Source organism: Artemia sp. Qi Xiang Cuo, chromosome 21 (assembly GCF_049724085.1).
Source record: "Artemia sp. Qi Xiang Cuo chromosome 21, ASM4972408v1, whole genome shotgun sequence".
NCBI classification, from domain to species: Eukaryota; Metazoa; Arthropoda; class Branchiopoda; order Anostraca; family Artemiidae; genus Artemia; species Artemia sp. Qi Xiang Cuo.
In genome coordinates, this window is record NC_142814.1 from 51,759,981 (window position 1) to 51,832,069 (window position 72,089).

Here is a 72,089-nt window from a genome sequence, read left to right on the forward strand (position 1 = left end):
GGTACATTCTCTTGATTTTTCGAAGTTCATTTTGAATTTCTTTCGTTGAAATGAAAGAGTTGGAATATTTCGGTAGTGACCTGTTGTGCTTTACCTTGTCACAGTTACATTCTCTTGATTTTTCGAAGTTCATTTTGAATTTCTGTCGAAAATGCAAGAGTTGGAATATTTCAGTAGTGACTTGTTGTGCTTTACCTTGTCACAGTTACATTCTCTTTATTTTTCGAAGTTCATTTTGAATTTCTGTCGTAAAATGCAAGAGTTGGAATATTTCAGTAGTGTTTTGTTGTGCTTTACCTTGTCATTGTTACATTCTGTTGATTTTCATAGTTCATTTTGAATATCTATCATTGAAATGCAAGAGTTGGAATATTTCAGTAGTGTTTTGTTGTGCTTTACCTTGTCACAGTTACATTATCTTAATTTTTCAAAGTTCATTTTGAATTTCTTTCGCGAAGTGCAAGAATTTGAATATTTCAGTAGTGTCTTGTCGTGGTTTACCTTGTCACAGCTACATTCTCATGATTTTTAAAAGTTAATTTTGGATTTCTTTCGTTGAAATGCAAGAGTTGGAATTTTTCAGTAGTGACTTGTTGTGCTTTACCTTGTCACAGTTACATTATCTTGATTTTTTGAAGTTCATTTTGAATTTCTGTCGTGAAATGCAAGAGTTGGAATATTTCAGTAGTGTTTTGTTGTGCTTTACCTTGTCACGGTTACATTCTATTGATTTTCATAGTTAATTTTGAATTTTCTTTCATTGAAATGCAAAAGGTGGAATATTTCAGTAGTGTTTTGTTGTGCTCTACCTTGTCAAAGTTGCATTCCCGTAATTTTTCAAAGTTCATTTTGAATTTCTTTCGTGAAATGATAGAATTGCAATATTTCAGTAGTGATATATTGTGCTTTAACTTTTCACATCTACATTCTCATGAATTTTCAAGGTTCATTTTGGATTTCTGTCTTGAAATGCAAGAGTTGGAATATTTCAGTAGTGACTTGTTGTGCTTAACCTTGTCATAGTTACATTCTCTTGATTTTTCGAAGTTCATTTTGAATTTCTGTCGTAAAATGCAAGAGTTGGAATATTTCAGTAGTGACTTGTTGTGCTTTACCTTGTCACAGTTACATTCTCTTGATTTTTCGTAGTTCATTTTGAATTTCTGTCGTGAAATGCAAGAGTTGGAATATTTCAGTAGTGTTTTGTTGTGCTTTACCTTGTCACAGTTACATTCTATTGATTTTCATAGTTCATTTTGAATTTCTTTGATTGAAATGCAAGAGTTGGAATATTTCAGTAGTGTTTTGTTGTGCTTTACCTTGTCGCAGTTACATTCTCTTAATTTTTCAAAGTTCATTTTGAATTTCTTTCGCCAAGTGCAAGAATTCTCTTAATTTTTCAAAGTTCATTTTGAATTTCTTTCGCGAAGTTTATTTTGAATTTCTTTCGTGAAATGCAAGAATTGGAATATTTCAGTAGTGTTTTGTTGTACTTTACCTTATCACAGTTACATTCTCTTAATTTTTCAAATTTCATTTTGAATTTCTGTCGTGAAATGCAAGAGTTGGAATATTTCAGTAGTGACTTGTTGTGCTTTACCTTCTCACAGTTACATTCTCTTGATTTTTCGAAGTTCATTTTGAATTTCTGTCATGAAATGCAAGAGTTGGAAAATTGGGGTCTTAGCCCACCAGCCTGAATGGTGGAAATCAACTAGCTCAGTATTTGGGTCCCAGTCCACCAGACTTAATGGTGGAAATTCACTAGCTCATAATTGGGGTTTTAGTCCACCAACCTGAATGATGGAAATCCACTAGCTCAAAATTGGGGTCTTAGTCCACCCGCTCGAACGGTGGACATACCCTCGCTAAGAAGTGGGGTTTAAGACCACAAGTCTGAATGGTGGAAATCCACTAACTCAGTATTGGGGTCTCAGTCCACCAGCCTGAATGGTAGAAATTCACTATCTCAGAATTGGGGTCTTAGTCCAGCAGTCTAAATGGTTGAAATTCACTAGCTCAGAATTGGGGTCTTAGTCCACCAGCTATAAAGGTGGAAATTCACTAGCTCAGAATTGGGGTCCCAGTCAACCTGCCTGAATGGTGGAAATTCACTAGCTCAGAATTTGGGTCTCAGTCCACCAGCCTGAATGGTTGAAATTCACTAGCTCAGTATTGGGGTCTTAGTCCACCAGCCAGAATGGTTGAAATGCACTAGCTCAGAATTTGGGGCTAAGTCCACCAGCCTGAATGGTGGAAATTCACTAGCTCAGAATTAGGGTCTTAGTCCACCAGCCTGAAGGGTGTAAATTCACTATCTCAGAATTGGGGTCTTAGTCCACCAGCCTGAATGGTTGAAATTCACTAGCTCAAAATTGGGGTCTTAGTCAGTGTTCAGATTGGAGCGTTGGGGTCCGACTATCTGGGCTTTATTTGTCAAGGCAGGTGCCCACCTCACCTGCCCAGAGTCTCATGCAAGTGACCCTAAATTTGAAAAAGTAGAAATTGGCTCAGATTTTCTAAACTGAGCTGAGACAATGAATAGATACTATTGGGAAAGTGATTGGAGACGCTGAGCATCCGTGAACAAGTGCTAAATTTAGAGAGGAATTTGGGACAATATTTGGGGGCGTCCACCCGCCCAGAGTCTCCAGCAGGTGACCCAAAAATTTAAAAAACACACAGAGACGACAGACACAAAGAGACGAATCACACACAGAGATGACAAACACACAGAAACGACAAATAGAGACGACATATGCACAGAGACGATACACACACACAGAGTCAACGCACACAGAGAGACGAGACACACACACAGAAATGACAAACACACATAGAGACGACACACACAAAGAGACGTCACACACACACACACACACAGATACGAAACACACAGAGAGACGACACACACATAGAGACAACACACACACACACACAAACACAGAGACAACATTCACACAGAGACGACACACACACACAGAGACGACACATTCAAATAGACGACTTACACATAGAGACAACACACACACAGAGACGATAAACACACAGACACGACATACATAGAGAGACGACACACACACAGAGACGACACACTCAAAGTGACGACTTACACATAGAGACGACACACACACAGAGACGATACACACACACACACAGAGTCCACTCACACACAGAGAGGACAAACACACAGAGGCGACAGACACAAAGAAACGACTATCACACTTCATTCAAGAAACGTGATTAAACACGTTTTGAAACTACATGCTATTTGCTTGCCTTTCCTTGGCACCTTTCCAAACGAGCGGGGATTCCCACTGGTTCCTATACATTGCAAAAAGTGAGCAGTATGAAAACTCCACGTTTTCAACCAGACTGGTTTTTTAGACAACACCCATTTTTTAGGGACCAATCAGAGACAGCGGAGGTTGCTCAATATACAATAACTTGATTGGTGATTGTTTACACACCGCAACGGCGCATACATAATGAGAGAGACATGCAAAGTCGACATAGCTTTATTTCTTTTTTTTAAGGTTAATTTAGACGAGGTTACGTGCGCGGACGTCACCTCGTCTAAATTAACCTAAAAAAAATGAAATAAAGCTATGTCGACTGTGCAAGTCTCTGTCACGATGGATGCACCGTCGTTTTGTTTAACCAATCACCAATCAAGTTAACGTATATTGAGCAACGCCCACTGTCCCTGATTGGCCCCTCAAAAATGAATGTTGTCTAAAAAAACCAGTCTGGTTGAAAACGTGGAGTTTTCGTACTGCTCACTTTTTTGTAATGTATACGAACCAGTGGGGAATCCCCGCTCGTTTGGAAAGGTGCTAAGGAAATGCAAGCAAATAGCATGTAGTTTCAAAACGTGTTTAATCACGTTTCTTGAATGAAGTGTGAGTCGTTTATTTGTGTCTGTCACCTCTGTGTGTGTGTCCTCTCTTTGTGTGAGTGGGCTCTCTGTGTGTGTGTGTGTATCGTCTCTGTGTGTGTGTGTCGTCTCTGTGTGTGTGTCGTCTCTCTGTGTAAGTCGTCTCTGTGTGTGTGTCGTCTCTGTGTGCTTGTCTTCTTTCTATCTGTGTAGTCTCTGTGGTTTTGTCTTATCTGTGTGAGTGTGTCTTCTCTCTGTGTTAGTCATCAATATGAGTGTGTCTACTCTGTGTGTGTGTGTGTGTGTGTGGGTTGTCTCTTTGTGTGTGTCGTCTCTATGTGTGTTTCGTATCTGTGTGTGTGTGTGTGTGTGTGACGTCTCTTTGTGTGTGTCGTCTCTATGTGTGTTTGTGATTTCTGTGTGTGTGTCTCGTCTCTCTGTGTGTGTTGACTCTGTGTGTGTTTGTCGTCTCTGTGGATGTGTCGTCTCTATGTGTCGTTTCTGTGTGTTTGTCCTCTCTGTGTTTGATTCGTCTCTTTGTGTCTGTCGTCTCTGTGTGTTTTTTAAATTTTTGGGTCACCTGCTGGAGACTCTGGGCGGGTGGACGCCCCCAAATATTTTCCCAAATTCCTCTCTCAATTTAGCACTTGTTCACGGATGCTCAGCGTCTCCAATCACTTTCCCAATAGTATCTATTCATTGTCTCATCTCAGTTTAGAAAATCTGAGCCAATTTCCACTTTTTCAAATTTAGGGTCACTTGCCTGAGACTCTGGGCAGGTGAGGTGGGCACCTGCCTTGACAAATAAAGCCAAGATAGTCGGACCCCAACGCTCCAATCTGAACACTGACTAAGAACCCAATATTGAGCTAGTGGATTTCCACCATTCAGGCTGGTGGACTAAGACCCCAAGTCTGAGCTAGTGAATTTCCACCATTCAGGCTGGTGGACTAAGACCCCAATTGTGAGCTAGTTAATTTCCACCGTTCAGGCTGGTGGACTGGGACCCTAATTCTGAGCTGGTGGATTTCCACCCTTCCGGTTGGTGGACTAAGACCACAATTTTCCAACTCTTGCATTTCATGACAGAAATTCAAAATGAACTTCGAAAAATCAATAGAATGTAACTGCGAGAAGGTAAAGCACAACAAGTCACTAGTGAAATATTCCAACTCTTGCATTTCACGACAGAAATTCAAAATGAAATTTGAAAAATTAAGAGAATGTAACTGTGATAAGGTAAAGCACAACAATACACTACTGAAATATTCCAAATCAATGAAAGAAATTCAAAATGAACTATGAAAATCAACTGAATGTAACTGTGACAAGGTAAAGCACAACAAAACACTACTGAAATATTCCAACTCTTGAATTTAACTACATAAATTAAAAATGAACTTATAAAAATCATGAGAATGTAACTGTGACAAGGTAAAGCACAACAAGTCACAACTGAAATATTCCAACTCTTGCATTTCAATAAAAGAAATCCAAAATGAACTTTGAAAATCAACAGAATGTAACTGTGACAAGGTAAAGCACAACGAAATACTACTGAAAAATTCCAACTCTTGCATTTCGCAACAGAAATTCAAAATGAACTTCAAAAAATCAAGAGAATGTTACTGTGACAAGGTAAAGCACAACAAGTCACTACTGAAATATTCCAACTCTTGCATTTCAATGAAAGAAATCCAAAATGAACATTGAAAAATCATGAGAATGTAGCTGTGACAAGGTAAACCACGACAAGACACTACTGAAATATTCCATTTCTTGCATTTCACGAAAGAAATTCAAAATTAACTTTGAAAAATTAAGAGAATGTATCTGTGACTAGGTAAAGCACAACAAAACACTACTGAAATATTCCAACTCTTGCATTTCAATGTAAGAAATTCAAAATGAACTTTGAAAATCAACAGAATGTAACTGTGACAAGGTAAAGCACAACAAAACACTACTGAAATATTCCAACTCTTGCATTTCACGACAAAAATTCAAAATGAACTTCGAAAAATCAAGAGAATGCAACTGTGACAAGGTAAAGCACAACAAGTCACTACTGAAATATTCCAACTCTTGCATTCCAACGAAAGAAATCCAAAATGAACTTTTAAAAATCCTGAGAATGTAGCTGTGAAAAGGTAAACCACGACAAGACACTACTGAAATATTCCAATTCTTGCATTTCACGAAAGAAATTCAAAATGAACTTTGAAAAATTAAGAGAATGTAACTGTGACAAGGTAAAGCACAACAAAACACAACTGAAATATTCCAACTAGTGCATTACAATGAAAGAAATTCAAAATTAACTATTAAAATCAACAGAATGTAACTGTGACAAGGTAAAGCACAACAAAACACTACTGAAATATTCCAACTCTTGCATTTCACGACAGAAATTAAAAATGAACTTCGAAAAATCAAGAGAATGTAACTGTGACAAGGTAAAGCACAACAAGGCACTACTGAAATATTCCAACTCTTGCATTTCAACGAAAGAAATCCAAAATGAACTTTGAAAAATCATGAGAATGTAGCTGTGACAAGGTAAACCATGACAAGACACTACTGAAATATTCCAATTCTTGCACTTCGCGAAAGAAATTCAAAATGAACTTTGAAAAATTAAGAGAATGTAACTCTGACAAGGTAAAGCACAACAAAAAACTACTGAAATATTCCAACTCTTGCATTTCAATGAAAGAAATTCAAAATTAACAATGAAAATCAATAGAATGTAACTGTGACAAGGTAAAGCACAACAAAACACTACTGAAATATTCCAACTCTTGCATTTCACGACAGAAATTCAAAGTGAACTTCGAAAAATCAAGAGAATGTAACTGTGACAAGGTAAAGCACAACAAGTCACTACTGAAATATTCCAACTCTTGCATTTTACGACAGAAATTCAAAATGAACTTAGAAAAATCAAGAGAATGTAACTGTGATAAGGTAAAGCACAACCAGTCACTACTAAAATATTCCAACTCTTGCATTTCAACGAAAGAAATTCAAAATAAACTTTGAAAAATTAAGAGAATGTAACTATGACAAGGTAAAGCACAACAAACTCTACTGAAATATTCAAACTCTTGCATTTCAATGAAGGAAATTCAAATGAACTTTCTGATTTTGTTTTGGTTTTCCCTTCCAAAATTGACCCTCCCCCTCCCCTACCCTCAGAAATGGGTGAACGAAGGGCCTCTGAGCTTTACCCATGAGGCAGATCCTGTTAATTTTAGATTATGAGTATTTTTTGTTTTACCTCCAAAATTGCCCCCCCCTCCCCCCAGCGCTCAGGAATGGAGGAAGGAGGGGGCCGATGAGCCTTCCCCTTGGGGCAGATCTCTTTTATTTTCTATTGTGAGAATTTTGGATTTACCCTCCAAAATTGACTCCCCCTCTCACCGGCCCGCCGAAATGGTGGCAGGCCGGGCCTCTGAGCCTTGCCCTTGAGGCAGATCCCATTTATTTTCTATTCTGAGCATTTTTTGTTTGCCCCCAAAAAATGAAACTCCCCACTCCCCTGCCCTCAGAAATTGGGGAACGAAGGGCCTCTGAGCCTTTCCCTTGAGGCAGATCCCATTTATTTTCGATTCTGAGCATTTTTGGTTTTCCCTCCAAAGTTGACCCTCCCCCCTTCCCTGCCCTCAGGAATGGGGGAACGAAGGGCCTCTGAGCCTTGCCCTTGAGGTAGATCCCGTTTATTTTCGATTCTGAGTATTTTTGGTTTTCCCTCCAAAATTGACCCTCCCCCATCCCCCCCTCCTCTGCCCTCAGAAATAGGGTGATGAAGGGCCTCTGAGCCTTCCCCTTGAGGCAGATACCGTTAATTTTCGATTCTGAGTATTTTAGGTCTTCCCTCCAAAATTGACCCTTCACGTTAAAAAATTATCCAATCACTAATTACCCCTTTTTGCAAGTGTCAATCAATGAATTCCGATTTTAAAAGCGTGTTTAATCATGTTACCTAACCCACAGTGCAGTAATTTAATATGCGTAGCTTCCTGCCAGGAGCCAGTGGGGGATCCTTGCTCGTAATTGCTAATCACCTTAACCCTTTTATTAATCGTCAAGTACATATTCCAAAAATATTTTATTCAGAGATTTCACGTTAAAAAATTATCCAATCACTAATTACCCCTTTTTTTGCAAATGTCTATCAAACGCCAAGGAACGTAATCTCACCGAACACGTCAAACTGTTTCCACAGACTTCAAAAATGGATTCAAAATGTTCACGTGTAAATACAGAAACGTTACTTGTGTATTATACAGACCACATCGGAGAGGTAAAGCTAGGTCAAGTAACAAATTACTTGAGTTAACAACCCCTTCGGGGTTACCTTAACTGTTAATCAGTTTAATCCTTTTTTTTCTCCACCGTCATACAATCCAATCACTAATTAGAATCATTCAGACTCCTATTATTCAAAACATTAATTAATATCGTTCATAGAGTCCAATTTGCGAATTCCTTATCCCTTTTTGCAAAAATGTCAAATACTCACTCTCTTTGAAAAACTAAACCAGACTATACCCCACCATACCCATCGTGTAAAGCGAGCGGACTGGTTTCTAAGGCAACACCCATTTCCGTGATCAATCAGAGATGTTTCTACTAACGGTACTCCATAAGACAATAATAGATACGAAACTAGATTGCATAATATGCCTTACCGCGGACAGTCATCAATTGATACAGAGTGTACAAGACTTGTCAGACATGTTTTTAAAGGTTCAATAGCCAAAACTAGAGATCATCACATTTATTTTTTCATGTATTTTTGAAACTGTTTACGTCAGAAACCCGTCCTTGGTAAGCCAATGTACCAGTTAAACTGCACGCATATCCATGCCTCAGGCGTAGGATTGATACTGTGCACAAAAAATGGGTGTTACCTCAGAAACCCGTCTGGTAAGGCATGTGCCGTTCGTAGTAATAGATGACTGTCCTTGATAAGCCAATGTACCGGTTAAACTGCACGCATATCCATGCCTCAGGCGTAGGATTGATACTGTGCACAAAAAATGGGTGTTACCTCAGAAACCCGTCTGGTAAGGCATGTGCCGTTCGTAGTAATAGGTGACTGTCCTTGATAAGCCAATGTATCGGTTAAACTGCAAGCATATCCATGCCTCAGGCGTAGGATTGATACTGTGCACAAAAAGTGGGTGTTACCTCAGAAACCAGTCTGGTAAGGCATGTACCGTTCGTAGTAATAGGTGACTGACCTTGGTAAGCCATGTATCCGTGAAACTCCACTGGCCATGTAGGCGTGAAAACAGCACCTCCATAATTACGATCAAACTCTCAAAACATGCTTGAGTACATTATACGTTGCCAAGTTTAAAAAAACCTACTAATCAAGTTACTGTATATGGAGTAACCACCGCTCTCTCTGATTGACCCCAAAAAATGGGTGTTACAATGCGGGGAATCCCCCGTTCATACTATTATCTTTTTTGCAATGTTTAGGAACAGGCAGGGAATCCCCACTCGTTTGGAATGGTACCAACAGGACATAAGCAAATAGCATGTAGTTTTATAACGTGTTTAATCACGTGTAGTTTTAAGAATGTGTATGTGAACTCATGACGTACATTCATTGTGCAATTGACAACAAAAACAGAAAAAAACCTGTTTGACCACATTATACACTGCCAAATAACCGCTGGCTGTAGACTATGCCTTGGAAAGCTACCATGGAACGCGCCATACGCAAATAACATAGGAATTGCTATACAGGCAGCAGAATTCAATATGTGCTATCTACTCACTTCACGAATGCTCTTTCACTGTTAGAGTCAATCAATGTATTAGATCTTGATCTGCCGCACTTTCTCAATACGAGCTGACTAGCTAGTGTGGCAGCGCATTAGAAAGAAGTTTGCATTGACACAACCCTGTTTGCCTCGTAAACAGATCTTATGAGAAGATATATGACTCTTTAGACAATAGTCCAAAAGGTCTCTTAGAACTTCACAATTTTGGGAAGGCAATGTTGATAGCATATTCTGAAGTTTTGAAATTATACAAATCTTCATTACTCTGCCTGTAACAACGGCTTCTAATGAGATTCTTTCTTAAATTAAGCCTGATTAAAACCTATTTAAGGTCAACAATGAATGACGAAAGACTCAGTGATCTGATGTTGGTGTTTAGTGAAAAAAAACTGTGTGAAATCATTGCATTTCGAGGCTTTGGTTGGTATTTTTAGAAAAATGAGACCTCGTTGGTTCCCAGTTTTTCAATAAAACTAGGAATTAGTTTCCAACTTAAGTTATCTGTATTTATTAAAACTTTTAAATTGCTTCTTACTGTTATTAGTTTATTTTGGGAGAGGCCGGTGCTAACCCCTGTGAAGGAACGTTGCTCTTAAACAACGACGAGCCGGACCGTTTGGGGGGTCCACAGAGGTTGCTTAGCCCCCCTGGTTCAGAATGAAATGACACCGCTGGACAAGAAACTTATATTCCCACACAAAAAATCAGTTTTGCTTATAACCTGATATTATGTCCATCCATTTTGATGGAGGTTTGGGTTGCTACCCCAAGAGAACACATTTATTATCTTATAATCACATATTAAAAAATAAATTAGTAAGAAAATAGGTTCTTTTAGTATCTACCTATGTTTTTGTTATTAATTTTTCTTGCTCATGTCAGTGTAATTAAACTGGGAACAGTGGAATTTTTTCACGGGAAAAACATAGATTACTCAGAAAATGTGAAACTTATTCATTGCTCAAAAGTGTAACATAAGGGTAACATAAATTCTAAAGCGTAACAAAAGTCGAACACGGTACTGTTCTATTAACCGGACTCTTTTGAATACGGCAATGCATACCAGTCACGAAATAGATCTTGACGCGTGAAGAAAACAGGTTTACAATGCCTTCTGGGATACAAACAAAGGCAAGAAAAGTACTTAAACTGTTTTTTTTTTTTGGGGGGGGGGAGGGAGTGGGACCTAGGTTAGGTTACGTATTTAATATATGCTGTGCTTTACCTCCCCCCCCCCCTCCTTTAATGTGCAAATATATAGCCCAGATTTATTTCTAAGCTAATATATAGTCATCCTATTTTATTTTATTTCATTAGTATTAACTAAACTAGCACTATATAAAAGAGTCCGGTTAATAGAACAGTACCTGTAACACTTTTAGGACCGTAACGTTTTACTTAAAACGAACCAAAAATGGTACAAAGGTAACCTCGGTGACAAGCCCGAGTGGAAGGGAATATTTTCACAAGTTTGAAATAATAGATCCCTATGAAAGACCAGAAGGTTTGTATAAATTTAAGTGAAAAAGTTCACTCCTAGACGACGCAGCAAACCAAAACATCATTTTATAAGGTATTCCCTAATTGGGAAGCAGGCTTTCAATTTTTCATTGATACAAACAAACAGGTTCGACAGGCTTTGTATGAAAACATCTTCGCGTCAGGTTCTGGCCTCTTTCCAAATCCAACATGAATTCAATACTTTGCATTTGGCAATATCTAGCTGTGATCATGTTGATTTACACATTTTGGACCAAAGTCAATGTGGAATGATTTTAATTTTTCAAAATGTGAGTTTCTGTGTTTTTTAGTGTCGAAATAGGAATAAAAACAGTTGATATTGGTAACACTAGATTCATGGGCGTAGGGAGGGGGCAGCTGCCCCCCCCTAGACATTCAAATTCACATTAGATAAGGCTGAAAAGCAGATGGTTGGAAAACCTTTTTTTTAAATAAAAAAAAATAAAATAAAAAAAAAAATAAAAAAAGAGTTGTGTGAAAGTCAAACTTTAGCGTAAAGAGCAAAGTGTTGAGGAGGGGGCAATCCCCTTCATACACGTAATAATTTATGTTCGTTTTAACTTTTAATGTTGCTGAAAGTTTTTTCAACTTGTTTTTTTTTTTAATTTAATTACAGATAGTAGCTTGAAACCTCGACTGTAGGGTTCTCTGATGCGCTGAATCTGATGGTGTGATTGTCATTAGGATTCCTCTTTTTTCGAAAATCAGGCAAATATTCTCAGGCTATTAGACTTTGATGAGTAAAACTAAACTTAATGAAACTGATATATTTGGAACCAGAATAATAAGCCAATTCTTTTGATATGCCTATTGATACCAAAATTCCGTCTTTTAGCGTTTCGGTTACTATTGAGCCGGGTTGCTCCTTACTTACACTTCGTTACTACGAACTATTTAATACCTTTTCCTCTTATTTTAGGTATGGTTTATATACCTCTGTTTGAGTCACCCTTGTTAAAACCGGTTTACCTGTAATACGATTTGACAGTGACAAAATTGAGAATCAATAAATGCGTAATTTGGCCTAATTTGGGTGTAGTGCTTTCAAAGCTTCTTTACTCGCAGTGAATTTTTATATGAACAGTTCTCGAGATACGGTAGGATAAATCAAAGACCATGAAAACCAGAATAATCAAGAATTCACAATTTTTTTTTGTTAGCGTACTAGGCTACTATCGAAATAAAAACTGAAAATTTCTACAAAACCACCCAGCAGTGGTTCTGGCCTCTCTTTCGCCCGGAGATAAATTTTGATTAGTGTCTCTCCCACAAAATTTCATGGCCAAATAAAAAAAAATCATATAGCCCATTAACGGAATTGTTTTCAATTTATCGATAATTAATAGTTTATTGTTTGACTAGTATTAATTTATCATTAAAATTATTTAATTATCTTTATTTATTTGGTCTAATTATTTTAATTACATTTATTTACGTTACTTACGTGTTATAGTGACCACACTCAAGTTCTTGATGTGAGTAAAACTGGTTTTTCTGTCTGCATTCGGAGATAATTAGTTTAGTCACAGTGAGATATATGGTGTGCGTGTAACTGTACAACCGAGATACTTAACCCAAACAACTGAACCCCTATAACTGAACCCCCCGTGCAACTGAACCCCGGGCAACTGAACCCCCGTGTAGTTGAGCCCCCGTGCAACTGAAACCTCGTGTAACTGAACCCTCATGTAACTGAACCATCGTACTAGTTTTTCCGTATTCTTCAAATATGAGGCAATCTAATTGGGTAAAAAAAAAGTTGGAATCTTTACATGTTCAACCTTTTTTGAATTGTTTTTTTTTAAGTCATGATATAAAAGCCTGTCGAGATGATTTACAAAAAAGCTCTGTTTTTTGGTCACAAAAACGAAGAAAATCGGACATCACAAACCATTAAAGCCAGATTGATTTTTGATTATTTATGTTTGTTTATGCATTATGTCTTTGCCCTGTCACTTTCAGAAGATACCCCCCCCCCCCGAAAAATAACCCCCCTGGAGAATGCTCACCACCACCCCTCCTGCGGTTGGTTGGTTTCCAATCACTTTTGACTTAAAAAAGGACTAGAACTCTCAAGTTCTGATCGAATGAGCATCCTCCGAAGTTTCTAAAACCATGAGATGGAGGTGGGGATGAGAAAGGGGCAGTCCCCTCTCTATACAGAATAAGTTCTGCTCATTTTGGGGTTTAATGTTACTCTTTACTTTCATAATAACAGCGTAGACTCGAAATAGTCACAGAAATCAATAGAGATTAAATATCAATCTCACATTTTGATGTTTTTCAAAGTTTTTTGTCTCCCCACTAAAAAATAACCCCAAAGAAAAGTTTGGGATACGGCTCTGGGAATTTTATATCAATTTCTACCTTCACCCTCCCATCATCTCTCCCTTAGAACCAATTCTGCATATTTCTGAAGGCTTTGTCAGATTTTGGATGTTCTATTATTAAAATGAACCCTTTGAGGCATTTCCCTCTCGACCGAACTACAAAACAATAATAGAACGTCAGTGTAGTTTCAACGCCCTTGTATGCACATGTGTGTATGTTAAATGTTGATGCAAACATCTCATTGAGGCTTCAGATAAATACAAAGTTAGTTCCAAGAAAGAAACAAGAGGAGGGTGGAGGTAGAAATTGATGGGTCAGGCCCGTCAGGGCCTGATCCCCTGGGTCGTATTCAGGACTTCTGTTTTGGGGGTTATTCGATCAGGGGGACGGGGAATTAAAAAAAAACACATCAAAAATGTGAAATTTATATTTAATCCCTCTTGATTTCTGAGAATATTTCTGGTCTACGCTTTTATCATGAAAGTAAAGAGCAACATTAAACCTCAAAATGAGCAGAATTTATTCTGTATAAGAGGGGGACTGCCCCTTTCTCATCCCCACCTCCATCTCATGGTTTTAGAAACTTCGGAGGATGCTCATTCGATCAGAACTTGAGTCTTAGTCCTTTTTTAAGTCAAAAGTGATTGGAAACCAACCAACCGCTGGGGGGTATTTTCTGGGAAGGTATTTTTCACGGGAGGGTGTTTTCAGCGGGAGGGTATTTACCGGGAGAGGGGGGGTAGTTTCCACGGAGGATATTTGCCGGGGAATGGGTAAAGGCCAAGAACCGTAGACAGTGAAAGGGCGATGGGAAGCGGCTCATAAAGACATAAAAAGGAGAAATAAACCTGGCTTTAAAGGTTTGTGACGTACAAATTTCTTTGTTTTTGTGACAACAAAACAGTTTTTTTATGAATCTTCTTGACAGGCATTTATATATTGGCTTTAAAAAACAAACATTTCCAATAAGGTTGAAAATATAAAGATTCTAACCTGTGTTTTACCCAATGATATTGCCTTGCACTTGTAGAATACTGAAAAACTGAGTACGGTTGTTCAGTTGCACGAGAGTTCAATTACACGAGGGTTCAGTTGCACGGTGGTAGAGTTGCAAGGGGGCTCAGTTGCACAGGGGTTCAGTTGCACAAGGGCTCAGATAACGGGATTAAGTTACACGGGAGTTGAGTTGTACGAGAGTTCAGTTAAATGGGTTGCAGTTGCACGAAGGTTCAATTGCACGAGGTTCAATTGCACGAGGTTCGGTTGCACGAGGGTTCTTTTACACGATGGTTTAGATGCACGGTGGTTCAGTTTATACGGGGGTTCAGTTGCAAAGGGGTTCAGTTACAAGCGGATTTCAGTTGCAAGGGGATTTCAGTTGCAAGGGGATTTCAGTTGCAAGTGGATTTCAGTTGCAAGGGGAGTTCAGTTGCAAGGGGAGTTCAGTTGTACGGGGGCTCAGTTGCAAGAGGATTCAGTTGCTTGGGGTTCTGGTACACGGGGGTTCAGTTGCAACGGAACCGTAATAAACTACCATGCAGGTATATTTTAATTGAATATTTAATATATAGAACTGGTTAGGTATTTAATATAATACGTTCTAGGCGGCCTGCTGTCAATAATTCTCTCTTGGAGTTTTCATTATTTTGTTACTAAAGTATTATTTTTCCCTCATGTTTCGGTATATTACATTATGATTAACCTAACTTCACTTATTTGGTGTGGTCGTTAAAACACGTAAGTACCTAAAGTCCCCCCTCTCACGAGAAAAAACCTTTTGTAAACCCCCTCCCCCTGGGCTATAACTACGACCCTGGCTATAACTACTAATGCTCTAACTACAACCACTACTGCTTGAGGGTTTGGCTTTTTGAAACTAAATGAAAAGATAATAGTCGCAATCTGGTTGTAGAAAGGGTGGACCAGGAATGCTAAAAGCATTAAGTTGAAATTCTCCTGGTTACTGCTACTACTACTATTGCACAGATACTCTAATAGGTTTTTTTTTCCTCTTTCATTTATTTTTATCCCAAAATTAAAAACTCCTTTTTCTAATCTTCTACCTAGAAGATACCTTAATACCAGAGTATTAAGTTGAAACTGTCGAGAAAGTTAAAGTTGAAACAAAACTAAATGAAAAGACACAATGTAACTGCTGGTTTTCAAAACGGCAAATCATATATTTCGGCAGATACCTTTGCCATTCTTAGCGCTCGAATAATGGAAGGAAAAACCAAATGTTAAATATAAACAAAAGTAAACAGTAAGTTGAGTCAAGAGGTAGAAATGCTTGGGTAATTGTAAATTATCCAGAACACACTCGAGAAGTGAAGTTAGGTTATTCATAGCGAAATATACCAAATATGATGAAAATATAAGACCTTAGTCACAAAATTACGGTAACTACAAAAAACAATTATGCAAAGCATAATTGTTTTGTATATAATTCCCAGAGCGCATTAGGATTGAATACCTAACCTAGCCTAACCAAAATACCAACTCTATATATTAATGTAATTAAAATAGGTACAATCCCATTACATGGGCCTCTCTAAAAAGTCAAGTTTGGTTGATGCTAATGAAATAAAATAGGATGTATATATAATAGTTTAGAAACAAATTTTGGCTATATATTTGCACATTAGGGGTGGGGGGCAAAGCATTGCATATATTAAATACGTAACCTAACCTAACCTAGGTACCTTTTCCCCCATTTAAACTCCAAAAAACCACAGTTTAATATCGTATACGCAATGAAAACCTTGATATCATTGCCTGCTCTATAACAGTTAAGACGTGAAAAACGGGTTTTATCATCGCCCATGTAATGGGATTGTAGGCTTACTTAAAATGAATGATTTTTATTACCCATCTTTAGCAATACAAAAAAGTAAAAATGGAGTAGAGAAAATGAAAAGAAAACAAAACACATCGAACAAACGATTAACTTAAATTAATACTTGAATAAATAAAAAAAAAAAACCAATGACGAAACTATTTACATAAAAAGACAACCATTACACATTACTGACTATAGCTTCAAACATACTATGCGTTGGGTCGAAGGATTTCAGGAACTTTTCCCTTCTGGTCGCGATCACGACGAAGGGGTCATCGAGTCCGTAACATGCTGAAATCTGGTGGTTTCTTCGCCAGTGGGGAAGGCTAAGCAGATATTTTGCAAACTTATAGAACACTGTACGGATTGTTTTTTTATCATCAAAAGTAAACAAAGACCAGAAAGGTGACAAAGCTAAGATATCAGGGGTGGCAAAGGAATTAAAGATCCGTGCTAGAATGCGGCGGTTATATAGGCGTTTGCATGACAAAATCATCCTATACGCTTTTCGGAATTTCAGTTAGAGATAACTTATTAGACAAGATTGGGTAACATTAAGATTAGACCCAAATGGCCAACAAAGGTAAATCATTGACCCTGATTCAGTAACTGTATTACTAATAAGTGCAAATATGACAGGTACCGACTCTTTCTTATGACAATTAGAGACGACCACCTCGCTTTTGCTGGAGTTGAATTTTAGGCCTATGTTAGCATATTCATCAGACGAAACTCTGAAATTACTCTTTATGCCACTGACGGATCTACTCAGATTTAAAATGTCATCGGCATAATTAACAAGAGACAAATCAATTCCACGAAAAACAAAGTACGTTTTCACCGTCTTCTGAGCCTCGATGATACTGTTATTATAAAGAGGCAGTGATGATAAAGCCCCTTGGCGAATGCCTTTTCGTACTGGTATGAGGAAATCGGATACTGTCGGGCTCTTGTTTTTTAGTACCCTTACTCTAACCTTCAACTTAAAATACATGTTCCTATAAGTAGCAATTATACATCTGTCAAGACCTCTCTTAAAGACAGAGACAAGCAGTTGTGCATGGATACCCGAATCAAAAGCCCCGTGGACGTCGTGGCCTGCAAGTACCACGGTTTCTCCTTTAGCATCTGCATCCAACAAAACATTAGACAATAGGCTTCGCACGTGCTTGCGGCTAATATTTCTCTTGAAACCGAACTGCGAATCTGGCGTACTACAAACATACTTTATCTCCTCAAATATACATACCTAGTAGTTTATCTCACTATGCCTAAGCTTATTGTCTCCGAATGCAGAGAGACAAACCAGTTTTACGCAGACTGATCAGATCAAACCTCTTCAGTGTGTTCTGGATAATGACTGAAATAGCTACCAAGTCAAAACGAGAAAAGATACCATTCAGAAATTAGATTAGGCAAGCACTCGTTTACTAGTGTTTACTTGGTCTAAATCAAGGTACTTGTCTATTATACGCCAATCACTCAAGTTTACGCTGCCTAAAACTCGAGAACAAACCGGTTTGCGTTACTTTAGAAAAAAATTTGGACTAGGGGAGGGTGGGGTTGGTTCGGAGAAAATTGTTTCGCTGGGTGCAGCTTCTGTCCCAATCAGTATCCATCTTCCGTTTTCATCTTACAAGAAAGAGATTTTGGCCAAGATTTGTCAGGAATTTTGGTAGACTTTTATCTTTCGTCTTTAGACAAAAAAAATCCAACAATAAAAAAAAAATAATTGTCCGAAGTTACCCCACGGTGTGGGGTGGGTTCGGACATGGTGTGGGGTTACTTTGGACAGCAGTAATATGGGTTCGGCAACCTCACAGATTAAAGAAAAAAACGCCATTTACTGAAAAGTTGAATATGTATAAAAGTAAAACAAGTAAAATGAAAGTTGAAGAAAAAAAATCAAGTAATTTGAACCGAAGCTCACAGGAGCTCTATCTCACGTTGTAGCTGCTGAGATCACATTGAAAATTGAGTCCTCGCTTTGTCCGTTCAGTCCCTCCAGTGGCAGTTGGTGATGGAAGAGAAAGAACAATGTCGTTTGAAGAGACGAAGGCTTTGTCCTCAATATCCGGAAAAATGAACCGTGCTTCATTTCTGCGAAGGAACAAGACTTCTAGATCGCTTCCAGTTTCTCCTTTTATCTGGCCAACGTAGAAGATATCCAACTTCTTCGATTTGCCCAATTCGAATTTTACCAGAACATAGCTATCCGTTTGAGCTTGGTCAATATCAAAAGGCTCAAGGTTCTCTTCTACGTCTCCACAGTGAACAGACTCGTCGCTTGAGGAGTCGCTCGGGGCAACAGGTTCAGAAAGAGTCTCCACCTCATCGGTTCCGTCGTCTTCGTTAGGCTTGCAGACCGCGCTGTTCTTACGTTTTTTTCTAGATGGCGTCGGCTTGGCCTTCTTTTCCTTTTTAGCTTCGATCTCTTCTTTCTCAGGGGTGTCAGTGAGAATACGGGTCCTCCCTCTGTTGCGATTCCAACGTCCCGGAACAGTAACAGCCCCCACTCGGCGAAAAGGTCTTACTTCTTCGGGCGACCTTATGAAAGAAGAAATTGGTGGTCCAGCTTCGGAGTTGGCTTGCGACGAGGGGCTCCGCGAACTGGTTGTTTGGTCTAGCGGCCTATCCGTCACAAAGGATGGGGCGAAAGCTCCCTCTGGGAATACATCGCGATTGAATGGAAAGATTCCAGCCGCTCGAAACGCAGAGACTATGTTGGATGTACTGAACTTCTCCAGGAAAGGAACCCTGCTGAGTGAGGCTACTTAATAAATTGAAATGCGCTGTCCGGGATGCAACTGCAGCCATTCATTGAAGAACTCTTTCAGTGCACCCTTGAAAGGAGAAAGCACTGTCACGTCAAGTGGATGAAGCTTGTGGGAGCAGTGGGGTGGGAATGTCAACAGTGTCACGTGATTTTGCTTACAGTGTTCGATCACACGTACATCCAGATGGCTATCATGGTTGTCCATGAGCAGTAGGATGGGAGTCTCTTCATCTGGCTTGGTTATTTTCGTGAAGTGTCGCATAGCCTCCAAGAAAAAGTCGCCGTTGACCCAACCACTAGGGTGCGCAAGCCCAAGGCAACCAGGGGGGCCTTCGTTTGTCATTCTAGGTATGAAATTCACTCGCGGAAAAATGAAGACCGGTGGAATAGTCGCTCCAGATGCACTGGCGAAACATACAGCAGTCACGTTTTGACCTCTTTCTGCAGACACAGTCTGACCAACCTTTTTTTGTCCAGTTTGTACCAGGACTTTCGGTGGTGTCTGCACAGTGAGTATACCTGTCTCGTCAACTTTCCAGACGCAATCGGCCGTCAGTTTGGCTTCAAACCTTCTATAGACATCAAGAAGCTTGTAAAAAAATGTCTGAATGACAGTTTTGTTGAAATTTGAAGCTCTCGCTTGACTTGTGGCTTCAGGCTTCCTCACCAAGATGTCGGAATTCTGTTTCAGAAATGCACGAAGCAAGTTCTTTAACGCTGCTTCATTGAAAAACCAGTTTTCTCGTACAGAAATGTTATTCGGACAGGCGTAAGAGTAAGCAAATTTTCGTGCTTCAGTTGTTGTCAGTTCATGGTTCATTCTCGAACAAGTGCGAAAGTAGTCGGCTAGTTTTCGCTCGTGTTCGCTTTCAAAAACTTGCCTGTTATGTTTTGGTCTCGTCGGGAAGTTTATCTGCAGTGGCCCAGGCTCTTCGTTGACACTTTTATCCGCTTCTCCTGTCTGTGGCCTCGAGCGCCTGACATAGTCCAGTAGCGTGGACTTCTTTATGCCGAAGTTTTCTGCAATTTGTCTCAATGTTCCTTCCTTTTTCAGATAAGCCCCAACTGCTTTCTTCGTATTTTCTAGGTTGATCGGGAGGGTCTTGTCGATTCCTTTTGTATGATCGAGGCATTCTGAAAGAAACTGTTTTTAGTAACAATTAAGAAAATGCATATTAGCAGGTACACGATGTGAAAAAAAGAGGAAAAGTTGGAAATACTGACCACAAAAAAGTGTCTGGGGTGGGTTCGGACAATGTCCGAATCCACCCCACTACCGTTGTCCAAAGCAACCCCACCCGCGATAAAAAGTCTGAAACCTCACTGATGCTGTAACTACTATAGATGCCGCCAAAAACTAAAATTTAAACAACTTAGCAATGCCATAGTTAAACGCTGCAACAGCCAGCAAAATTCAATGACTAGTAATAACGGCCAAATAAAATCACAAACAAAGAAAGATACAGGACGCCACACCAACCTTTTTTCGGTTTTTCTCAAATATTTCAAAAACGATTGCACGTGTGATAACCAAACTACATACTCAAGTAGGGTACTAGATGGCACGTCTATGGTATTTTTTTGGTGAATTTTAGAGGGCGTTGTAGGAAGAGAGGCTCTTGTCCAGACTCACCCCGTGTCCGAACCAACCCCACTCTCCCCTATATATTTTGCACATTACGGGGGGGGGGGTAAGGTATAGCGGGTCTGCCTGCAAAATGTGTTTGGTATAGGTATTCTGTATATTATGAAGTAGGAATTGTTTTCTAATTTCACACTGTCTCAATACTTTAGCCCCCCTTTAATATGCAAATTTATAGCCCAAATTATATATTTACCATATATTCTGTCACTTGTCTTTGTCTTGTCTCACGCTAAGCTAAAAGAAACTAACGAAGAAACCGGTTTGTTCTCGAGTTTTACACACCGTAAACTGGAGTGAATGGCGTATAATACACAAGTACCTTGATTTGTTCTAAAACGGTCCATTTTTTCTTTTAATTTAACCAATAATACCTCGTATTTAAGATTTTAAGTTTTTTTTGAAGATTAAAAAAATAATCAATGTGATTTTTTCTAAAACGGTCAATTTGTTTTGTTTATTTTTTTTTTAATCAAAAATATCTGCTTCATCTGAAAGTAAGGAGTTACATTAAGAACTGGGTACTTAATTCAGAAAACACCAAGAATTTGGATCTGCAATATAAGGAAGGCAATAGCCGGTTTATTGCTGTCTGTATTCGGAGGGAATTAGCTTTTGGCTCAGTAGAAAACTACACTTTAGCTATATTTCAATAAAATATTTAGTATTTAGTTTGTTTTTTGGCTAGGTTTGGTTACATTTTGCATGCTGGCCCGCTATATTTACCCCCCCCCCCCTCAATGTGCAAATAAACAGCCCAAATTATTCTCCCAAGCGTCTCAGTTGTTTCAACCCTTGGACCTGTAAATTGAATCAACTTGGGTGTTTTCTCAATAATGGACAAAGACCAAAAACTGTTCGACGAGAAGGAATTCTAATTTATTCTCGTTGCATTGTATTATCAATTAAAAAAACAGTTTTTCTGAGGGAAGTAAAGAACGAAGTTTGAATTTAAAACGAATTTAAAATTATTACTTTACGGTATATCTAACATATATCAATAAAACTATTACAAATAAACAACCTGATGCCATTTCCCTATGTTCGTAGGATTAAAGAAATGGGCACTGTTGCGCTTAATAGTACACACGAAAGAAGTCAAGTTTGGTTACTGCCAACAAAAAAAAAAAAATAGGATGAATGTATAATAATTTAGAGACACATTTGGGCTATATATTTGCACATTAGGGGAGTGAGGGGGGGGGGGGTAAAGCATACCATATATTAAATACATAACCTAACCTAGGTACCCCCTCTGACCCCCCCCCCCCCAAAAAAAAAAAAAACAACAAAAAAACAACAGTTTAAATATTGTAAATTCAATGAGAAACCACGCTCTTCGATCAATATTCGATCAATTCCCTATACTTGTAGGATTATAGAAATGTAGCGCTTTATTGAAAACACAAAACAAAATATAAGTTTTGGTATAGTAAAAGTAAACCATTTAAGGACACTTTTTATCGTATAAAAATAAAGCATTTTAAGGACATTTCATGGTTATTTTGAAGACAATTTCAAAGTGAAGCGATCTGGATCGTATTAGGGCGATAGACTATCTTTAGAATTTCTATCGTAAGTAGATACCTATCACGAGGTCCCACGACTCACCCCTGCTGCCATCTACAATTTAGTTTAACGGTACCTATCAATATAGACAATGTTGGAGAACACCTGTGCTGTCAGTCCCACGTTTCCGAGAAATTGTTTCCATGCGAAGTCTATTAATGTCTTTGATGTATTTTCAAGGAGAATTGTTTCCGGAAGTCCATTAATATCTTTGAAGTTCTTCCTAGAGAATTGTTTCTGGGCAAATACTTAGATCTTAAAAATGAATTGATAAGTGTGGGAATGGGCTTCTTTGTAATTTCAAATGTGAACGAGCAAGGATGCCAAAAATAAAAGGAACACGCTGAAATTACGTTTAGGGTTTATTTGGGCGAAACCGTTTTAGACCTTTTAGGGAATTATTTCGGCGAAACAGTTAGAGACATTTTAAAAGATGATTTTAGAAGAGGTTTTAGAAGAGGATTTGAGGGTGAAACTCTGTGGTCGTTATAATACATAAGTTGTATTTGAACAGTGTTGTGAGGTCCTCTACCCCAACCCCAAAGGGCCATCATACCCCACCCCAGCCCCGAAGGAAGCCCCCGGTCCTCAAAGGTCCCCCGGGCTCCCAAGGGGCCCCCGGACCCCCAAAGGCCCCTGAGCCCCCATTTTTAATAATTTTTTAAGGCGTTATTATATCTTTTAAGAACAAGTTATTTTGTTAATGTCCATCCTCAACCCATTTTACAAGTTGAAGTACCCATCCTTTTCACCCACAACTTTACTATACTGCTTTTTTGAATGCTCCAACACCAAGCAATACTTTTCAAAGGCACTTAGAACCAGTTCCTTTCCTAATGTCCCTCCTGCACCAATTTTACAAATCGAAGTACCCATCCTTTTTACACACAACTTTATTTTACAGCTTTGTGAATGCTCAAACACCTATCAATACTTTTCAAAAGGCATTTAAATACAATTTCTTTTCTTAATATCCTTCATAGACCCATTTTACAAGTTGAATTACCCATCCTTTTAACACAAAACTTTACATTAAAGCTTTTTGCATGCTCAACACCAAGCAATACTTTTAAAAAGGCATTTCATAACAATTTCTTGTCATAATGTCCTTCCTAAACCCATTTTACAAATTGAAGTACTCATCCTTTTCACCATAACTTTACTATACTTCTTTTTTGAAAGCTCCAACATCAAGCAATACTTCTCAAATGGCATTTCACAACAAGTTATTTTCTTAATGTCATTCCTAAACCCATTTTAAAAGTTGAAGTACCCATCCTTTTCACCCGCAACTATACTTTACAGCTCTTGAATGCCACAATACCAAGCAATACTTTTCCAAAGGGCATTTCAGAACAAGTTCTTTTCATAATGTCCCTCCTACACCCATTTTACTAGTTGAAGTTCCCATCCTTTTCACTCACAACTTTACTTTACAGCTTTTTGAATGCTCCAACACCAAGCAATAATTTTCAAATGCATTTCAGAACCAGTTCCTTTCTTAATGTCCCTCCTAAAGCCATTTTTACGTGTTGAAGTACCTATCCTTTTCACCACAACTTTACTTTACAACTTTTTTTCTTAATGTCCCTCCTAAACCCATTTTACAAGTTGAAGTATCCCATCCTTTTCACCCACAACTTTACTTTACAGCTTTTTGTATGCTCCAACACCAAGCAATACTTTTCAAAGACATTTCAGAACCAGTTATCTTCTTAATGTCATTCTTAAACCCATTTTACAAGTTGAAGTACTCATCCTTTTCACCATAACTTTACTATACTGCTTTTTTGAATGCTCCAACATCAAGAAATACTTCTCAAATGGCATTTCACAACAAGTTATTTTCTTAATGTCATTCCTAAACCCATTTTACAAGTTGAAGTACCCATCCTTTTCACCCGCAACTATACTTTACAGCTCTTGAATGCCCCAACACCAAGTAATACTTTTCAAAAAGGCATTTCACAACAAGTTCTTTTCATAATGTCCCTTCTACACCCATTTTACAAGTTGAAGTTCACATCCTTTTCACTCACAACTTTACTTTACAGCTTTTTGAATGCTCCAACACCAAGCAATACTTTTCAAATGCATTTCAGAACCAGTTCCTTTCTTAATGTCCCTCCTAAAACCATTTTTAAATGTTGAAGTACCTATCCTTTTCACCACAACTTTACTTTACATCCTTTTTTCTTAATGTCCCTCTTAAACCCATTTTACAAGTTGAAGTACCCATGTTTTTCACCCAGAACTATACTTCACAGCTTTTTGAATGCCCCAGTATCAAACAATACTTTTAAGAAGGCATTTCGGAATCAGTTCTTTTCTTAATATCCCTCCTAAACCCATTTTACAAGTTGAGGTAGCCATCCTTTTTCATCATAAATTTACTATACTACTTCATGAATACCCCAACATCAGGCACTACTTTTCAAAAGGCTTTTTTATATTTTTCAGAACAAGTTCTTTACGTAATTTTCTTCCTAAACCCATTTTACAAGTTGAAGTAGTTATCTTTTTCCCCATAACTTTACTATACTATCTTTTTGAATGACCCAACACCAAGCAATACTTTTCAAAGGGCATTTCACAACAATTCTTAATGTCCTTCCTAAACCCATTTTACAAATTGAAGTACCCATCCTTTTCACCCAAACTTTACTTTACAGCTTTTTTGAATGCTCCAACACCAAGCAATACTTTTCAAATGGCATTTCAGAACAAGTTCTTTTCTTAATGTCCCTCCTAAACCTATTTTACAAATTGAAGAACCCATCCTTTTCACCCACAACTTTACTATACTGCCTTTTTGAATGCTCCAACACCAAGCAATACTTCTCAAAGGGCATTTCAGAATAAGTTCTTTTCATAATGTCCTTCCTAAACCCATTTTACAAGTTGAAGTTCCCATCCTTTTCACCCACAACTTTACTTTACTGCTTCTTGAATGCCCCAACACCAAGCAATACTTTTCAAAATGCATTTCATAACAATTTCTGTTCTTAATTTACCTCCTGAGCCCATTTTACAATTTGAAGTACCCATCCTTTTCACACAAAATATTACTTTACAGCTTTTTGAATGCCCTAACACCAGGCAATACTTTTCAATTCATTTCACAACAACTTCTTTTCTTAATGTCCCTCCTAAACCCATTTTACAAGTTGAAGTACCCGTACTTTTCACCCACAACTTTACTATACTGCCTTTTTGAATACTCCAACACCAATTAATACTTTTCAAATGGCATTTCAGAACAAGTTATTTTCTTAATGTCCTTCCTAAACCCATTTTACAAGTTGAAGTTCCCATCCTTTTCACCCACAACTTTACTTTAGAGCTTTTTGAATGCTCCAACACCAAGCATTACCTTTCAAGTGCATTTCAGAACCAGTTTCTATCTTAATGTCCCTCCTAAACCGATTTTACAAGTTGAAGTACTCATCCTTTCCACCCACAACTTTACTTTAAAGCTTTTTGAATGCTCCAACACCAAGCAATACATTTCAAAAGACATTTCAGAACAAATTCTTTTCTTAATGTCCCTCCTAAACCCATTTTACAAGTTGAAGTAACCATCCTTTTCACCAAAAACTTTACTATACTGCTTTTTTGAATTCTCCAACACCAAGCAATACTTTTCAAAAGGGCATTTCCGAACAAGTTAGTTTCTTAATGACCTTCCTAAACCCATTTTACAAGTTGAAGTCCCCATCCTTTTCACCCCCAACTTCACTTTACAGCTTTTTGAATGCCCCAACACCAGGCAATACTTTTCAAAAGGTATTTCAGAACAATTTCTTTTCATAATATCCCTCCTAAACCCATTTTACAAATTGAAGTACCCATCCTTTTCACGCAAAACTTTACTTTACAGCCTTTTGAATGCGCCAACACCAAGCAATACCTTTCAAATGTGATTCAGAACAAGTTCTTTTCTTAAAGACCATCCTAAACCCATTTTACAAGTTAAAGTACCCATCCTTTTCACCCACAACTTTACAGCTTTTTGAATGCTCCAACACCAAGCAATACTTTTCAAAGGCATTTCAGAACAAGTTCTTTTCTTAGTGACCGTCGTAAACCCAATTTACAAGTTGAAGTACCCATCCTTTTCACCCAAAACTTTACTTTACAGCTTTTTGAATGCTCCAACACCAAGCAATACTTTTCAAAGAGTATTTCAGAACAAGTTCTTTTCTTAATGTCCTTCCTAAACCCATTTTACAAGTTGAAGCACCCATCCTTTACACCCACAACTTTACTTTACAGCTTTTTGAATGCCCCAACACCAAGCAATACTTTTCAAAAGGCATTTCACAACAAGTTCTTTTCTTAATGTCCCTCCTAAGCCCATTTTACAAGTTGAAGTACCCATCCTTTTCACCATAACTTTACTATACTGCTTTTTTGAATGCTCCAACACCAAGCAATACATCTCAAATGGCATTTCAGAACAAGTTATTTTCTTAATTTCCATCCTAAACCTATTTTACAAGTTTAAGTTCCCATCCTTTTCACCCGCAGCTATACTTTACAGCTCTTGAATGCCACAACACCAAGCAATACTTTTCAAAAGGCATTTCAGAACAAGGTCTTTTCTTAATGTCCCTCCTACACCCATTTTACACGTTGAAGTACCCATCCTTTTCACCCACAACTTTACTTTACAGCTTTTTGAATGACCCAACACCAAGCAATACTTTTCAACGAGCATTTCAGAACAAGTTCTTTTCTTAATGTCCTTCCTAAACCCATTTTACAAGTTGAAGTACCCATCCTTTACACCCACAACTTTACTTTACAGCTTTTTGAATGCCCCAACACCAAGCAATAGTTTTCAAAAGGCATTTCAGAACAAGTTCTTTTCTTAATGTCCCTCCTAAACCCATTTTACAAGTTGAGGTACCCATCCTTTTCACCCCATAACTTTTACTATACTAGCTTCTTTTGAATGACTCCAACACCAAGCAATACTTTCTCAAAGTGGCATTTCAGCAACAAGTTATTTTCTTAATGTCCTTCCTAAACCCATTTTAAAAGTTGAAGTACCCATCCTTTTCACCCACAACTTTACTTTACAGCTTTTTGAATGCTCACAACACCAAGCAATACTTTTCAAATGGCATTTCAGAACAAGTTCTTTTCTTAATGTCCCACCTAAACCTATTTTACAAATTGAAGAACCCATCCTTTTCACCCACAACTTTACTATACTGCCTTTTTGAATGCTCCAAAACCAAGCAATTCTTCTCAAAGGGCATTCCAGAACAAGTTCTTTTCATAATGTCCTTCCTAAACCCATTTTACAAATTGAAGTTCCCATCATTTTCACCCACAACTTTACTTTACTGCTTCTTGAATGCCCCAACACCAAGCAATACTTTTCAAAAGGCATTTCAGAACAATTTCTTTTCTTAATGTCCTTCCTGAACCCATTTTACAAGTTGAAGTACCCATTCTTTTCACCCACAACTTTACTATACTGCCTTTTTGAATGCTCCAACACCAATTAATACTTTTCAAATGGCATTTCAGAACAAGTTATTTTCTTAATGTCCTTCCTAAACCCATTTTACAAGTTGAAGTTCCCATCCTTTTCACCCACAACTTTACTTTACAGCTTTTTGAATGCCCCAACACCAAGCAATACTTTTCAAGTGCATTTCAGAACCAGTTCCTTTCTTAATGTCCCTCATAAGACCTTTTACAAGTTGAAGTACCCATCCTTTTCACCCACAACTTTACTTTACTGCTTTTTTGAATGCTCAAACACCAAGCAATACATTTCAAAAGTCATTTCAGAACAAGTTACTTTCTTAATGACCGTCCTAAACCCAATTTACAAATTGAAGTAACCATCTTTTTCACCAAAAACTTTACTATACTGCCTTTTTGAATTCTCCAAGACAAAGCAATACTTTTCAAAAAGGCGTTTCCGAAAAAGTTAGTTTATTAATGACCTTCCTAAACCCATTTTACAAGTTGAAGTCCCCATCCTTTTAACCCCCAACTTTACTTTACAGCTTTTTGAATGCCCCAACACCAGGCAATACTTTTCAAAAGGCATTTCAGAACAAGTTCTTTTCATAATATCCCTCCTAAACCCATTTTACAAATTGAAATACCCATCCTTTTCAAACAAAACTTTACTTTACAGCCTTTTGAATGCGCCAATACCAAGCAATACTTTTCAAAGGCATTTCAGAACAAGTTCTTTTCATAATGTCCATCCTAAACCCATTTTACAAGTTGAAGTACCCATTCTTTTCACCCAAAACTTTACTATACATCTTTTTGAAGGCTCCAACAACAGGCAATACTCTTCAAAGGCATTTCAGAACAAGTTCTTTTCTTAGTGACCGTCCTAAACCCATTTTACAAATTGAAGTACCCATCCTTTTCACCCAAAACTTTACTTTACAGCTTTTTGAATGCTCCAACACCAAGCAATACTTTTCAAAGAGCATTTCAGAACAAGTTCTTTTCTTAATGTCCTTCCTAAACCCATTTTACAAGTTGAAGCACCCATCCTTTACACCCACAACTTTACTATACTGCCTTTTTGAATGCTCCAACACCTAGCAATACTTTTCAAAAGGGCATTTCTGAACAAGTTATTTTCTTAATGTCCGTCCTAAACCCATTTTACAAGTTGAAGTCCCCATCCTTTTAACCCCCAACTTTACTTTACAGCTTTTTGAATGCTCCAACACCAAGCAATACTTTTCAACGAGCATTTCAGAACAAGTTCTTTTCTTAATTTCCTTCCTAAACCCATTTTACAAGTTGAAGTAACCATCCTTTTCACCCACAACTTTACTATACTGCCTTTTTGAATGCTCCAACACCAAGCAATACTTTTCAAAAAGGCATTTCTGAACAAGTTATTTTCTTAATGACCTTACTAAACCCATTTTACAAGTTGAAGTCCCCATCCTTTTCACCCCCAACTTCACTTTACAGCTTTTTGAATGCCTCAACACCAGGCAATACTTTTAAAAAGGCATTTCAGAACAAGTTCTTTTCATAATATCCCTCCTAAACCCATTTTACAAATTGAAGTACCCATCCTTTTCACGCAAAACTTTACTTTACAGCCTTTTGAATGCGCCAACACCAAGCAATACTTTTCAAAGGCATTTCAGATCAAGTTCTTTTCATAATGTCCATCCTAAACCCATTTTACAAGTTGAAGTACCCATCCTTTTCACCCACAACTTTACAGCTTTTTGAATGCTCCAACACCAAGCAGTAAATTTCAAAGGTATTTCAGAACAAGTTATTTTCTTAGAGACCCTAGTAAACGAAATTTAAAAATTGAAGTACCCATCCTACACACAAGTTAAATGTACCCTTCCCTTTCATTCAAAACTTTACTTTACAGCTCTTTGAATGCTTTAACATCAGAAAATACTTTTAAAAGAGCATTTCAGAACAATTTCTTTTCTTAATGTCCATCCTAAACCCATTTTACAAGTTGAAGCACCCATCCTTTTCACCCAAAACTTTACTATACTACCTTTTTTGAATGCTCCTACACCCGGCACTAGTTTTCAATAGGCATGTCCGTACAAGTTTCTTTCTCAAAGTCCCTCCTAAATCGATTTTACAAGTTCAAGTGCTCTTCATTTTCACCATAACTTTAATATATCGCTTTTTTGAATGCTCCTATCCCAATCAATACTTCTCAAGTGGCATTACAGATCAAGTTTTTTTCTTAATTTTCTTCCTAATCCCATTTTACAAGTTTAATTTACCATCCTTTTTACCCGCAACTATACTTCACAGCTCTTGAATGTCACAACACCAAGCAATACTTTTCAAAATACATTTCAGAACAAGGTCTTTTCTATAATGTCCCTCCTAAACCCATTTTACAAGTTGAAGTACCCATCCTTTTCACCCACAACTTTACTTTACAGCTTTTTGAATGCCCCAACACTTAGCAATACTTTTCAAAAGGCATTTCAGAACCAGTTCCTTTCTTAATGTCTCTCCTAAAACCATTTTACAAGTTGAAGTACCCATCCTTTTCACCACAACTTTACTTTACAACTTTTTTTTCTTAATGTCCCTCCTAAACCCATTTTACAAGTTGAACTACCCAACTTTTTCACCCAGAACTATACTTCACAGCTTTTTGAATGCCCCAACACCCTGCAATACTTTTCAAAAGGCATTTCAGAACAAGTTCTTTTCTTAATGTCCCTCCTAAACCCATTTTACAAGTTGAGGTACCCATCCTTTTCACCACAACTTTACTTTACAACTTTTGTGCACGCCACATTATCATGCAACTTTCCACTTCAGTTCAGATTTTTCTCAAAGAGATGAAAAAATTTAAAATACTGTTCCAAATTTTTCACAGAAGATAGAAAGTTCAAGTTATCTTCTGAATTTTATGAAAGAACACAGTCCAATTCTAATTTTTCCAAAGAAAAATGTCTTTGTGAAATTAAGAACTGAAGTGGAAGATTTTTATTTTCTTTGGAGAAATTAGAATTGAACTGTAAGTTCTTTAATAAGATTCAGAAGATAACTTGAACTTTCTATCTTCTATGAAAAATTTGGAACAGTATTTTAAATCTTTTTATCTTTTTGAGAAAAATCTGAACTGAAGTGGAATCTTGCATGATGACTAGAACTTGAACTTTTCTTCACTTCGTTGAGAAAATTAAAAATTGAAGTGGAAAGTTTTATCTTCCGGGAAAATATTCACAACTATGGTATAGCTTTTTCTATCTTGTACTGAAAAATTTCAAATAGAACCTTAAATTTCCTTGTGTCTTTGTGAAATTAAGAACTGAAGTGGAAGATTTTTATTTTCTTTGGAGAAATTAGAATTGGACTGTAAGTTCTTTAATAAAATTCAGAAGATAACTTGAACTTTCTATCTTCTCTGAAAAATTTGGAACAGTATTTTAAATTTTTTCATCTCTTTGAGAAAAATCTGAACTGAACTGGAAAGTTGCATGATATTGTGGCGGGCACAAAAGTTGTAAAGTAAAGTTGTGGTGAAAAGGATGGGTACCTCAACTTGTAAAATGGGTTTAGGAGGGACATTAAGAAAAGAACTTGTTCTGAAATGCCTTTTGAAAAGTATTGCTTGGGTTTGGGGCATTCGAAAAGCTGTGAAGCATAGTTCTGGATGAAAAAGTTGGGTAGTTCAACTTGTAAAATGGGTTTAGGAGGGACATAAGAAAAAAAAAGTTGTAAAGTTGTGGGTGAAAAGGATGGGTACTTCAACTTGTAAAATGGGTTTAGGAGGAACATTAAGAAAGGAAGTGGTTCTGAAATGGCTTTTGAAAAGTATTGCCAAGTGTTGGGGTATTCAAAAGCTGTAAAGTAAAGTTGTGGGTGAAAAGGATGGGTAATTCAACTTGTAAAATGGGTTTAGGAGGGACATTAAGAAAATACCTTGTTCTGAAATTCCGTTCGAAAAGTATTGCTTGGTTTTGTAAAGTTCAAGAGCAGTAAAATATAGCTGCGGGTGAAAAGGCTAGGAACTTCAACTTGTAAAATGGGTTTAGGAAGGACATTAAGAAAATAACTTGTTCTGAAATGGCATTTGAGAAGTATTACCTGGTGTTGGAGCATTCAAAAAAGCAGTATAGTTTAGTTATGGTGAAAAGGATGAGTACTTCAATTTGTAAAATGGGCTTAGGAGGGACATTAAGAAAAGAACTTGTTGTGAAATGCCTTTTGAAAAGTATTGCTAGGAGTTGGGGCATTCAAAAGCTGTAAAATAAAGTTGTGGGTGTAAAGTATGGGTACTTCAACTTGTAAAATGGGTTTAGAAAGGACATTAAGAAAAGTACTTTTTCTGAAATGCCCCTTGAAAAGTATTGCTTGGTGTTGGAGCATTCAAAAAGCTGTAAAGTAAAGTTTTGGGTGAAAAGGATGGGTACTTCAATTTGTATAATGGGTTTAGGACGGTCAATAAGAAAAGAACTTGTTCTGAAATGTCTTAGAAAAATATTGCTTGATATTGGAGCATTCAAAAAGCTGTAAAGTAAAGTTGTTGGTGAAAAGGATGGGTACTTCAACTTGTAAAATGGGTTTAGGATGGATATTATGAAAAGAACTTGTTCTGAAACGCCTTTGAAAAGTATTGCTTGGTGTTGGCCAATTCAAAAGGCTGTAAAGTAAAGTTGTGGGTGAAAAGGATGGGTACTTCAATTTGTAAAATGGGTTTAGGAGGAATATTAAGAAAAGAACTTGTTCGGAAATGCCATTTGAAAAGTATTGCTTGGGTGTTAGAGCATTCAAAAAAGCATTATAGTAAAGTTGTGTGTGATAAGGATGGCTGCCTCAAATTGTAAAATTAGTTTAGGATGAACATAAAGAAAGGATCTTGTTCTGAAATGCCTTTTGAAAAGTATTGCTGGGTGTTGGGGCATTCAAAAAAGCTGTAAAGTAAAGTTATGTGTAAAAAGGATGGATACTTCAATTTGTAAAATGGGTTTAGGAGGAACATTAAGAAAAGAACTTGTTGTGAAATGCATTGAAAAGTATTGGTTGGTGTTGGGGCATTCAAAAAGCTGTAAAGTAAAATTGTGGGTGAAAAGGATGGGTACTTCAACTTGTAAAAAGGGTTTAGGAAGGACATTAAGAAAAGAAATTGTTCTGAAATGCCTTTTGAAAAGTATTGCCTGGTGTTGGGGCATTCAAGAAGCAGTAAAGTAAAGTTGTGGGTGAAAAGGATGGGAACTTCAACTTGTAAAATGGGTTTGGGAAGGACTTTATGAAAAGAACTTGTTCTGAAATGCCCTTTGAAAAGTATTGCTTAGTGTTGGAGCATTCAAAAAGGCAGTATAATAAAGTTGTGGGTGAAAAGGATGGGTTCTTCAATTTGTAAAATAGGTTTAGGAGGGACATTAAGAAAAGAACTTGTTCTGAAATGCCATTTGGATAGTATTGCTTGGTGTTGGAGCATTCAAAAAAGCTGTAAAGTAAAGTTGGGGGTGAAAAGGATGGGTACTTCAATTTGTAAAATGGGTTTAGGAAGGACATTAAGAAAAGAAATTGTTGTGAAATGCCCTTTGAAAAGTATTGCTTGGTGTTGGGGCATTCAAAAAGGTAGTATAGTAAAGTTATGGGGAAAAAGATAACTACTTCAACTTGTAAAATGGGTTTAGGAAGAAAATTACGTAAAGAACTTGTTCTGAAAAGATATAATAAAGCATTTTGAAATTAATTGCCTGATGTTGGGGTAATCGAAAAGTAGTATATTAAAGTTCGTGGGAAAAGGATGGGTACATAAACTTATAAAATGTGTGTATGAGTTATATTAAAAAAAGAAATTATTATGAAATGTCTTATGAAAATTATTGTTTGATACTGGGGAATTAAAAAAGAATTGAGTCATAGTTTTGGGTGAAAATGATGGGTATTTCAACTTTTAAAATGGGTTTAGGAGGGACGTTAAGAAAAAAGGTTTTAAAGTAAAGTTGTGGTGAAAAGGATAGGTACTTCAACATGTAAAAATGGTTTTCGGAGGGACATTAAGAAAGGAACTGGTTCTGAAATGCATTTGAAAAGTATTGCTAGGTGAAAAACATGGGTACTTCAACTTGTAAAATGGGTTTAGGAGGGACATTAAGAAAAAAAGTTGTAAAGTAAAGTTGTGGTGAAAAGGATAGGTACTTCAACATGTAAAAATGGTTTTAGGAGGGACATTAAGAAAGGAACTGGTTCTGAAATGCATTTGAAAATTATTGCTTGGTGTTGGAGCATTCAAAAAGCTGTAAAGTAAAGTTGTGAGTGAAAAGGATGGGAACTTCAACTTGTAAAATGGGTGTAGAAGGGACATTATGAAAAGAACTTGTTCTGAAATGCCTTTTTGAAAAGTATTGCTTGGTGTTGTGGCATTCAAGAGCTGTAAAGTATAGTTGCGGGTGAAAAGGATGGGTACTTCAACTTTTAAAATGGGCTTAGGAATGACATTAAGAATATAACTGGTTGTGAAATGCCATTTGAGAAGTATTGCTTGATGTTGGAGCATTCAAAAAAGCAGTATAGTAAAGTTATGGTGAAAAGGATGAGTACTTCAATTTGTAAAATGTGTTTAGGAAGGACATTAAGAAAAGAAATTGTTCTGAAATGCCCTTTGAAAAATATTGCTTGGTGTTGGAGCATTCAAAAAGCTGTAAAGTAAAGTTGTGGGTGAAAAGGATGGGTACTTCAATTTGTAAAATGGGTTTAGGACGGTCACTAAGAAAAGAAATTGTTCTGAAATGCCTTTTGAAAAGTATTGGTTGGTGTTGGGCATTCAAAAAGCTGTAAAGTAAAGTTGTGTGTCAAAAGGAAGGGAACTTCAACTTGTAATATGGGTTTAGGATGAATATTATGAAAAGAACTTGTTCTGAAATGCCCTTTGAAAAGTATTGCTTGATGTTTGAGCATTCAAAAAGCTGTAAAGTAAAGTTGTGTGTGAAAAGGATGGGATACTTCAACTTGTAAAATGGTTTTAGGAGGGACACTATGAAAAGAACTTTTTGTGAAATGCCTTTTTGAAAAGTATTGCTTGGTTTTGTGGCATTAAAAAGCTGTAAAGCATAGTTGCGGGTGAAAAGGATGGGTACTTCAACTTGTAAAATGGGCTTAGGAAGGACATTAAGAAAAGAACTTGTTGTGAAATGTCATTTGAGAAGTATTGCTTGATGTTGGAGCATTCAAAAAAGCAGTATAGTAAAGTTATGGTGAAAAGGATGAGTACTTCAATTTGTAAAATGGGTTTAGGAAGGATATTAAGAAAAGAACTTGTTCTGAAATGCCTTTTGAAAAGTATTGCTTGGTGTTGGGCATTCAAAAAGCTGTAAAGTAAAGTTGTGTGTGAAAAGGATGGGTACTTCAACTTGTAAATGAGTTTAGGAAGGACATTAAGAAAAGAAATTGTACTGAAATGCCCTTTGAAAAGTATTGCTTGGTGTTAGAGCATTCAAAAATCTTTAAAGTAAAATTGTCTGTAAACGTGATGGGTACTTCAAATTTTAAAATTGGTTTAGGAAGGAAATTATGTAAAGAGCTTGTTCTGAAATGCCTTTGAAAAGTATTGCTAGGTGTTGGAGCATTCAAAAAAGCAGTATAGTAAAGTTGTGGGTGAAAAGGATGGGTACTTCAACTTGTAAAATGGGTTTAGGATGGAAATTAATAAAATAACTTTTTCTTAAAATATATAATAAAGCATTAAAAAATTATTAAAAATTGGGGGCTCTGGGGTCTTTGGGGGTCCGGGGGCCCTTTGGGCGCCCGGAGGACCTTTGAGGCCCGGGGGCTTCCTTCGGGGTTGGGGTGGGGTATAATGGCCCTTTGGGGTTGGGGTAGAGGACCTCACAACACTGTTCAAATACAACTTGTGTATTATAACGACCACAGAGTTTCACCCTCAAATCCTCTTCTAAAACCTCTTCTAAAATCATCTTTTAAAATGTCTCTAACTGTTTCGCCGGAATAATTCCCTAAAATGTCAAAAACGGTTTCGCCCAAATAACCCCTAAACGTAATTTCAGCGTGTTCCTTTTGTTTTTGGCATTCCTGCGCTGTCACACTTGAAATTACTAAGAAACCCTTTCCCGCGCTAATCACTTCATTTCTAAGATCTAAGCATTCGCCCAGAAACAATTCTCTTGGAAGAACTTCAAAGATACTAATGAACTTCCGGAAACGATTCTCTTTGGAAATACATCAAAGACATTAATAGACTTCGCATGGAAACAATTTCTCGGAAACGTGGGACTGACAGCACAGGTGTTCTCCAACATTGTCTATATTGATAGGTACCGTTAAACTAAATTGTAGATGGCAGCAGGGGTGAGTCGTGGGACCTCGTGATAGGTATCTACTATCGTAACTTGAAATTCTCCATTGTATAGAGAGAATAATCGGATTTCCAGAGTTCATATTATGGTTTATTTGTTCTTCATTTCGAATAGTACTAAAGCGTGTCTGTAGGCTATACTCACTTTTGACTCCTAAATCAAAATTCTTTTTTTTAATTGGCTTTTGTGTTTTCAGTAAAGCGCTAGTTTTCTGTAATCCTTTGTTTTCATTAAAGCTAATTAAGAAAAGAAAAAAAAAATTAAATTGGCTTTTGTGTTTTCAATAAAGCGCTAGTTTTTTAATCCTTTGTTAGTTTTCTAAATCCATTGCATGTTGAAAGATCCATTGTAATAGAAAAATCAGTAGCCACTTACAAAATTCTGCTTATTTTTTTAATGCTCTTGTACTATCAGAAATATGAAACATATTTATATGGAATCAGCTGAGTATTCCTGCTAAACGTCAAATTTGCATCAAAAAGTTTATTATCCATACTTAACAAAACACTTCATGTTTAGGCACTGAGAACAGAAATTTCGTATAGAACGAGTTAAGCATTCCAATATTGGAACTGACGTTGGTTTGGGTTTAACCTTTTAATAATTTTAATGATTTAATAAATTTAATTTAATGAAGTGCAGTGCAGGCAAGAGCAGGCAGAGCAGGCAGGCAGAGCAGGCATGAACTGCATACTAAGAAATAATTTCTAAGATTTTTATCGCGCATCGATTTCCTTGGCGTTCTAGAAGTAACTATTTTTCTAAAGAAGATTTTTGAGTTTTTCAAAATCTAAGCAAAATTTCTGTATATCTAACTTATTTAACTAAACATCCCCCCCCCCCTGCTGAACACCAACTTTTTCTTATATACAGGTGTGGAATAGCAATAAACAAATAAAATTGGAATGTAACCTGACAACTAACAAAATATGACGAAAAGAAAAAATACAAATAGGTTTTTAGTACTGATTTCTCTATAGGCTAGTTTTACAGACAGTTTTATCCTGTCTATTAAACAGTCAAAATAAGTAGCCCCTATCCCCCACCCTCTTTTTCCCCAGAGTCGTTCGATTAAACATTTGAGATAGCCGGACACGGAGCGTTGTTTACTGGCATTATTTAAATAACGATCGGAAATTAAAAATAAAGTACCTTGTCTTTTCAACTGAAATCAAGAAGCAACATTAATACTTAAATAAGCAGAAACTATTACGTATATGAGGAGAGTTGTCTCCTCCTCAATGCGCTCTTAAGGCAACTTTTTTTTAGAACTTCTAAAAAGGTTATTATTCTAATAAAACAAGAGTCATTCTTAAATAATTGGAATACAAAGTCAAACTTTAGCGCAACGATCGTGGTATTGAGGAGGGAGCAACCCCATTCATATGTAGAAGAGCTTCTGTTCGTTTTGAGGTTTTATGGTGCTCCGTCCTTTGAGTTTAAAAAACTTGTTTTTTCTAATTTTCATCCATCGCATTGACGTATTTTGTTATGAAGTTGAATATGGACGGCACAGTCTATCTCATGTAGAATTATGTACATATTATGGGATGGGTGATGTTGGGGCTATTGGAAGTGGAGGGGGAATTCCTGGTGCTGGACCCTCAAGCGAGCCCAGTTTGATGGCTCGCTATTTGATGGCACCCAGTTTGATCCTTATGATATTTGAATTTTCTTTACAGCTACAAAACTTTTTCGTCCTACCATCCAAACCGCTATCCAAAGACCATGCTTTCATTCCATCCATCAAAAGGACCCAGTGAAGAGCAGGTTGTCCCCAAGTGGCCTGGGATGGGGTTTTGCGAAGGATTGACAGGTAATTGGAGCCCCCCGTTTTATTTTTATTTTCGATAAATTGAAAATTCGGAAAAAAGCTGCAATAATAAAAAAAGGCTATTCTACCAGCAAAATCGACAGACCGGGAGAAGAGCCATTATGCTTGATTTATTTTGTCATGTTTATTTTGGATGGGCAAGGTCAGAGAAGGAGGGAAAATAGAAATTCCTAAAAACAGGAGATCCTTATTTCTTATTTTAATAATTGTTCGAAGTTTTTCTTGAGAAAGAGGAGGGGGCATCCCTGGCCGCAACCGGTGGAGCTCATTTAAAGATAAATACCTCCTTAAGTGAGTTAAATACCTCTAAAACAGATCTTAGCTAAGAAAGATCATTTTACGTACCCTTAATATTTCTTTTTAATAAAAACAAAGCCCGTCAGACTAACTGTTTCAAGCAATAAGCTGTAGGAAAATATGGATTTAACACAGCTGAAAGTGTTATAATGAGAATAAAGTTGATATAGCTAGGACACGTGCTGTGGATGAAAGATGGCAGACAGTCAAAAATTCTTCTTTTTAGCCAACCATCCAGGGCCAAACGGAATGCAAGTCGTCCCCAAATTAGGCGGGGAGGTCATAAGGAATGATTTAAGGGAAATTAGAAATTCTTGGGAGGGTATAAAGAGGGAGGCTTTAAATACGTTGGTATTTGATTTGTAACAAATTTGTTGCTCCCTTGGGTGTAAGTAGCTTATTCTCTAGGGGGGGGGGTCAGCAAATTCTGTGCAAATTATGAAGGGCGGGGGGCTGAAGTTATATTGGCAGTTAACAAAGCCTTACATTGCCAGCTAGTTCAAGTTCAATTATTTTATTAGTAACATATACATGTATATAAATGACATAGGCCCATAGGGAGACAAGCTCAAAAAACTAGGCCTAGACAAAAATACAATAAGAAATTACACTACAATACAAGGATAAACATGACGGCAAAGATACAATAATACAACAATAATATGAAAGTAGCACCCTTTGAATTTCCAATCGAATGAGCTGTTTTTGAAGTTTCTACAACAACGCCTTCTATAAAAACCTTATATGCCCCCAGAGCATAACTTAAAACCCTTGCCCCGAGGGTTGTAGGGGAGTGTCCTCCTCAAAAACATATTTTCTATCTGGAAATCAACTACCCTGAACAAAATGGCTATCTCAAAATTTTGATTGGATGTGTTTGGGGGAATGATGGGCGTGGGGGGGTGGGCTAGTTGCCCTCAAATCACTTTTGACTATTAAAAAGGGCACTAGCCCTTGGAATTTCCAATCTAATGAGCCTTTTTCGAAGTTTCTATGACAACGCCTTCTATAAAAACCTTATATGCCCCCAGGGCATAACTTAAAACCCTTGCCCCGAGGGTGGTGGGGGAGTGTCCTCCCCAAAAATATATATTCTATCTGGAAATCAACTACGCTGAACAAAATGGTTATCTCAAAATTTTGATTGGATGTGTTTGGAGGAATGGTGGGCGGGGGGGGGGCTAGTTGCCCTCCAATCACTTTTGATTATTAAAAAGGGCACTAGCCACTCCAATTTCCAATCGAATGAGCCCTTTTCTAACTTTCTACGACAACGTCTTCGATACGAAGCGCCCATGTATGGAGAAAAAAAAACAAAAAAAACAACACATTGTGCCCACATCGTTCTTCACTTAGGCAGCGCTAGCGCGCTGTCTATGATTTTCATAACATAAGTTGAATAGTTAGAACTAAAATCAGTTGTTCGGTAGCCCGGCCGAACCTCTTTGGTTTTCCTTAATGAACCGACTCCTCAATAATTATTGTATCGTTAATTAATTTGTGTTAAAGCTATATGTTCTTCTGCCAAACATTAATAAATAATTTTTTTTCCGATTAAAGAAAAGAGAGAAGTTGACTTTTAACGGACGGAAGTTTCTGCTTCCTAGTTTATGCATATTTTTGTTTTTTGAAAAACTGCTTCAAATACACTGGCTCTTGATGTTCTCTCATGGTTCTAGAATTATGAAAAAATAGGGCTTGACTGAAAACACAAAACAAGATAAGAAGCAGATTAATCCTTAACTAGCCCGCAGTTTTTAAAAGACAAATTTATAAAGTTTTCCATAGTGTTTTGCCAGCCATGGAATTCTCTAATAAACAATTTTATGTCTCAATACTTTAATAAACCTTAGTTTTCAGTAAAGTGCTAGTTTTCACCATGATAACTAAAGTTTGGTCTTCTAACACATCTTTTTGTGTCTTTAGTTTTATAGATGACGAGGAAACGTTCGATTCTGTTGATAGAAGAGCTTTAGCGATAGAAGAGCTTTAGCGAAGGTCTTATCCTTGTAAGGTATACCAGACAAATAGATTAAAGTGATTAGGTCTATATACGAGAATAACACTGCTGCGGTAATGGTAGGAAATGAAGTTAGCAGCTGGTTTCGTATTAAATCAGGAGTTGAGTGGGGTTGCGTTCTATCGCCGTTTACATGGGTGATTCTGATGGAATTTGTTTTTAGGAGCGCAGCAAAGGTATTGTGAGAGCAAGGAATCATAGAGGTAATTAAAAGCCTCCCAGACTCTAGGGATGATTATAAATTAAGTATCGGAGATGATAATGTTATTAAAATCAATAAACTGTCAAAGGTTTTGTGAGCTCAGGTTCCTTGAATGGGTTTGAAAATTAATGTCCATAAGACTAAGTCGCTAAGGTAGCTTCAGTTACCATGGTGGTATTATAAGTAAAGACAGTGGGAGCAGTGAAGATATTAGAAGTAAATAGCCAAGGCTTAGGTTTTTTTTTCACAGTTGAAAAATAGTTTGGAAGAATAGGGAGATAAGTCTGCAAACCAAGATTAGAATAAGGAAGGTACAGTGATGGCAGTGGTCAAATATGGTTCTGAAGCATGGGTGCTCCGAAAAATGGCTGAAGATTTTCTGGGTGTTTTCCAGAGAAGTTGTCTACGGATTGTTCTCAGTACATGGCTGACTGACCTCATTTCAAACAGTAGGCTGTACAAAAGTGTGATTCAGTCCTGCTTTCTAGTGCTATAATGAGAGAAAGGTTGAGATGACCAGGGCACGTTCTGTGGGTGAAGGATAACAGACTGCCGAAGATTGTCCTTTTCGGTATACCACCCAGGGCCAAACAGAAAGCAGGTCGTTCGTCCACAGTTGGGTTGGAGGGATGTAATAAAGAAAGATTTAAGGGAATTAGGAACTTCCTGTGAGGGTGTAAAGAGGGAGTCTGTGAAAATATTCGGATGGAGAAGGAGCGTGCTTAGTTGTGTTGGCCTCAGGCGGCTATATGCTACGTTGTGTTGTTAATAATAGTAGTCAAGGCCGTACCCAGGATTTTTTTTTCGGAGGGTTTTACTAAAAAAAAAATTCGGGGGGGGGGGGGAAGGTACACAAAAAACGCATACAAAGTTTGTTTATATCCATTTTTTTTACGTTTTTACGAGTCAGACAGAGATTTCGGCGGTGAGGGGGGGGGGGTCAAAACCCCCTAACCCCCTCTGTGTACTGCCTTGGTAGTAGTAGTAATCCACTTTGATCCTAAAGTCCCTAAAAAGCAGAATGTCCCCAAAAGTCACTATAATAGCTCTCAAGTCCCTAAAAGTTCTTTTTGCAAGATAAAGTCATGTGGATACTACAACTAAGGAGTCATTCTAGTGTGTTAGTGACCTTTATTGTCCTGAAGACTGCATCGGAGACTGAAGACTGTATTACCGGTGTTTCAGCATAAAATCTCAGCTTGCTCCCAATTGACTAATACATTCACAAGCTCCCTTTGACGCAGAACTCTTACCTACCTAATCCTTATATCCATTGTTGCAATTATAGCTGCAATTTAGAATAATATGATCATAGGCCCATAGTAAAGAAAAATTTGAAAAACGATTTGAATAAAATAATGCTGATGCGAACAAAAAGTAAGAATGCCAGAAGTTTTGAGAGGGCGGTAAGTTGCGTATTTAGAGTGAACTGGAGAACATAGTTTACGACACTAAGAATAATTGATAAACAGATATGGTCCTGGGTCATTTAACCAATTATGCTATAGATATATTATTCCTTGTTTAGTTTCCGATAATACCACAGGCTCAGAAAGCATGTGAAACTTTCTGTATTCAGTGTTTGTACAAAGGATTTCAAGAAATTTTAAACGATTTGAGAAACCGTAAATGGGTTTTGGGCACTGCGAAAAAAAGGGTGCAGCGGATTCTGGTCAACCCTCAGTAGAATCATCCTTATTACCGCTTAATATCCTATAACTAGCTCAAGGGAATTTTGGTAAAAGAGGTGTTGAAGGAACATGATCAGGCATATGAAACTAATTTTCAATTTACTTCCATGAATAAAAAATAATATAAATTAACGGATATTTTGCTCATGTACGTACTCTCAAAAATCATACACATTGACAGTATGGTTGCTCACGGAAAATTTTCCAGACAGAGAGAGAGAGAGGGGGGGGTTAAAAGAATAGTAGCTGTGGATGGGGACATGAGAAAAAATAGTTTAGGATACACATCATATATTTTCTCCGGAATGATTTTTTTTAACGCATTTGGAAGCCAAATTCCAAATAAAAAGACTAACTAATTTGACCTGCAAACTGAAACAAAACTCAGCAAAATTTTCCTGCAATAGTTATCAATCCGCTTAATCTCTGACATATTTAATCAATATACAGGAGTATGTGTTTATCCATTATGCTCAAAACCCAGGGTAAAAAAAATCCAGACTTAAACCGAAATTACAGAAAAATTCATTGTTTTCTAAGATTAAAACATGTGCAGACTTGTCTTTATGCATTTTCTTAAGCCTTTATTTTAAGCAATAGCTAGATCAATAGCTTTCAATGATCCTTAAAAGTCTTAATGTGAGGTATCTCTCCTAAACTATAAACTCTACAAGAACCTTCAGATAAATATGAAAAAGGACAGAGGGGGTGTTGGAATTTAGCTCTCATCTCATTTCAATTAGACTGAGCCAGAATAATTGAGGCGCGGCGTGATATCTTCATTCTTATTGTAGAAAAATGTTAATGAAATTTGTTTGAGTTAAAAAAAAAAAAACACCACACAAATAAAAACTGATTTACTTTATATTTCATAAAAGTATACAGAAGGAGTTATTAGTGCACATCAGCTACCCTGAAGCTGGGGCGAGGGGACATTTTCCAACAGGGGTGGGGGGGAGATACATCATAGGGTTAGTTTTAATTGGAAAGATCCCACATTAAGCCTCCTGATGAATAGAGAATTAATTTTGGTGAGGGGGTTTGGTGGTAGCTCGGAACTGGTGTATGATCCCTCTTGATTCACAGGAAAATTGCAGTGTATGCCCTTATCAGTCGCGTTTGGTGGTGGTGGTGGAGGGCAATAGTACCCCTCCCAATGCTACAATATTTCTCAGTGTAGTTTAAGATATTACCTTCACATGCCTTCCGGCACAGAGGGAAAAAGGCGAGGTAGGCCATCATTTGTCTCGCCATTGATTTTTTTGTTAGGGGTGCGGATGGCTATATGCTATTAGGAACTTCATTTTTTGCAATTTAATGTTTCAGTATATTTCTTTTTGCCTGTATATAGGCTACAATGTTCCAATGTATTTCAAAATATGTATGTAGTGTATTCGAGCATTAGAGAACCCTATTGTAGAGGTTTTGATGGCTTCAACCACTTAAAAGATCACAAGTCACACATATTCAATCCTAATGAATGATAGACACTTGTGCATTATATGCTACACACGAAAGAAGTCAAGTTCGGTCAAGGCTAATGAAGTAAAATAAAATAGGAAGAATATATAATAGTTTAGAAATAAATTTGGGCTATATATTTGCACATTAGGGGTGGGGGGTGGGGGGTGGGTATAACAGCATATATTAAATACATTACCTAACCTAGGTACCACCTCCCCCCCTAAACCCCAAAAAACAATCCTTTAAATATTGTAAGCTCGATAAGAAACCTCGCTTTTCAATCAATTTAGATAGCAAATACCCGTTTGACGGGTCTCCATATCTGGTTTGCTTTTACAGTCTATAGCGCTGTGCAGTATATAATGCATAAGTACCGAATAATAATACTCTTCTTCCACTCGAAATTTTCTAGTAAAAATATTATTAAGCTCTTATTCAACAAAACTACGGTTCATCTCCCATTTTTACAATAGATTCAGATTCTGTCCAAAATTTTTATTGCAATTCAACTTTTTAATTCTTGAACAGAAAAACTGAAAAAGTGGGAAGGGGAGCTACCAATCAACGTACAGCTATTGAATTAAACAATTAAACAAAGAAGTTCAAGAACACAAGGGGTTTAAAGGGTTTTTACTCCATATAATACCTTCTTTGGGCCTGAACAAGTTCCTTCAATAGGAAGTGACGAGCAACTTCAAAATTTAAAACGGACAGAAGAATATACCTTATACGAGGAGGGCTTTCCCCTTCTCATCTGCTCGCTCTTTACTCTTAAAGTTTAAATTCTTGTCAAAATTTTTAAAAAAAAATTTGCTGAAGCACAAGGGGCTTCGAATAGAAAAACGGACCTTAAAAAACAAAAACAAAAATCCAAAAAAAAACTAACAAACTTTTGCTTCATGAGCGAGGATTTAAGGAAAAGAAGACCCCCCTCGATAATGTATAATCTCAGTTTCTTTTCAAGCTTTAAGGTTTCTTCTTAAATACACTTTTGAAAATGGTGTAGTCTTCTGAACGCGATACTTTTTCTAACGCAGAGAAAACGGTCAATATTTAAACGCTAGATGTCTACCTTTTGATAAGTAGCAAGACATCGAGAATATTTTTTTAAAGGTAATGAAAATAAGTAAAAAAAGAGTATGAAATAAAGGCAATGAAAAAAGTTTATTATAAAGTATAATAATGCAATGGTATTTTTTACAATGAAAAGGTAAAATAGAAAGTAGTATACACAAAATAAATGTATATATGAAAATGAAAAAGAGGTAATTATGAAAAATCAATACTCCAACAAAAAGCTCCTGGAGTTCAGTTTGATTCAGCAATATCATGAATTTGGGCTCTCCTTCCTTTGGTTTCCTCATAAATACTTATATAGTCCCAATATCAAGGGAAGGCACGGTTCAACCTTCCCTCCCCGAGGGCGCCCATGATTAAAAGAGCAGATAGAATTTGAATAGGGATAAATCATGATAGGGGGGAGAGAGAAGTTCAGAGGGCAAGTTTGTGCTGGAAGAGGGAAAAAGGGTGGGAAGTATTTTGGAGGAGTGTGCTCGGGTTTAGTAGACGAAGTAGGATACTATTTATTAAGCATAACTTATGTACTGTTTCAGTTGCGAAAAGTCTCACCGTGCTATGAAAGAAGTGTAACTTCAAACAAGAAGATCATCGTCTGTAGAAGGAAGTCAGAAGTGGCAGTTGGATGTTACTTAGGAGAAAAGAAGAAACTCAGTGACACCCAATGTAACACCAATCCCGTAGGATAAAAGGTAGTAGAAATAGATCAGGAAAACTAATTTGTATTATTTCTGGGATAATCACAGAGGATCATTGGGTGTCTTAGATTTAATAGGGGGTTGATCTTTTTTGGAAACCTGATAGAAAGCTGAAGGAAAATTAAACGTGCTCGGCATGCAATTTGTCTGTTTTTGAAGAACTACTAACAGCTCACCCCAGTACTAAGCGCCTGAGTCCAATACAGCTGCGATCGCTCGTCCTCCTTCCCAATACAATTCAAAACCTCCCTATTTCAAACCTCCCAGGAAGTTCCTATTTCCCTTTAATCTTTTTTTTACGTCATCCTCCCACCTCAATCATGGACAACCTGCTTTCCATTTACCCCTAGACGGATGGCCAAAAGGGCAATCTTTTGCAATCTGTCATTCTTCAGCCACAGAACGTGCCTTAGCCATGTCAACCTTTCTCTCATTATAGGCCTAGAAGGGGGTTGGAACCACACTTTTCGAAGAGCCTACTGTTCATTCATTTTGCTATCATGTTCATCTAGGATGCTTAAATCATCATCATCGTTAGTTAAGTCTGGGGGACTTTTAATTCCCCATTTGATTATATGTTAAAAAAAAACTTTAGCGTAAAGAGCGAGGTATTGAAGAGGGGCAACCACCCTCATATAAGTAATAGTTTTTTTTAATTTTGAGTTTTAATGTTGAACCTAACTTTCAGTTGAAAAAACCTTTTTATATTTAATTTGTCATTGTTTTTTTTTAAACAGTGGTGGGAAATCCAGGTAGATATCCGATTCGTTTGTGGATGACCGAGACATGTATTCATATTAATTTTAACAATGAAAAAAAAATTCCAATTGAGATACTTTGACACTAAACTAAAAAACTGAGAAATTGAAACTGAAATGCAAGTCAGCCTTATCTTTTCTGCCCAAAGGCTTGCTTCTGCTGGAATGATTGAAACAATAGGTGGAACCTAGTAATGAATAGTCGACAATCCATAGTAAACAATAGTTGAAAAATGCATAAAAAAAACTGTCGAATGAAATTTTTTTCATTCGACAGTTTTTAACAAAAAAAAAACAAAAAAACAATTTTTAGCTGATTCAGGAAATGGTAACAATTTTTAATGTTAGTGTTAATAGTAAAATGTTAGTTTAATTTAAAATTTAATTTAATTAGTGTTAATTTAAAAAAACATAAATATGGATCTGTATCTCATTTTGATAATAAATATTTAATGTTTTTTAGGCAATGGGGACAAAAGAGACTGGTTCTAAAAACAGCCAAATTTCAATTCACTTTTAAAGCTGGATTTCAAGGAAATTTGATGCCAATTTTGAATGTTTCGTAGCTAACAGTAAGGTAATTGGTGTAGGTAATTCTCACATTTGTTTTTGAAAACTTTATTGAAGAGAACTGAAAGGGGTTCGAGTTTTTGGCCCTTGCACAATTGTTATACATCGGAGTTCCATTAGCTGAATTTTTCTATTTTGTTTAATAATAATAATAATAATTTTATTATAAGCCAAAAAACAGGCCATACAGAACAGTATTCTTAATCACACTCCACAAGAAAAATAACATTAATATCAAGTTTCACTCATTGATGTCGACGCTTCATTTACATATTTACATAACTGCCTGATTGACCTTTTTACAGTCGTTTTCAGGATACCCCGGCACAACATCTTAACACCCTCAAAAAATTTTTACCAAAAAATATAAAGTTGCTGGCACTCTGTGAGAATATGGGCGACATCCTCAATACCTAGGTTACATCTGGGGCAAGAGTAATCTACATTTGCATCTGGGGTCACCCTATTTCTTTCAAATACTCTTTTTCTATTTTTTAGTGGCAGGCAATTTGCTCGGATCTGAAACCAAGTCCTCAATGTCTCCCCCGGTAATCCTAGTTTAAAATAATATTCGAATCCAAATATCTCTTTTACTTGGTAATAAAAGTTAATTTTTTCTTTTTTTTTAAGTGCCTGGGTCCAATTTTGGACTTCGTGTTTTTTTATTCTTTATACAAAAATCCCAAAACACGACTCACCCTGATCTGAGGGACCTAGCCCCTCATTCCAAATATATGATAATCCTATTCCATCTAAAACATTTTTTATTTGATACGGTCACAATCTTTTACGTTTCGACCGTAGCATCTCCACATAAGCTGATTTTGCTAACCTATCTTCTGACAGACTTAGAACCTTTAGCCAGTACCGGATCATCTGTGCTAATCTACTCATTCTCAGCGAAAATATACCTAGGTCACCTTTTATTGCCTGATTGTGGGTCGTTACGTGAAGACCAATTAATCTCTCAAAGTGTTGCAGCTGAATTGACTCCAATTGTGGTGCCGGGTCATGCCCACGAAGTTCAGCTCCGTAATGGATAGTAGGCAAAATTTTAGAATTAAAAACATATTTATGCATTTTTAGATCTTTTATACTTGAAAGCCTTGAATTACGTAAAATGGCAGCTGAAACTGCTTTCCCTCTCTTAATCATCTGTTTTACATGCTCTTTCCATCCTCCTTTTGCTGAAAGTATTACTCCCAAATATTTAAAATTTTCGCTCTCTTTTACTTTTTCACCTTTATAATAAAATTCTACTTTTTGATTATCATTCTTCACGCGAATTCCTCTAAAAACCACAATCTCAGTCTTTTTAATATTCAACACTAGTTTCTTTCTATCTAAATATTCTTCTAATATACTCAATAAGATTTGGAGCTCCTCTGGTGACTTGCCTATCAACACCGCATCATCAGCAAAAAGCAACAGAGATAACGTCAGGCTCCCTAGTGACACCGTAGGGGCCTATACCTTTTTAAAATGGTCAAAAATATCATTTATATACAACATAAACAACCTAGGTAAAATACTATTACCCTGGTTTGCACCTTTTCTGATTTTTAATAGCGACGATAATTCCATCCCTAAAACTTTAACTGTACAAAATGTCTTTCTATACATACCAGCCAGTATCCTAACGAAAAGTCTTGCTAAGCCTATCTTTAACAGTTCTAAGCACAGGAAAATCCTGTCAATACTGTCCAAGGCCTTTTCTAGATCTAAAAATGCAACATACAACCTATTCTTCCCTTTTGCATATTTCTCTACAAGCGCCTGTAGGACTAAGAGCCTATCAATAGCATGATATCCATCTGGATACCCTGCCTGCTCCTCCTTCAAAGTCCTAGATTTTTATCACTCATGAGAAAATCTAGAATCTCCTACCCATTCTAATATTTTTCTAAGACTAGGTCCTAAAGGTATCGGTTGATAATAACTTGGATCCGCTGAGTCTCTTTTTTTACATAGCGGCAAAATCAAGGATTTTTTCCACAGTGATGGCCATTCTCCAGAAGTCGCAACTGAGTTGAAGATAGCCAAGAAGATGTGCATAGATGAAAGTTGGAGTTGTTTCAAGATCTTTTTTGGGACTCCATCGCTACCAGGTGTTGATCCACCTTCCATGGCGCTTATGCATTCTTCGATTCCTTCTTCCGATGCGGGTTTTATCAGATCATAATCGTGTTCTTTCAGTGGGAAACTGGTCTCATTCTCTGTATTCGATAATTCGTCACTAAACCAGCAGTCAAACGAATAGTCTTCCTGAACCGCGTCCTTGTAGTATGCAGGCCATGTTTTTGGGTCAGGTACTTTTGGCTGAGCTATGGAAGCCCCTTTTCTTATGTTTCTCCAGAAAGACCGCATATCACTCTTTTCATAAAACTGAATCAGCTTCTCCTTACCTTTTTTAATAGCTAGTCTCTCCTTCTGATTTAAAAGGCGTTTATACTCCCGGCGAACATTTTTAAGCCCTGTTACTAGTCGAGGCCTATTTTCCTCTTTTTCCTCTTCCCTCAAAATCTCTATTCCTTTAATCAATTCTAATTTTTTTATTCTACATTCCTCATCAAAAAATTCTATATCCTTACAACCTCCTTTATTTCCTAGAATTAGGCCTGCTATTTCGTTTAAAATCTCCGTGAACTCTTCTATCAATCTATCATGGTTATTTATCTTCTATAAATCACTTAACCTTATAGCTACATCATCCTCTGAAAACGCTTCACTTAATTTAACATTTTCCTCTGTAGACCATTCCCTAGGTATCTGACGTCTTACATTTTTATTTGAAATACGACTTTCACTTGAAATATCCCTCATTTGGGGAGCACTCCTTGATCTAATTTTTAAAAATACTGGTAGATGGTCTGATTCTGCTAGCTTAAGCACATCCACATTAAGGTAATTCGGATCCCAGTGAATATCCACCAAAACATAATCAATTAAACTTGCTTTAGCCCTAGATACGTAGGTAAACTCACCCCGATTTTTATCCTTTCCAAATCTTCCATTTCCAATCATCAAACCCGATTCTGCGCATAGTGTAAGCAACCTTCTACCCCATTGATTTATTCTTCTTTTTTCATCCCTGCTAGCTCTGGGAATTCTGTAGACGGCTGGGACTGCTGACGGAATACCTGGAATTAACACATCTTTTAATTCAACTTCATCACCAGTATAAGCATTAAAATCACCCATTAATATCAATCTATCATTTTCAAAATTAGCTCTTTTTTCATCTATTTCTTTTACCAACAAATTCCACGTATCTTCATTTCGATATGAGCTATTTTGAGGCGGAATATAAATCGATCCTATTACAATACACAGTCCATCCCAACATTCTAATCTAATCCAAATAACATTTTCTGATTTACTTTTCAGCTTTGTATAACTTTTGAAAGACTCATCTTTTATCAACACTACAATGCCTCCAAAATAACGATTGTTAGAAGCTAACTCTCGCGATACACTTTCCACATTAAAAGCTCTTACTTTTGGAGTTTCACTAGGGCAATGCCAGGTTTCAATTAATGCTACAAAGTCAAAGTTTGACAAATCACTTTCCACAGAACTTAACTTATTTTTTATACCCTGTACATTCCAAGATACAAACTTCAGGGCTTGAGTATGGCCTTGCCAATCCTATTGGGCTCCGTAATCACTCGGGGGAAAGCTAACCGGTAATAATCGTTTCCTTTATGCCTGTTAGTAACTCTCTACTGCCAAGGTTGATTTTTCTGTAGATGCCTGAACGGGCGTATGTTTTGTCTGTAAATTGATGGCCAATAGACTTCAGTAAACCGACTTGTCAATGGCTCCTCATTTCTTTGCCGTACATTCGTAGTGGTACGACTTTAAGTATTATCGACGGGGGTAATCTCGCTGCTTTTAGGACCTTTCCCTGTTGCTATTGTTTTCGGCAAGTTGCTGTTTCTTACGACTATCCTGTTCGTGTCACTTTCATTAGCAGAATAGTCCGTCTGATCTGAAGGGCACTTCTGTACTGAACTCCGGTTATTTTCATTCACATTGGCGGGATTTAAACCTCTGATGTCTGAGTTACTCTGTGCTGGATTAGGGGCCCTAATTGGGTGGCTTACCGTCATTTCTTTTATTTTTTGACATTCACGGTCGTATATGTACGTTTTACCTTCAATGATAAGCCTATCGCCTTTGAACCGCGCATTTTGACCTTTTACTAGGGCTTGGGACAGCACTGGCTTTTTTCTAGCCTCGAGTTGATACGTAGTGTAGTCCTGAGCAACCCCTACGCCATTCGGATTCAGTGTAAAACTTTTTCAGATAACTGAATTTCGTATTTCCAAGTCGTACCACTTATCTATTACAGGGCCTGATCTGCGGCAGAAAGCATCCTTTATGTCCCTCCAAGAAAGCTGTAGGTTCGGGGGTCACCAGCTAAGAAACTTGCAAATCTCATCCTTCAAACTCGACTGGGATGGACCAGTCACAGGGAAATTGTAAAACACGAGGTTATAACGCTTTATTTCTGCCTCCAATGAGTCAATTTTCAGTGTAGACTCCCTGAATTTGTTCCTCATTTCCGCTAGATCGTTTGAAATTTCTGATTTTGTTGTATCTAACTGTTTACTGAAACTATTCATTTTTGCCTCTATACCGGATAAGCTATTTGAGAGCTGTGGGATCAAATCCAGTTTGAAATTTATTTCACGCATAAACTGAGAAATAGCGTCGGGATCTGACGCATCCGGAAGTTGAGGTGGCTGAATCTGATTCCCCTCCATTTCTGCTTGCGTATTCAAGATAATTAAGATTGCCTACCTTATTCTCTGCCAGCAATATTCTCCGGCATTTATTATGATGATTGCAAAACTAGATAATTGAAGATCTTTAATGTATATTCATGAGATTAACCAACACGCATTTACTTTACTTTGAAAGTGTAGGCTACTTGGGGAGGGAGGGAGTTGAAAGTATTAGAGAAAGGTTGTCATTACCCATAGCCCATAATAATAAAGCTTTTCGGAAGGAGAAAAAAATGACAATAGTTTTAGGGTGAAAATGTTGATGTTTAGCTAAGAGTATCGGTTACATATGGCAGTGTATGGAAGCTTAAAGCAACTGGTAGAAAATCTTCGTACGGAGAATGCAGCGTTGAAACAAGAGAACACTGGCTTGAAATCTGCTCTTGTGGCAGTTAAAAACCAGGTTTTAAGAACTGAATTGTACGTTAAACGCAAGAATCTTCTTATCCATGGAATTCCTAACAAGGAAAATAAAAATATTGAAGAAACAGGTAATGATTTTTTATCAGAAATATCGGTACGGAAGTACAGGGATATTAAGTTCACTGTCATCTATATACTTAGAAGCAAGGATCAGATTTCCAGCAGACAAAACTTGCACCTGGCATTGGACCCTATTCTTGTATCTGTTCTAAATCTTCGACATAAGGACAATATTATGGTTTATGTTGGTAATCTAAGAAATACGGGGAAATCGTCAGTATTTACCTTCCATTCGAGCTGGTTAAACGTCGGAAAGAACTTTTGAGTACGGCTTATAATTTAAGAAATTGTAAAGTTGCCTCCGATAAAGTGTCTCATACCAAAGTGGGACTAGATTATGGCTAAAATCTAAAAAGACTTCTAGTTCTAACTGGATCAAGGTCGATGACGCATGCTACGACCCGCTTACCCTAGTTTTCCCCTCGGCCAATTCTGATATCGATTCTGACGCATGATTATTAGTGAGTGCTCGCTTCCGCTTAGTATATTATATCTTCAAAAAAATGTGCTGTTCGTTAATGTTATTTGTCTTTTTGTATTTTTCCCTTTTATTTGTGTTTCTTTACCCTCAGTATTTACACCTTCCTGTGCTATTTTACTTGTTATTTTTTTTTTCTTTTCAGAGACAAATAATCAAGTCCGTGTCATAGCCTTTTTAATTCGGATTAAGAGATTGACGTCACTGGTGTTCACACGACTCTCTGGCTCTCTGTTCATATGGCTCTCTGTCACCTGCATCGGTAAGTAATTATGGTGGAGACTAATTCTCTGTTGGGGATTAACGCTAACATAACACTAGGGAAATTAAATGATTATGAATGTGGGAGAGTTAATTTTAATAAAACTATAAATAATCCGGTTGGTAAAGCCCCCAATATGATTTTCTATGAAAATTTTGAGAACATTATTGATAGTGTGTTTGTGGAGGAGCTGAGATTTTGGGAATCCGGAGCTCGGTGAGGTGATGCATTTCCGGTTGTGCATCTAAACGTTCAGGGCCTAAATTCCTCGTTTGATGATATTCAATTATTATATAGGAATTCGTGCCCTGCAATTATCGGTATCTGTGAAACATTTCTGAGCGAGAAAAATCAGATACTTTTGGATATTCCTGGTTATATGTCGATATTTCTTAACCGCAAGACGGCCCAAAAAGGTGGACTTGGATTTTACATCCGAAATAATTTTCAGACTGTACTAAGACATGATTTATGTATAAATAATGAAAAGGTATTTGAGTCACTTTCTATAGAAGTCCCAATCAACGCTAAGGAAAAAGTAATAATAGGCGATGTATATCGTTCTCCAAGTGGGTCTATAACTCAATTTAAGGAAACATTAGAAGATGTTCTTGGAAAAGTTTTTGCTGAAAATCCGAAGTTGTATTGATGGGCGACTTTAACCTTGACCTTGCGGGACCGTCATCTAGACAGGCTTCTGATCTTTTGTCTTTACTGATATCGTATGGATTAGCTCCTTGTATAAACATACCGACAAGGATTTCTAACCAGACAGCAACATTAATTGACAATATTTTTTCATCACTACACTCCATTGAGAACGAAGTACTGCTTTCTGATACTTCCGACCATTTGCCAGTTGCAGCTTTGTTTCCAATCCTCCAAAATCTACAAAGATTAGTCCCCCAAGATACATCGAGATTCTGTTGCTCACCAGTGGAGCTGGATAAACTGAAAGAAGATCTGAGTACATCTTCATGGGACTTTTCATTACCAGAAAATATTAATTTGGGAATTATAACGATATATTTGGCCAGTTTTATGCACTGTTAAGGAAAAATTCACGGCTTATTGTCTAATAGCTCCTTTAAGGAATCCTTGATTAAAAAGATCAACACCCATAGCTCCCTGGCTAACATCGGGAGTCCTCAAGTCAATAAATAGGAAGCAGAACCTTTGGAAAGATTACAAAAACAGACCAAGCGGTGCTAAATTAGAAGCATTTAAGTTGTAAGTGGAACTTGAACTTGAACTTGAAGTGGAAAACTGGGCTAATGTCGACAAAAAAGGTGTTAACGCCATTCTAGGATTTTGCGACACTTCGCATTTTTCGAGTGTGATAATAAGAACAATTAATTTCATTAGTTCAATTGGTAAAATTAAGGTTACGATAACATGATATTATGTAATATAATATTTTGTAGACATGAATATATAATGAGTTGAAGGTAGTTGGCTTGAGGTTGTCTGTGCAGGAATAGGACTGTTGATAAAAAAATACCGTCAAGTGCTGAAAACCATGTAGTGATCAAGATGGGTCCAGGATTACAAAAAGCCTCAATCCAACTGGAGGTCCGAGGGACTTCTTGCTGTTTGGTTCTAAGCCGGCTTAAGCGCTTTGGTGTAGATCTGAGATGTGTTAATCCCTGTCCTGCACTGGGTCCCGGGATCAAAGCTTTACCTGAGGCCGAAATAATTTTAAGAACACGAGAATTGCTGCTTGGAATGTTACGACGTTAAAAAATAGCTATCTTGTCGAAATTTTTACTGACAAATTCAGACCCTTCGATCTTGACTTCAGAAACTCATCCCAGGATTAGGAAAAATGAAATTAGGTGATATAGAATTTATTTGCTCAGACAGGAAGGATGGTGTAAATAGAAAGGGAGTAGGGTGAACACTGAATAAGGAAGCTGCTAAGTCCTGTTTAGGCTGGGAAGGTATTAATAATGGAATATTAATCGCTTATTTCGTAACTAAAAAGTACAGAGTATTAGTCAATTGTAGTATATGCCCTTGTAGAACCGACTGACGGAGATATTACGGACTCAGATTAATTTTACTTGAAGTTACAGGTACAAATAGACAGGGTCTTAGATAGAAGTATGATTTTTTATTAGGAAATCCCAACACCACGGCTCGAAAAAATTATGATAGATGGTATCTTAGCCCATGTAAATTTAGTACAGGGAAAAAAAACAGAAATGACTGCAATTATTTAAAGCTTCCTAGGTATAACAACCCAGTTATAACCATGACAGAATTTGGTGATAAAATGACTCACAAGTTAACATAGTATTCACGTGATGGTAAGACAGCTAACCTTATTAATGATGAAACTGTAAGTTGAGGATTGACAGAATCACTACAAGATATTAGGGCATACAGGACTGCTGTTATTCATGCTAAAAGTAAGGATCGCCATCTAGTGGTGTCTAGGGTTAATTTAAAGCTGAAATTTCAGAAGTTTAACCACCTTCCAGGAGGTTATGACACTGGTAGACTCCAGGATGAAAATTTAAGAGAAAGTTTACTGGAACTGTTGAATACTAAACTGGAGAATTTAAAACTTGACAATGTAGAAGGTGGCTGGATTAATTTTAGGGAAAACCATTTGTGATGCTGCTGATGGTCTCTTAGGGAAGAAAGCTAGGAGCGTAGCTTGGAATATTCGTAAAAAAGCTCTGTTTTTAATAGAAAGGAGAAGGGGCTTGTATAAGAATTATCTGAGTGATAGATCATATGAAAACGAAAGGAATGTAAGGAAAGCGGAGAAAGCCTTAAAGTATGAACTAAGGATGGAGGCCATTGATAAAATTGCGGAGGGTGTGGAAGATGCAGTTGCACTCATAATGTTAACCTGGACTTGTCCCAGTTAAAGATAGGAACGGGGCCAGAATTAGTAAGGAAAGAGTCAAGGAAAGATGGACGGAACATTTTGAGAATGTGTTCAACCAGAATAGAGCCACAGGAAAAAATATCGAGGAAAATGAAAAAGTTTCCAACATCTTGGAAGTGAAGGAACATTTATTATGGGGGTACTAATTAGTCACTGTACTAAAAGGACTAGAAAACAAACGACCTCAGAGGGTGATGTGGTAAAGGATAATGGTGAATATGGGGTCTATGATGTTAAAAAGTGAGTTGTGGATGGTATGAATGGGATTTTTGATAAGCAGAAAGCACTGAGTGATTTTTGAAAAAACTAAACAAACCATGTACGGGAAAGGTAATAAGAATGAGTGTTTTTATTATATAACAATTAACCTGATATAGCTTAGCTTAGAGGATGTGTTACCAAATTTTCACTCTTAGGCTAGTAATTGAGAAGTCTCTGAGTCATCAAACACCTTTAGTCTTCAATTTTTCAGATTATGAGCAAGCTTACGATTCAGATGATAGAACAGCTATAGCGAAGGTCTTAATCTTGTATGGTATACTAGACAAAATATTAAAGATTAGTGCAATATACTAAAATAAAACTGCCACGGTTGCGGTTGGCAGGATTTTGTTCTATTCCCATATGGATCATTTTGATGAACTTTGTGTTAAGGAAAGGCAATAGGTGAACACGGAAACAAATGGGGAAGAAAAACTATGCTTGGATAAGTGGATAAAACATCAAAATATAAACTATGTTAACTGAGGTAGGTATTATGTTAAATAAAGGAGGTATGAATGCACATGAAAACTAACTGAGGTAAGAAGAAATTTGTCTGAATGTCTGGAAGATACAGGTAGATGGCATAGTAGTAAAATATTTTATTGATCTGTCTTCTTCTTTTTGTTGTTATTTGGATTAATATGGAGACGCTTTCGCATAATCTCATCACTGGAATCAAATTCAGGGCCCTGCAGTCTGTTGTTACACCTAGGTTTTATATTTGGGTCCTGTATTACCAATTTAAGGTCAAATCCACTGAGCCACTGCAGGATGTGTTGGTATAATTAAAATTGAGGGGGAATTAAAGACTGGAAAAGAGCAGCGCTAATCTAAAATCATTATAAAGACGCAGAATAAAGACGTTAAAGCTACTTTTAGGCTTCATTAGGGATATCACACCTCTGATCTATACACAAAAACTGTATTAAGTGAAATCGCCAATCTAGTTTTGCTTGCTAACCTAAGACTTGCACATACTGACCGTCATAGACATTTACCCGATAAACTCTCACTCGTTTTCACTCCTTGCTCCTCTGTTGATTCTGTTTCTATGATTTATTTATTGTGTTCGCTCACTTTCGTTTTTATATTACCGTCTTTATTTTCATCTTTTCTTTTCTATTTGCTTGCTCTGTCTCTTGGGTTGTTTGTTTGCTTTTTAATTTTTTTCTTCTTTGTTGTTTTTTCGGCTCACACAAGCTTCGCTTCAGAGTTAAAGCTAATTAACTGAAATTTTTTTTATTTGTAAATAGAAATAAAATGAAAACAAAAACGTGGCTGCAAACGTGTTAGTGATAAATAAAGAGTTAAAAAGAAAGGGGCAGAAAAATTTTGAGAATGTGCTAAACCCTTGTAAAGCTACTGTAAATGGTAAAGAAATGAATCAAATTACCTTGTGACACTTTCGAAGTGAAGGAATATTTGTTTTGTGAGGAATAATTAGAGTTGGCAAAACATGGATTAAAAATAATAAAGCCCCATGTGTTGTTAATGTGGTAAATGATTTTTTAAACATGAGGGTTCTGAAGTTTGACGATTACGAATAGGATTCATGGGAAAGAGGAATTCCCTAGCAATTTCAGGATAACTTCAACTAGACCAATCTATAAGGAAGGTAATCAGAGTGGGTATTGTAATTACACGGGGACCAACTTGGTTTCTGTAGGAATCAAACTACTTATCATAATGATGCATTTGGGTTTTAGAGAGGCCGTAGATACAGTTTTAAGAGAAGAATAATTTGGCTTTGGGTTGGGGAGAGGTTGTGTCAATTAAGTTTTTATTCTTAGATTATTGATTGAGAAGCTCTTGAGTCACAAAACCGATGATGTCTGATGTCCTAATTTCAAAACCCAGAAGTCCTGAGTTTTGTCAATTAGTGCAAGTGTTTTATTCTGCCGTTAAGACATAAAGCTCTCACTAAAGAAGTGATTGTCTAAAGCAAGGGTCCTATCCTTGCATGGGGTACTAGATAAATACATTGAAGTGGTTTGTGTTAGTTTAGTTGATAAAATTGTCGTGGTTAAAGGTAGGTAATGAGGCTAGTTGGGGGTTTTGCTGTAAAGTAAGCAAGGTTGCGTTTTATCCCGATGTTTATGGGTCATTTTGATAGTCTTTGTCCTAAAAAACGCAGCGAATGTAATGGGAAACTATGGGACGAAACGGGAAAGAGAAACTATCCTAGATGTAGTTTTTCTTGATGATTTTAGCTTCCTTTAAAAATTAAAGCAAAATGACTGATTTCTTGGTAGTTGGTTCAATCTCAAGAAGACTAAGTAACTTAGAATGGGAAAAAGTAAAGTTGAAGAGGTGATGTTGGGTAAGAAAAAGATAGCTTCGCTCATCTTGGACGCATTACTGGTATAGATGGTGGATGCTGCGTAAACGAAAGAAACGAATTATGATTTTATCAAACACTTCCCCTTGAAATAATTAAATACATTTTAAGATTAGGAAGAGAATACTTTGCACAGGAAAACTAATCTTGCAGGACGAGGAGTAACCAACAAAACTACAAATGAGCCTTCAACTGCTTGGTTTAGACTGAATCCCAACTAGCTGAAATATAAATTGTGTGGGGCATAGTCAGGGTGCAACTCGTTTTAGCTGGTAGACCTTTACTAAAACCACTTTTTAGCGGTGCTCTCGCTGCCCTGCTAATGCTGATTTTTCTATTTCTATGAGCTAGCTGTGACAATTTATTTAACATAAATTATGTACTTTTTCAGTTGCGAAAAGTCTCACCGTGTTATGATTGAAGTGTAACATCAAAAAAAGAAGAACATCGTCTATAGAAGTAATTCGCGAATGGCAGTTGGATGGTATTTAGGATAGAGGAAGAGCTCTAGGGATACCCAATGCAACACCAATCCGATATGGTGAAGCAGAATAAAAGGTAGTTGACATAAATGGAGACAACATATTTGTTTCATTGCTTGGATAATGGCTGAGGGATATTGATTGTCTTAAATGTAAAGTCTGTATAGAATAAAAATATACTACATATAAAATAAAATATTAAATATCTAATTTTGGATTTTTATTAGCGACTAGGGAGAGGCTACCAATTTTGGTGTGAAAAGTGTTCGCACTTGTAACTGCTAATCAACCTTAATCTAGGAATTATACTTTTTTCAGAGAAACATTAGTAGCGGTTAGATTTGCCTGTATTTGTAAGAAATATTCAATAAGAATCTCATGGAAAATCCGAAAATTATTTAAGTAATTTGATATTGCTAATTTAAACAATAAGAAAAAAGAATTTTATTAGACGAGAATTATGTGCTGGTAAATGTCGGATGCTGATTGCATGATGAATAAAATTACCTGGGTTCCTTTTTCTAAATTTTGCAGTAAAAGCATATGGTATACGTTAGTGCCACATGGCGTTCAAAAAAGAAAAGTTATTACCATTCTTTATGCAATTAAAGCTAGGATTAAATGTAGATTGTGGACCAGTAGAAAATAGTAAGGAAGTCAGAAAAGATCTTTGGGCTTTTATCCCTTAGTTAATTGACGCTATTTAATTCTAATGCCTATCTCTCTAACGGATGCCGTTAGAGCCACAAAAGCCGCCCATTAAAAATAGAATATAAATATTTTATAAAAAAAAAAAAATAAAATAAAACTAGCCGAATGGCTTGTATGAATTTGTCCTGGTTCTATGAATAATTAAAATAAAATATGTGTTGATTAAATTCCTGGTTATAATATTCATTTTCATTGAACGGTATAGAATTTAGCCTGATATATTACTGTAAAACTCATACCTATGACAAAATGTAATAGCTTGTTTGCGGTGTAATTAGTATTTTATAATAGATACCAAAATTGTGTACCTTATAGATCTTTTAAAATATTTAAATATTTTTTTTGACCATTTAGAAAGTATTAAAAAGATCATTTTTTCAGCCAAAACAAAAATCGCTGACAACGTTTTTTCCATCAAAGACTTTTTTTTTAAAGCAGTAAAACTGATTAGGTCCATTCAATAATACACCACACAAATTTGCTCTCTAGGCTGCTTAAAATTTTCGGCACTATTAGGCCTTCTTGGACCAGGGTCTATTCCCAGTGAAGTGGCAACGTACCACAAAAAGAAACTTCGTTAACTTTTGTTATCAGAGCAGGATATCTGCATCACCTCTGGAACAGGGGATCGGGTTGAAAATTTCAAGAGATGTTGGGGGGTCCAAGTGGACCTCAAGTTTCGACCTAAGGGGGGTTGCAGAGGTAAATAAAAATAAACCTGCATCCAAGTTCTCAAACTGGCATTTCTGAAGCATCTCTGGAATGACTTGTGGGAACTGAGCTAAAACTTTGGGAGTGTTTGGAGAAGAGGAGAACGCAAGGGAGCTTCAAATTTTGTGTTTAGAGAGAGGGGATGACTGGGCCGACATATACGAGTCTCCGATCCACACAAGTTTTGATTACGCACTGTTCGTCTGAACAAAATTCCTGGACACGGCCTGAACTGTGCTTTCTTTATTTTTGTATCCCATGAGTTTGATTCGGGACGGCCACTTCTGATATCCAATAGATTTTGGTAACTATTTTAGTGAAGGTATATAATATGTGCAGGAGAGTTGCTCCAGCATTTCTATTGAAGAAGGGGGGAAGGGGGGTCCATATCTGGATAGTCAAGGGGCATGGACTTTATAATAGTTTTTTTCCTCCTTTTTTTGGGGGGGGGGGGCAATTCCCCCCATGTTTTTTGGGGGGCCTTTTGGCGGGGGGCAAAAAAACACATACACAATTTATTAATATTTATTTTTGTTACGTTATTACGAGTCAGACAAACGTTTCGGGGGGGGGGGGTCAAACCCCCTAACCCCTTCCCATGGATACGGCCTTGCTAGTATACCAATTATGATATTGTACATTGGTCAAAACGGTATGGGAAACAGCAAGAGAGGGAGTGATATTTTTTGTATTATAATAACTGTGCCCAGAATTTGTGCCAAAGGGCAATAGTTGGAAAATTGAAGTGAAAACGTTGCCGCCCCCCCCCCCTAACCCTTTAAGTTGAATCAGGACCAACAGTCCGTACAGGCTAGATCTGAGCTATAAATTAAGTATCTTCGTTTCGCTTTTCATGCAAATCTGTTCTTAGAAGTCCTTATCTACGCTACCGCTACGTAGTTCAATCTCTCGGCCCTTAACTGAAAGGGATGATCTCTTATGAACTATCCGTCGGCAGGCTCGGCACAGGTTGCGGCACATTTCAGTACGGGGAGCTGAATCTCAATAATAGCGTAAATAGTTGGAAAATTGAAGTGAAAACGTTAGCAAACCCTTTTAAATCCTTTTTTGGAGAGAGGGGGGGAGTCCGAACACTGCTTACTGGCTGGATTTGAGCTGTAAGTTAAGTGCTTTGGTTTCGTTTTTCATGCAAGTCTTTTATTAGGAGTCGTTGTCTGCGCTACCGCTTCGTAGTTGGATCTCTCAGCCCTGAACTGAAAGGGAGGGTCTCATATGAACTGTTCTTCGGCTAGGGGGGGAATCTCTTCTTCTGCTTATTTAGTTGTTGAGGGTGGCATCACCAAAATTTAGAATTGCATGTCTTTCTCATTAGTGTATCCATGCCTATTTTATTCACGTAGCTAGGTTTTAAAAGAAAGAAAACTGACTGAAACTGTATATAGTTAGAACTTGAAAATTGTTTATATTAGTTTATTCAAAATAAGATCTTGGGTGTGATCCCTTAGTTAATTGACGCTATTTAATTCTAATGCCCCTCTTTCTCACGGATGGAAATCACAAAAGCCGCCTATCAAAACTAAAATATAAATCTCTAGTATAATGATTCGTGCAAATTTGCCCTTTCTCTCTCAGTCAGGAAAAAAATAAATTTGGTGAAAGAAATTTCGTTTTGCCGAAAGAAATTTCGTTTTCTGACAGAAATCTAAAGGGGAATTTAAAGGGCACTTAAGCTAAGTTTGTTACATTAATGAAGATTGTAAAATTTAATAACGTGCTTGCGTATTCATTAATAGTCGATCAGTTAGAACAGACTAATATAATTTAGCACTCACTTCAAAATTCTTATATATTAAATTTTTTTTCAGTGAGTAAAAAGAAGATTTGAGCAAATGCAAACGGTATGTATTTCGGAGTAAAAGCCACATCCTCATTAACCAAGGTTTATAAACCAAGGTGTCATTAACCAAGGCTAACATAAAAAACAGGCAAAAAAAGCACCGTCATTCTATCAAAACAATCAATAAAAATTAACAAATAATGGAAAGCCAAGTGGTTAGATCATCTTGATACTACCCATGTCTTTCCACAAGATGATGACGCAACGGGCGTCATCATCTTGTATATATTTACACATTAAGGGAGGAGTTAAAGTATAGCGTGTCTGCATGCGAAATGTGCTAGGTACAATTATTCTGCATATTATGAAGGAAGAATTGCTTTTTGACTTCAAACTGACCCCCTCCCCTCATGTGCAAATATACAGCTCAAATTATATATTTCCTATCTATTATGTTACTTGTATTTGCCTTGACTTACGCTAAGCTGAAAGAAACTAACGAAGAAAACGATTTGTTCTCAAGTTTTGCACTGCGTAAACTTGAGTGCGAGGTGTATAATACATACGTACGATAATTTCCTCCCCCTACGAAAAATAAACAAGCAAAACTCAAATAAATTCTCAAATTTTGAAATCCTTATTTTCCAAGGGGGTATTTTCCGTGGGGGTATTTTTCCGGCGGGGGGGGGGATAAACGCCGGCCATCCCAAAGGATACCCAAAAATAATGTCACTTACAACATTTTATAAGCTTACATACCTTAGTGTGAGGCACAACCTTTCACCAATACTAAGGTTTATTGGGCATATGTAAAGGTTTATTGGTGGTAACTTCAGGTGGTTCAGATAGATTGAAATGTGTTCTCCTATCGCATAATTTTGTATCCTCAAAATACACATTTTTTGGTTTGCTATCAAACAATTCTTCAACTTTATTTTTGCAATAAGATAGAGCATATTAGTAAAGATGGTGGGAGCAGTGATGATGTTAAAAGTAGAATAGCCGAGGCTCAGTGTGTTTTTTGAACTGAATTGAAAATATTTGACTGATCTTCGGTATTCAGCCAAGTAACAAAAAGCAAGAAAGACAGAATTCTAATGAGGGCTGTTAGTGTCATTTTCAATTAAAAAATAAAAATTAAAAGTTTTAAGAGAGAGACAAAAGGAGGGATATAATGCTAGAAAAAATATAATTAACATTAACATCAATATGGTATGTCTCCTTGTAGTTGGTATATTAAATATATATACTGAGTATTAGAAAAAGAGCAAATTGAATCCATCTAAAGGTCTTTGGGGTCACCAACTAGAAAAGGTCGCGCGTTGAAGCATAGTAATAACCAAAGGAGCGCTTGATTGCAACTGCTGGGTGAATGTACATTTCTTTTTACCATTTTGGTTGTGATATTATTAGAAAAAAGCAATTGAAATAATATTAACAGGACTGGGGAGTACTTACGGCCTGAGACTCAGCCAAAGGATTTCATCATTATCAGATAAACAAGGGCCTACAGTAATTTTGGGATAAAGGTTACTCTTAGTAAAACGCTACCACCTTTTTTCCAAAAGCGTGATCTTTTGGAGAAAAATTCAGTCGTTGATCAGATCTCAAGGTGAAAACATCTATCTAGATTGGATATATTAAATTTGAAGTCCGGTATGTTCTTAAATTAATTCAGTGACCGGAGTTAATTAAGAGATCATTTAAAGGATTAAGTCAGGAATAAATAACAATGGACTTTTGGTAAACTTGACCAAGATTCTTCATATTCCGTGAGGTTATAAACTGGATTGAACTTTGAATCTAATTGGATTGCGCAACAAGTGAAACTGACTGCAGTAAGAGATTAAGAAATATTATTAATCTTGAGCATTCAAAGAGTGTAGACGTAAAGTGATATAATATAATAAAACATTAATGTGACCCTAAATGGTGAGCAGGAGAGGGGCAGATCCTCCTGTCAGAATTAATAATTTCCCTTTTAATAATGCCTAAATATTATTGTCCTGAATGTAGAAATCCAGCAACCAGTGGGACAGTTCAGTGCACTAAATGCAGCCAATGGTGGCACCCCAAATGTGCAAAGATTACTCTTGGCTTAAGAGAGAAGTTAGAGAAATGGCTATGCTTAAACTGTTATTTTCCCACTTCCCCTTTGATTACAAGTAACGAAAAACTTTCTGGCAAAGTTACGCAAAAAGCAAGCCCTAGATCTGTTGCAAAAAACCCGCCTATAGTAACTCCCAGGTCCTCCAATCCCCAAGCACAGATAATAACTAGGCCCAGCATAAAACAGAAGACTCCCTGTGCCGATTGTGGAGAATATATACGAGAAAATTTCAGCGTTAAGAAACAAATGCTCTACCCTTGAGAATGAACTTTCAGCCCGTGATTCTGTTATCGATAAGATTGACGATGAAGTCAGGTCTGTTTATGAAAAGCTTGCGATTGGTAAGTTAGACATTTTAGTCGACGAAAAAAAACAACAATCGATTCTCTAAAGATGCAGATAAATCAGTCTCTAAACCGGTGTCCACTGGATCAAATCCCAAGCGGCCATGAACTTGGTACCCAGCCAGCCACCCAAAATACTCAACGCGAAATGAATGCGGTAAGTACGGCGTCAGTTAAATCGGATATGCCCCTTCCAAGTGCGGTGAATAATAATACTGACATAGCCGCAAGTGATGAGAATAATGTGATTCCGATTGACAAGTTACAGGAAGAGGACTTACATATCATTTTCGAGAAAATAATCAAGCCACAATGTAAAAGAGAGTGTTGGTTCTTTCGGAATGGTTTTTGCAAGAGGGGAGCTAGTTGTAAATTTGCTCATGAAAATAAAGTGACTCCGATAACAGTTCGACCTTGCCCTGAACAGCCCAAGTCAAAAGGGGTGTGTAAATTTTTCGAAGAAGGAACATGTAAATTTGGTATTCACTGCCGGTTCCTACATCCATGTTATAGTTTCCTTGCCAAGTCATGTAGTAGTACTGAATGTGTCCTTGATCATATAAAGATGTGCCCTCGTTTTAGATGCTTAGATGAAAATTGTAGACTAGCGCATTTTAACCGTACTGACCCAAACTCATCAAAAAAACACCCACTTTCGACGACGCAAACAGCAGAAAATCCAAAACAAACCCTCTTGGGGTCTAGAAAAGAAGGTCCACCTTCCTGGGGAATCCAGCATCCCTTTTCAGTACACCACCCCTCCTATGACACATCTCAGGAGCCTCTTCGCCCCCCGCCCTCCTTCTCCACCGCGCCAGTTTCATCAACACCCCATCAACAACCAGCCCCGGGCTTATTCTCTCCCCCCACCCCTTTACCCCTGTCCCTGCAGAAGGAAAATATGTTTGGTGACTTAAGTTTGAATAACCCTGTTGCTGCGCCAGTCGCGATAAGGGGCAATAAATTCCAAAATAAACATTTTTTCCAGGAGTTTCATGACAAACGGTACGTATTTCCTTATTTCCTTTACAGCAACGCCGAAAGTTTAAATCTAGAGAAATTTACTGAACTTCAGACTACAGCTCAAATGCTTGGCTCTTCCGTTATCTGTGTTTCCGAGGTCCACCAGCAACATCTTAATTTATTGAGGGCTCCTAACTTTTCTTCTTTTATTAAACTTCGGCCTGATGACCATCCTCTTGAGAAAAAAGGAGGAGGAACAATCACACTCGTGCACTAATATTTAAAACAACATATTTTAAATATACATTTACTTTAATATATGTGTTAATTTTTTGGGTACAGCGCCAAACATACGTGACTCCCTAGGCCGCTCTCTGCCATAGCAATGTGCGTTTTCTATTATTCACCAGGTCAGCCAGCTGCAGCAAGAAAAGCTTTTTGGGAGAAGCTGCAGGAATCGGCAGATTATGTCCAGAGAACTCACCCATATTTTGGAGTAGTAATGCTAAGAGATGCTAACGAACTCGATAGCAAATCGCTGGCCAGGTCACTTAACCTTAAAACTCTAGTCGATTTCCCAACAACTAAGGGGAATACATCTCTGGATGTAATCCTGTCAAATCTTTCGGAATATTACCAGAATCCCAGTAAACTAGCACCACTTGGTGGAAGTTATCATTATATGTTACAGTGAAACCCCTTGGAAAAAGTAAAAATTAAATATTCAGCAACCGAAGTTACTTCAAGACCGATCACTGATCATGGTCTGTTGCAATTCGGTGACTGAATAGCGGGATAATACTGGATCACGGTCTCTTCAGCTAAAGACTTGGATTCTCAAGTAGAGGAATTCCATAATAAGTTAAATTCAAAATTTCTCGAGTGCTTTCCCGAACGTAAGACTAAATTCTGTTCTAGTGATAAACCATACGTAAATTCAAAAATAAATCAACTGATAAAACATAAATTTCGCCTAATACGAACAGGTCAAATGAACCAAGCAAAAAAGTTGGCAAATAAAATGGAAAATCAAAAGGGCACAAGCAAATTACTATAAAAGTGAAGTTGACCATCTTTTGGAGACTAAACCGTCACAGTTTTTCAGTACAGTAAAAAGTCTGACTGGCAAAAGTTCTCAACCAGTTGACTTCATGAAGGATGAGCCTCTAGAGAAAACCGCGAATGATTTAAATGCCCATTTTGCTTCAATTGTGCAGTCTTACCCCCCTCTTCCACCCGAGGATCCTCCAGTAAAGTTAACTACTTCTTCAGATAATAATTTAATTGCTGATATTTCATCGGCAATTATAATCCGTAAACTCTCTTCGTTAAAAAGAACTTCCGTGGCCCCTTTTGACATTCCAGTTGCTCTTATTAAAGCATTTGCTAAAGAATTATAATTTCCCCTTCAGATAATTTTCAATAATATAACAAAAACAGGATATTTTTCACAGAAATGGAAGAACGGGTTTATTACTACAATTCCAAAGAAAGGAGCAGCTAATGATTTCTCCGGTGTCCGGCCGATCACAGTTACTTCAATTTTTAGCAGAATATATGAAAGTTTTGTTGCCGCATGGCTGAAAAAATATCTTTTGAAAGTAACTGATCGAAAGCAATTTAGTAACATCCCTAAGTGTTCGAAAGTTCATTACCTCTTTAATTTAATTGATTTAATTTTAAAACACCTGGATGAACCTGGAAAATGGATAAATTTAATTGCAATTGATTTCAAAAAAGCATTTGACCTTGTTGATCACAAAATCCTTTTAGAAAAAATGGCGGAAAAAAATATACCCAGCTTTATTATTAAAATTGTCAAGAGCTTCTTAACAAATAGAGAGCAAACTGTGAAGTATAAGGACCAATTTTCCACTTTTCTGCCAGTTTTTTGTGGAATCCCACAAGGAACGGTGATCGGGCCGCTGGGCTTCCTCCTCATGATAAATGAAATCGCTGCTAAGCTGGAGGACAGATGGAAATACGTTGACGACTTGTCCTTAACGGAAATCGTATCTAAGGATTCGAAGAGCAATGCTGCTGGTATCATTGACCAAGTTACCTCAGAGGCGGCTAAACTTAACATGGTCGTGAATAAAGACAAATGCTCGGTCACGACATTTTCTTTTCTTCAGAATACTCAACCGTCTTTCGAACTTCCTATCGCTTCCGAGCTAATAAGCCATAAGATAACTTAACTTGGAGTGGTGATTTCTTCCGATCTCTCATGGCGGGAGAATGCAAAGACAATTGTAAAAAAAAGCTAACGGCGTAATCCAAATGCTAAAAACACTGAAAAAATTTCGAGTTCCTAAGGATAAGCTGAAACTAATATTTCACACTTTCATCCGCCCCTTAGTTGAATATGCTTGTCCGGTTTGGCACTTTGCCCTTACCCAGGATGAAATTGATAAAATAGAACGAGTTCAGAAGAGATCACAGCAAATCATTTATGGCGGATCCCCTCTACCTTGCTCCTTTTACCTCAAGGAATTTAAACTTGAATCCCTTTCTTCCCGCCGAGGAAAATTATGCCAAATATTTGGCTCCACCCTCCTTCAACATCCCATCTACCGATCAGTCCGGTCCCCACCTTTTGTCCCTATAATATATCGTCCCCCCAGGGAAGGGGCTGAGACGGTCCTGAAACTAACCCCAGACCACCGTAACACCCTTCGTTATAGTAAAAGTTTTTTGCCAAGCTTTGTCAAATATTATAATGATCTCTAGTGTTTTTATTGTTTAGTTTATTTTTATGCTGACGAAATTTTACCAGATAATTTATTCTCAATGTCAAGTGTTTTTATCCTGACGAAGTTTTATTAGACAACTTTATTTTGTTAATTATTTATTTTGTTAATTTACTTTATTTTGTGACTAAGAGACATCATATTTGGGCTTTGCCCACGAGAGCTATGTCTTGTTTTTTAATTAAATGAATTTGAATTTGAATTCAGTCAAAGCATCCTTATTACCATAGTAATGAGCGCAAGGGAACTTTATGTTAAGGAATACAATAGGAGAACACAGAAACAAATGGGGAAGAAAAAACTAAAGTAACCCTGCCATAATTTTGGTATATTTACGCCTTTTGGGTTTCATCCTTGTCAGTTAAAGCATCCAAGTGTATGCTTGGATAAGTGGATAAAACATCAAAATATAAATTATGTTAACTGAGGTGGGTATTATGTTAAATAAAGGAGGTATGAATTCACATGAAAACTAAGTGAGGTAAGAAGAAATTTGTCTGAATGGGTGGAAGATATAGGTAGATGGCATAGTAGTAAAATATTGTATTGGTATGTCTTCTTCTTCTTCTTGTTGTTATTTGGATTAATATGGAGACGCTTTCGCATAATATCATTACTGGAATCAAATTCAGGGCTTTGCAGTGTGTTGCTACACCTAGGTTCGATCCCTGGATCCTGTATTACCAATCTAAGGTCAAGTCCACTACGCTACTACAGGATGTATTGGTATAATAAAAACTGAGAGGGAATAGTCCCCAATTAAAGAGTGGAAAAGAGCAGGTCTAATTAAAATTAAAAATAGGACAGAATAAAGACGTTAAAGCTAGTTCCTGGCTTCATCAGAGATACCGTACCTCCGATCTATACACTACTACTGGATTAACTGAATTTGCAAATCTAGTTTTGCTTGCTAACCTAAAACTTGCACACACATACCCGTCACAGACTTACCCGATAAGCTCTCACGCTTTCTCACTCCTTGTTCCTCTGTGAGTTTTGCTCCTCTGTTGATTCAGTTTTTATTATTTATTTATTGTGTTCGTTCCCTTTTGTTTTTATATTACCGTCTTTATTTTCAACTTTTCTTTTCTATTTACTTGCTGTGTCTCTGGGTTTGTTTGTTTGCTTTTTAATTTTTATTCTTTGTTTTGTTTTTCGGCTCAAACAAGCTATGCTTCAGAGTCAAAGCTAAGTAACTGATCTTGTTTTTTTTTTTTTTTTTTTTTTTTTTTTTTTTTTTTTTTTTTTTTTTTTAATAAATTGAAATAAATTGAAAACGAAAACGTGGCTGCAGTTAGTGATAAATAAAGAGTTAAAAAGAAAGGGGCAGAAAATTATGAGAATGTGCTAAACCCTTGTAAAGCTACTGTAAATGGTAAAGAAATGAATCAAATTACTTTGTGACACTTTTAAAGTGAAGGAATATTTGTTTTGTGAGGAAGAATTAGAGTTGGCAAAACATGGATTAAAAATAATAAAGCCCCGGTGGTGCTAATATGGTAAATGAGTTTTTTTTAATATGAACGATTACGAATATAATCCATGGAAAAGAGGAAGTTCCTCGCAATTTCAGTTGATAAAACTGTCGTGGTTAAAGGTAGGTAATGAGGCTAGTTGGGGGTTTTGCTGTAAAGTAAGCAAGGTTGCGTTTTATCCCTATATTTATGGGCCATTTTGATAGTCCTGTCCTAGAAAACGCGGCGAAGGCTTTGGGAGATTATGGGACGAAATGGAAAGAGAAACTAAAACCTACTCTTAGTTTGTACTGATGACTTTAGTATCTTAGAAAAATTGAAGCAAAATGACTGATTCCTTGGTAGTTGGTTCAATCTTAAGAAGATTAAGTCACTTAGACTGGGACAAAGTAACGTTGAAGAGGTGATAATGGGAAAGATAAAGATAGCTTCACTCACATTGGTAGGATTATTAATATAGATGGCGGATGCTGCATAAACGAAACAATGGAATTATGATTTTATTGAATACTTCCCCCTTGAAATAATTAACTACATTAAATACTTTGCAAAGCAAAATTATATAGCAGAACAAGGACTAACCAAAAAAGCTGCAAATGAGCATTCAACTGCTTAGGTTTAGGCTGTGAATCCCAACACGCTGAAATATAAATTGTGTGGGGCATTGTTAGCGTACAACTCGGTTTAGCTGGTAGACCTTTACTAAAACCACTATTTAGCGGTGCCCTCGCTGCCATGCTAATGTTGATTTTTGTATTTTCATGAGTTAATTCCGACAGTTTATTTAACATAAATTATGTACTTTTTCAGTTGCGGAAAGTCTCACCGTATGATGAAAGAAGTGCAGCTTGAAAAAAAGAAGAACAACGTCATGGGAAGTAAGTCAGAAATGGTAGTTGGATGTTATTTAGAAGCAAAGAAGAGAGTCAGTGACACCCAATGTAACACCAACCCTTTATGGTATAGTAGGATAAAAGGTAGTAGACATAGATCGAGACAATATATTTGTATCATTCATTGGATAACGGTTGAGGGATATTGGTTGTCTTTTATGTCAACTCTATATAGAATAAAAATAAACTACATGTAAATTAAAATATCAAATATTTAATATTTATTTTTATTAGTACCAGAGAACCCTACTCTGGCAGTTTCCAGCTCTTATCTGCAAAAATGAGGAATTTTTCTATTTTGCCAGAAGACAGATCACGGATGCGTGTCTAGAAGGAATTTGACAGGGGGGGGGATGGGTGCCCTTTACGTTTGTTGAAATTTCCATGGAGGAGTTTTCTGTGAGGGGGAGGGGTATATGTCATAGAGAGTGAGTCAGATTTACCGGCGTTATTTGAAAAATGAACAGAAATTATTCTATATATGAAGGGTTGCCCCCTCCTCAATACGTTGCTCTTTGCGCTAAAGTTTGACTGTTTGTCCGAATTGTTTAAGAGTGTCTTCTGAAACACGGGGGCCGTTCATTTAGAATAGGAAGCTTTCAAAAAGTGTTAACAGCCTTAGCGTAAAAAGCAAGGTGTCGAGGAGGGGGCAACCCTTCATATACGTAATAAATCTGCCAAAATTAATATGTAAATTTTGTTTTAATTTTTAATGTAGGGTGAGCCAAATTTGAACCTGTATTAGTTGAAAAACGTTCCGAAATCAAATAAAAAAAGAACAAGTAATCCCCAAAAATAATAAATCATCAATAAACTTTAGCATTAATCTTCTTGGATTAGAGCTAAATCTTTCCTACACATTATGGATAATTGTTTCTTGTTTTAGTTTTATTCTGTCGTTCCAGCTGTTTATTTCCAGCTTTTTCAACCATCTACCTTCTTTCAACTGCTTTTTCAGCCATATCTAGTGTAAATTTGAAGTTCTAGGGAGGAGCTGCCCCCCTTCCGTACGCCCATGGTATGTTAATCATGGTGTGATAATCTGTATGAGATAACCTATAATTGAAAATTCGTCGCTCTACATTGAGGGTTCTTCCACCATAAGGCCTCGCTAAATATGGCGTAAGGGGAAAGGCTTCAACACCAACAAATTGAAAAGGGTATTAGAAATCACTTTCTCTTAGATTTGGTAGTGGCTCTGGCAAATCAATCATACCTTCATTTAGGGCAGCTCCTATATGAGAAGATGAATATATCCCAAAGTCACTATCACTGCCATATCCTCCAATGTCAGCGTAAGTAACTTTATAATTGGCATCACATATGGCAAATAGTACAACAGAGAAATAGTTTTTATAATTGTAGTATTCAGACCCACTGTTCTTAGGTGCCTGTATCCTAACATGCTTCCCGTCCATAACTCCAAAGCAATTAGGAAAGTTCCATTTCTGGTAAAATTCATTGCTTATTGTCCTGAATTCATCCTTAGTTGGAAACTTCGGATACTCTGGTTCCAATATTTCTACTAGAGCCTGGCATGTATCT

At 37.0% G+C, this 72,089-nt stretch overlaps 1 long non-coding RNA gene across 2 annotated transcripts; it reads left to right on the top strand.

Annotated features, from left to right (window-relative positions):
* The first annotated feature begins 11,437 nt into the window (after positions 1–11,437).
* Positions 11,438–58,859, top strand: LOC148939706 (uncharacterized). Of its 2 annotated transcripts, none has more exons than XR_016143527.1 (4): positions 11,438–11,468; positions 45,304–45,459; positions 52,690–52,806; positions 58,699–58,859. It is a non-coding gene; the product is annotated as an uncharacterized LOC148939706 (long non-coding RNA). The 2 variants fall into 2 exon arrangements; XR_016143528.1 differs by lacking the exon at positions 11,438–11,468 and adding an exon at positions 37,873–37,998.
* Positions 58,860–72,089: the final 13,230 nt, after the last annotated feature.